At 34.4% G+C, this 63,187-nt stretch overlaps 8 protein-coding genes across 12 annotated transcripts; 1 reads left to right on the forward strand and 7 right to left on the reverse strand.

Moving 5' to 3' along the window:
• Nucleotides 1-2,719: 2,719 nt before the first annotated feature.
• LOC148764428 (uncharacterized) lies at nt 2,720-8,792 on the reverse strand. Its single transcript, XM_088809265.1, is given in 2 exon segments — nt 2,720-3,255; nt 8,431-8,792. Coding segments are annotated over 2 exon segments (618 nt in total). The 5' UTR covers nt 8,725-8,792; the 3' UTR covers nt 2,720-2,931.
• A 5,055-nt stretch (nt 8,793-13,847) lies between these two features.
• On the reverse strand, nt 13,848-14,716 carry LOC18611100 (uncharacterized). The gene has a single exon (XM_007047147.3). It carries the CDS (start codon nt 14,595-14,597, stop codon nt 14,091-14,093), a length of 507 nt encoding a protein of 168 aa, XP_007047209.3. The 5' UTR covers nt 14,598-14,716; the 3' UTR covers nt 13,848-14,090.
• Nucleotides 14,717-25,673: 10,957 nt separating this feature from the next.
• Nucleotides 25,674-29,437, reverse strand: LOC18611102 (P-loop containing nucleoside triphosphate hydrolases superfamily protein). Its single transcript, XM_007047150.3, has 6 exons — nt 29,062-29,437; nt 28,129-28,373; nt 27,777-28,035; nt 26,801-26,980; nt 26,528-26,683; nt 25,674-26,151 (listed from the first exon to the last, which is right to left on the reverse strand). Exons 1-6 carry the CDS (start codon nt 29,089-29,091, stop codon nt 25,984-25,986), a joined length of 1,038 nt encoding a protein of 345 aa, XP_007047212.3. The 5' UTR covers nt 29,092-29,437; the 3' UTR covers nt 25,674-25,983.
• Nucleotides 29,438-37,525: 8,088 nt separating this feature from the next.
• Nucleotides 37,526-39,944, forward strand: LOC18611103 (patatin-like protein 1). The gene is made up of 7 exons (XM_007047153.3): nt 37,526-37,867; nt 38,002-38,183; nt 38,333-38,519; nt 38,747-38,893; nt 39,017-39,319; nt 39,467-39,642; nt 39,753-39,944. The coding sequence occupies exons 1-7, from the start codon at nt 37,730-37,732 to the stop codon at nt 39,823-39,825; spliced, it is 1,206 nt and encodes a 401-aa protein (XP_007047215.3). The 5' UTR covers nt 37,526-37,729; the 3' UTR covers nt 39,826-39,944.
• A 264-nt stretch (nt 39,945-40,208) lies between these two features.
• Nucleotides 40,209-45,383, reverse strand: LOC18611104 (Ran-binding protein in the microtubule-organising centre protein). The gene is made up of 12 exons (XM_018115416.2): nt 44,967-45,383; nt 44,730-44,831; nt 43,709-43,789; nt 43,509-43,618; nt 43,263-43,398; nt 42,998-43,096; nt 42,494-42,581; nt 41,987-42,396; nt 41,752-41,910; nt 41,438-41,635; nt 40,941-41,267; nt 40,209-40,552 (listed from the first exon to the last, which is right to left on the reverse strand). The coding sequence occupies exons 1-12, from the start codon at nt 45,246-45,248 to the stop codon at nt 40,460-40,462; spliced, it is 2,085 nt and encodes a 694-aa protein (XP_017970905.2). The 5' UTR covers nt 45,249-45,383; the 3' UTR covers nt 40,209-40,459.
• Nucleotides 45,384-45,744: 361 nt separating this feature from the next.
• On the reverse strand, nt 45,745-48,419 carry LOC18611105 (pentatricopeptide repeat-containing protein DOT4, chloroplastic-like). The gene has a single exon (XM_007047156.3). It carries the CDS (start codon nt 48,237-48,239, stop codon nt 46,332-46,334), a length of 1,908 nt encoding a protein of 635 aa, XP_007047218.2. The 5' UTR covers nt 48,240-48,419; the 3' UTR covers nt 45,745-46,331.
• Nucleotides 48,420-48,728: 309 nt separating this feature from the next.
• LOC18611106 (patatin-like protein 1) lies at nt 48,729-50,783 on the reverse strand. The gene is made up of 7 exons (XM_088809342.1): nt 50,665-50,783; nt 50,306-50,557; nt 50,029-50,203; nt 49,774-49,935; nt 49,369-49,668; nt 49,089-49,264; nt 48,729-48,986 (listed from the first exon to the last, which is right to left on the reverse strand). Exons 1-7 carry the CDS (start codon nt 50,781-50,783, stop codon nt 48,878-48,880), a joined length of 1,293 nt encoding a protein of 430 aa, XP_088665468.1. The 3' UTR covers nt 48,729-48,877.
• A 996-nt stretch (nt 50,784-51,779) lies between these two features.
• Nucleotides 51,780-57,235, reverse strand: MAP1D (methionine aminopeptidase 1D). Of its 5 annotated transcripts, XR_001926242.2 has the most exons (11): nt 57,061-57,235; nt 56,075-56,144; nt 55,389-55,620; nt 54,991-55,152; nt 54,855-54,896; nt 54,519-54,590; nt 53,687-53,766; nt 53,094-53,191; nt 52,911-52,970; nt 52,514-52,561; nt 52,204-52,296 (listed from the first exon to the last, which is right to left on the reverse strand). XR_001926242.2 is itself a non-coding variant. In XM_007047158.3 (10 exons), exons 1-10 carry the CDS (start codon nt 57,164-57,166, stop codon nt 52,145-52,147), a joined length of 1,062 nt encoding a protein of 353 aa, XP_007047220.2. In that variant the 5' UTR covers nt 57,167-57,231; the 3' UTR covers nt 51,780-52,144. The 5 variants fall into 5 exon arrangements, 4 of the variants coding, with proteins under 4 accessions (XP_007047220.2, XP_088659158.1, XP_017969709.2 ...); XM_007047158.3 differs by lacking the exon at nt 52,911-52,970 and having other exon boundaries at nt 51,780-52,296; nt 57,061-57,231; XM_088803032.1 differs by lacking the exons at nt 52,911-52,970; nt 57,061-57,235 and adding an exon at nt 56,659-56,990 and having other exon boundaries at nt 51,780-52,296.
• Nucleotides 57,236-63,187: the final 5,952 nt, after the last annotated feature.

A 63,187-nucleotide genomic window follows, 5' to 3' on the forward strand; every position in this document is an offset into this window, starting at 1 on the left:
CGTAGAAGCTCTGGCTGTTAGGCTTGTTTATAAACTCATCAAAAAGAAAGGGTTGGAGTAAAGTTTTTGATTGAATTTGATAATTAAGTTGGAATTTATCCGAAGGCTTAAGAAATTAGAACTCGAAAATTGGAAAACAAAACTATTAAGAAAGACATCCGTTGCATGATTGACTAATTTCAAGATATCGCATGTTCAGTTGCTCCGAAGACAATGAACATATGTTATTCTTTTGATTGATTTGTTCATCCGTTGTTAAGCTTGCTCAATTTGTAAGTTTTATTTCGTTGGGACTCTGCATTTTGTATTGAAAAACAAACACTAGACGGGCCCATAAAAAGGTCAGGTCTCGCTTCAAATTATGCGCTACCAAAGGCTGGATGACCAACAAGAGCCCTTGGACTGCAAAGCCGAGCTATAAAATATTGAGTATACAGGCCCAACTTCTTTCTTGATTAATTATAGATTCCTATTTTGAGGTGCATGTAAGAAAGTGGTGGTCCTCTTACTCCTTTCGAAGCCCAGCCCAACTGAAAGGGAGGAATAAAAGATAAAAAAAAAAAAAAAACCTGGTAATGGCTTCCCAAGTTTACATCATAACAAGAGCTAAGGAGGAATGAACATTTGAATATTCTTAAAGCTCAACTCTCTTAAAAGAAGTAGTAACATCTATTAGGTCAAATCAAGATTGATTTTTGATGATCAATTCTCTAACCCAGAGAGATTTGAATTAAAGTTAGGTGAGATTACTTGAGATATCTTGATACTTATATATGATCCACACACATCCATAGTTGGGGCACCATGATTCCACCTTAAATAAACTGTACCATCTTCAGCACTATGGTATCACATTGTTAACAGATATGCTTGAAAATTAGTTTTTTCCTGGCGCAATAGAAAGAAGAATTAAAGTTGGTTGAGAAGGATTTATATGTTAATGGGATATCCAAAAAAAAACCCTACACTTGGCACAATCTCAAATAAAGAAGCATTCAACCCACCCTCAAACACTTTTTATTTTATTCTAATGGCATGTCCTTCTAGAAAAGGAGAAAAATTAAAGAGTCAATTTCAAATTTTTACACATAAAAAAGTCAAATTCGAATCTCTTTCTATTTTGATTAAAAAATACTTTAGTAGGGAAAAAAAAAATTCAGAGGGTCCGTACGGCGAACGCATGCTTCAACTTGCGAATTTTTATAGCTGAGGCCCACGAGGTTTTGTCTGCGTGAGACCAAATTAAAACCCTAAATGGAAAAGTCGGCACCTCTCATCTCTGTTAAAAATTTAGCTGGCCCCTTTTAAGAATATAATAGACAGTGTATCTTTGTCGTAAGTCATGATTCCAATTGAGGTATCAACAGTAGGTCAAATTACTGGTGATATGGGCTTGACCTTAAAACTAACTTAACGATCGATCCACCACTATTTCTCAGTGCACGTGGGGACCAAAAGCCAATCAAGATTTTTATTTATATTTCCTTTTTGTGCTTTAAATTTTAGGTGTTCATGCAATACAGCTTTATAATTTTATATTTACCGGTGTATATAGTCTGCATTTTACTGTGATTAGCAAGGATGACCACATGGGCGCCCATCATTCTTTCATTCTATCTTCAACTTCCTTCTTTTATTTTATTTTTTAATGGGCAATATTTTGAGATTTCACATTTGAAAGATGCCTTTTAGATTGAATTTTTTTAATTATATAAAGATAAATATTAACCGAATTAATTCAATCTGTCAAAATATACAAATTACTCAAACATTTAATCTCAGGAATTTTTTTTTTATATATAAAAAGCTTAAGTTCCTTATCATTAATCTTAGGAATATAATTTCAAAACTCAAACATCGTCATTCTAACTAAATATCAACAGTAATTTCCGTTGATTAAGGATATCATTTTTCCCAAGTTTCATTGGTTAATTTATTTACAGTAAGAAAAATATGTTAAAATTTTCAATTATTCAATTGATTTTTTAGAAATTTGAATGTAATTAATTATTAAGAAAATTCAACACCAATACCATACCATATACATGCACTAAGGTTAAGTAATTAAGATTATAAAGATGAATAAGTAACACCCATATCGAGATATTTTCAGCAACTTAGTATGCGCTAAGGAGATATTATTTCACAATTCTAGAAGATAAATGGTATAAGATCCTTTGATATTGGAGATGCTGTTAGAATTTAGGGATGTCACAAACATTTATTCATGACAAAAGGTACGGTCCAAACATCAAAAGAATCAGTCTAGTTCTCCTATTCGCGACAGGCAAAAGCGCAAAAAATTATGTTGTCCTCTCTTTTTTTCTGAAATGGCAAGCTCAAAGTTGCTAGAAATGGCTGATGCCGACATGGGAGGATTTTATGTAAACATGCGTGACTGTTCCGCTGTGTGTATTTTGGGATCAATTCCAGTTCTAATTTGGACCATTGCTTGAGGGAAGGGCTGTCTAACCAACTTTAGGAGAGTGGGTATTTGCCATTTTCTTTTTTGCTTTCTAAAGAAAGGTTATTCTTATCCCGATTTTATCCATCCCCACAGTTGAAAATAATAATAAAAAATACAGTCTCTTAATTTTACTGTAAATGATATTTCTTTTCTTTCTCATTCCTTTTGTGGTGAAACCCATAAGGGCTTTCTTTTTTAATATGGGATAAGATATTGAAATACTAATTGATTAATTATACGAAAAAGCTACAATACAAGAAAGCTGTTGATGAATAGATTTTCTGAATTTTGCTTCACTTAATTTCATTTACACACATTGACTGATTTCAAATTCTTTTCACTCCTCATTTTCAGTTTATATATATCCAACCACACTCATCATTGAGTGAGCAGAGATATATTCCAGACGTATTTGGGCGAGTGAGGGTAGGGGAACAGAATAGGAAAGGGGCAAAAAAGTTCAATTAATTTTTGATGGAATGCCCAACTCCCGGACTGTGACCTGGTGATGTGGGTCGAAAGTCATCAATATTTTCCGCCTTGCTGGTTTGCTCTTGGCCTGAACCAGTGCTGCTATGATTTCTATTCTTTGTCATCTTCAAAGTGTTCTGATCAGCTCGTTGCCTTGAGCATTTCTTGCACGACTTGCTCCTCAAATGCCTTCCTTCAACATTATACACAAATATTTCCTGACATAGTATCAGAACAAGGAGGAGAACACAAACATTTTTGAGCCTGTAACTCACCATTATGGAAAGGAATGGAGGATACAGAGGCACAACGCAACACTAAGAGATATGTTTTGAGTGATTAAGGGTTTAGTAAAGGACTGTGGTATTTAAAGCCTTGCTTGGCAAGTTGTGGTATTGAGGATTTTAATTAGAGACATCGGCATGTGAGGCCCTCCTTACCAGTTGGAGGATGCCACTAAAATGGAAATAACAAAAGAGAAAGTACATTGGACGGCTTATATTAATGTTTAAGCCCAACCTCTCATGAACAGAAAAGTGAACACATTTTTGCTACGCCATGTTCTCTATGTTTTCCTTCCCTCCATATGCTTTCTGTTCTTTGGAAAATAAAAAAGAAAGCAATATGCAAGTACTGCAAGAAGAGATAATTAATAGTATTTATAAAGTACCACTCACGAAATTAACTAATGCTATACTTTTTCTTGTATATATGAATCGAACAAAACCTTATTAAATACAACTAGAAGAAAAAAAGTCCCCTTGAGTCAGTGAATAACCCTACAAAGACATTAATTACTGTTTTGATCCACAAGAGAGAATATATTTTAATTATACAGTTTTTTTTTATAAAAATAAATTATTATTTTTTGGTAAACGAAATATTATATTAAGACATAATACTCAAAAAGGTACTTAAACTATTTGAAAAAATTTAAATAACTTTTTATTTTTTATTTATGTTGAATCGAATTCTTATATTTATAATTTGGGTCAAATAAATTTTTATAATTAATGGTGGACAAAATGCCACTTGTTATTTTTTTATACCATGCAATGTTGACGTGGCATGTTGACATGTAATAACGGATGATGATGTGATATGATAATATAATCATATGATATTTTTTACTATTCACATCAGTACCACATAAGTATAAAATGTTAATTAGTAAACTGTTAATTATATGTGCTTATTTGATCCATAATACAAATATGGGAACTTGATTAAATGTAATAGAAAAATAAATATATTTTTTTATTTTTTAAAATAATTTAGAGACTTTTAAAGCATTATGCTTATATTCAAATATGGTATATACAAAAATCAAATTCGTTAAAACTAATCCTGTTATAACAATTACAATAACAAAAGTTCAAACCAAATTGAAAAACAACATAGATACAAAAGACCAACATTCATTATTGTCATGGTTCACATTAACCTAAAAAGTATTGTTTGTTAGTATAAACTCTTAAATGTCCAATCTCACTCTACTACATAGCTAATGTATATTAATAACTCCCTTTTGAGACCATAACATCTTCCCTTGATGCAGGATTCATGGCTCCCATTGAGACCATCACATCTTCCCTGATATAGGATAATGACTCCATGCTGGAACCATGACATTTTTCCTTATTTTAACAAAGGTTCATTATTTTTAGTAGTACATCACTAGTTACCCAGAGCTTGTTTTGATATCAACACAAAACACTAAAATCATGAATTTAAAACATAACCACTATTTTAAAATAAAATTGTGACCTAAATTTTCCATAACAGAAAATTAGTACAAGTAGCATTTTAACCCAAATCAACACCAAGCCAATCCTTTCTATCCACACCCATTTTTGCAAGAGTATCAATACAATGGTTAGTTTTTCTGAAAATATTTCAAAAAAGAACATAACCAATAATATCACGTAACATATTAATTAAAATAATTTTCATAACATCCAAAACTTTTTGCAAGAATTAAGTATCCAAAGAACAGCAACCGTTGAATCTGACTTAATGATTTCTTTCAAAGTCAAAAGGAGTTGGAAGAGATTTTCAAAACCATTTCAATAGCATATAACTCAGCATAATTTGAATCAAACCCACCAAGCAGATCACAAAACAAAGTAATGATAATACTTTCAGAATTTCTCAAAATACTTCCGCATCTTGAGAGAATAAACCTTTCGTTAATTGAAGTGTCAACATTTAAAATAAATTATTAAATATACTATTCAAGTAGGAGTAATGTTATTTTAACAGTCCCAAGTGGTACAAAGGTATTAAATAACAAATTAATTATAAAATATATCTTTTCTGAATAACCGAACCCTATATCATTATGGGATGCTTTGAGATTTCTCCTCCAACGCAACTATTCTTTCTATAAACACTCACACTTACGCAATGATGACATGCTTATGCATATGTGTGCGTGAAGAAGTATACTATATCTCGCATATCTCATATATCTGACCATGTAGAGTTATTATAGACCTGAAAGGCTAAAACCTAGCTAGGCCATTTCACACAGCTAGCTCTCTATGGACTTTGGTTGTCAACCACGTACATCGATTTTCAAATCCTCGACAATCCGTCCTACCCTCCAAAGGGCTCAAAGGTTGCATACCAGGGTTTTAAAAAAATGGGAGAGATTTGTACTTAAAATCTTATTCCTCATGCGCCTGCCCACTAGCAATTCCACTAAACAACACTGTTTATTTGGCCGGTTGCAGTTTGGACCTTTATATTGTTTAAGGCTGCGGGGCTAACTCTTTTGCAGTAGGTCCAAACTTTGAAAAATGGTAATGGCTCGGCCCCAACGTGATCATTAGCCACTAAAAGCACAAAATTTCCCTCGCAGTTAAAGGAAAAAAAGGTATTCGAACTAATTAAAAAACTCTTAAGGACGGCCTTTCCTTAGCTTTTGGAGGGTATCTGCCAGTTGCCACTTTGTATACAATATAACATCTTTTTTACAGCCAAAAAGAAATAGTGTAGTTACTGATTATTTTATGGAATCATTTGGGGTTGGTCGAAGATTCCTTAAAATCTTTAGCATTTTTCTTATTTTCCTACGAGTGCTTTCTGAAAGAAAAAAAGCTTTCTTTCATTTTGCTTTCTTCGTTGTTGAAGAAAAAGTTGCAAGTTAGTAACACATTAATATCTTTCGACCCGAAAGGCAAATCCTTCATTGAGCTCCTGTGCTTCTTTCGGTATTTTTAATTGTTTAACTCAACACTGTCCTAAAGTACTTTGCAAAGGAAGAGTGCGACCCATTCCATATATTTTGATGGGGTTCAAATTAACTTAAAAGCTTCTTTGCCATGCAATGCAATTATGCCTTCACGTTTGCTTGTTTTTCAAATATACCCTTCATCTTGATTAAAATGGAAAGGAGCTTTAATAGCCATTGTTGTTTTCTGTTGACTCTTGCTTTATCTTTCTTTTTGTTATCATAAAGGCATAGTAGTTGCACCACTAAAAAAAAAAAAAAAAAAAAAAACAGACAGACATATAGTAGCAGTTTGTCGGGAGGCTAAAAATAAAGAAGGAGAGATTTGACGGCATGCGAGGCCCTTAATTCCCAAGCATCATAGAAGATTCCATGAGCGATTTAAGCTGCATGTGAACTGAGTACAAGGGAGTAAATATAAAACGGACTTTGGCCAGCAGTTTGTCACTCCCTTTACATGGATTTTTTCCCAAGTTAAAACCCCAGACAAAGAGAAGACTTTCACAGCTTAGCATGCAAAGTTGTCAGGGAAATCATGCACGGTTCATCCAACTGCACCACAATTACTTTTCCTTTCGTTTTCTCAGCTGTACAATGAATTCAAGGGTCGTTTCATTTTCTTAATCTTTTCCTCCTGTTTTAGTTAAGGGAAAAGACGTTGGTACTTGCAGTACTTTTCACACGTGACAAGTTTTTAATTTCCTTTCATTTTCAGTTTAATATTTTCTGTGAGACAAAACGTGATGGGGTTTTGGGCAAAAACTGACTACTCAAGAATATTTTTAAACCCAAAAACTGATGTTAGTTCAATGTAAGCCTTGATGAAGTTCAAACTATTAACATAATGACCACAATTTTCCATGTTTCTTGATTGAGATAAACTTCAGGTTTCATCAACAATGATTTTTGTAATTAATTCCACCGACTGGGCTTGTGTCAGTCTCGTTTAATTAAGCTAACAAAAGAAAACGAATGGAGATCAAAACGAATGTCGAAAAGATCAATATGTAAATGGTTAGAAAAATGTAGAAATTCTAAAACCTGTCTTTTGGATAAGCTTAAATTCATTTGGCCTACCCTATAACATTCATTATGATGAATTTTCAAGGATAAATAACTTTCACCGTGTCAGTCTCATTCACGGTTACAAAGGAAAACAAAGAGGTTGCATGGGCCATGCAAAATGTTGATTAGATGTATTAATTTGATCGTGTAATTCTCTCTTTACGACTTCACTTAATTTTTCTCTACATTGACTAAACGACCTTGTTTTCAGAAATTAGTCAAATCTTTTACATATTTTCTCTACTGTATCGGTGGCTTTTATTTTTATTTTCTGTTACACTAATGGCATAATATGTTGCCTATTACCCTCAACGGTTAATCCAATTGCTAAGAAAGGGAGTCTCCTTTCCCTGTAAACTAAAGTCAAGTTCGATCTTTGTGAGAAGCATTTGGAGAATAAATCTTGAATGTACCTAACCGATGTCTTGATGCACCTTAAAATTGTTTGGAATGGAGATTAGGTTTAGATAAAACTTGAAAATATCCTTTACGGTATTAACAAAAAAAAAATGTTGCTTATTTAAGTAAAGGCAATGCCAATAAAAACTCACATGATTTCTAATGCCTAAGCTTGATTGTGGGAGTGAGCAATTTTCCTAGTTTAAGTATTAATGAAAATGACTTGCATAATACAGGAAATATCTTATTTCACTATAATCTGGCCCTGGTAGTTAACCCTAAATACAGTATACTTAAACTTTTTTTTTCTTTAATTTTACCAATTTGTAATTTCCTGAACTTAGTTGAGATGATTGGAGATTGGTGCTTTGCTTTGTATTATGTAATACAAAGATTCCTGAACTTAGTTGATATCATTTATGTCAAAGTTTTCATCTTCAGCTGGGTTGACTATTGCATCATATCATTTCATTCACTCCGCAGAAGTATATAGACTTCATTCCTTACCGTCGTTTCTTTATAAATACTGCATGCATATATAAGCAACATATAATTAATTTTTTACGTTTTGGGGATTATATACTTAGAGCAATGTACTTAAAATAAGCTATATATGACAATGCTGCCGCTTAATTATACAAGTTCAGAATGCTAACTTTCTTCACAAAGACCGAAATTAATCGCAAACTTTTTATTGAAAGTAGAGATACAAGCTCAAGCAATAACACACGAGAAATGAAAAAAAAAAAAAACAAACTGCCTATAATATCAACTACGAGGCCACAACAGTTACAAACGTAGTCTTAGTGATTCATTAATGGCCGACGCCAGGGCTATGTCCTGGTGTTGTGGGTCGAAAAGCGTCTACATTTTCTTCTAAGGAGCTGAAAACATGATGCAAGGGGCTGGGGTTGGCTACGTTCTTCCCGGCGGGTCTTGCATGAATGCTCTTCCCGTCAGGACTCAATAATTTGGCACTCTCTATATTTTTCTTCAGTTCCAAACTCCTACCCTCGGTAAACAGAAGTTCTCGGGACAAAATAAGTATTAGTAGAAAAAACAAACAATTACACCTGACATTGGCCATAGCAAGAGTACTGATGAAGTTACAAAATATTTTTAGAGTGCTAGTCTTGCGAACTAAACTAAAACCAGCAATGGAGGAAGCTGTGGTTGGATCCACCCCAATATGTAAGGTATTTATAGAGTACAAAAGGCTAGGGAAAAGGGGGAAAAAAAAACAAAAGAGTGTAGGAAGCCAGAGAGAGGGATAGAAGTGTGCAGCATGTGCCTTGAGAGGCCCCAAATGCAAGGCATTGTTTAGAGGTGAATTGTCCCAAGCATCAAGGAAGATTCCATAGTCTAAGCTAGCTGAACACATATATATATACACATATATGTATAGTAAATGAAAAATAAAATAAAAACGGTTTGGCCTGAGGTGCCTCTGTCTGTAACTGCTCTTGTCTAGTTCGTGTTTCTGATCGATTATGTCCTTGCATTACTTTGGTGTTAATTAACTCTGATGTCTTTGCTATATCTCTGGTTTCTTTTGTTCTGCTTCAGCTTTGATGGCATCATTTGCTCCTATCTGGACTTCTTCATGTGGTCCAGATGCTGTATCAACTTCTGATTTGTAAGAATGGTTTAACCAACAGTTTGTTTGTGAGCAGCCCTTTTCAAGCGTCTTTCGCAGAGATAGACAAAATATGTGACAATTTTAATAATTTAATTGGTTTTCACAGTAAAAATTCTGGAAATTCAAAATCAGTAATTTTTCGTAGATACCATCTAAAATATAAATTTTGACAAAATTAATGAAAAAACTATACATTTGAATCTTACTTGGAAAGTTAAAATAACTTATTTATTGTTATCTTTCAAAATATATTATGTGAATTATCTCTAACAAGTGTTGCATTAGGTGCTTTTTAAGTGAACAATTTTTTGTACCAGGTCAAGGAATTAGACTGTGAAGCTTTTTACGGTCATTTAATTAATATAATGAATTTGTTTTAGTTAAAAAAACTTATCAATTATGAATTTTATAGATCCGAAGCATAATTTGTAGATGGAGTTCAAGAGTTAGCCATTTTATTTAATCATTTCACTCACTAGCTCTTTCTTTCGTTCCTTTTTCTTATGGAGAATTGATCAAGTTGGCATTAGTAAAATCACAAAACAAGTGATCACAAGTTGTTTAATGTTTTTTTACAACTTTTGTTGGAGCAAACGTGACTACCGACTGCAACTCGATCCCTTTCCTCTGGAGGACTCTGTCACAATGAAGAAGAATTGGAAGCCACAACTATTTGTATTTTAGTTGTCGGGGCATACTATAATTTTAAAACTGACGAACATCGAGCATTAGCTAGCTGCTAGATTCTTTTGCGACCCAAAAATCTATAAGCCTTGGTTTTCCCCTCAACTAATAAAAGAAAATCTACGGACTAAGCTTTAGACCATGAACCTCAACCACAGGTGTGAGAGACTGCTAAAAGCCTAAAAGGGTCGCACATGCAGAAGCTTTTGACCGTTAATCCAACTCCGGCGAGCTATCTCCTTACTGGCCTTGGCCTGGGCCTGCAGATTCCCTTGGTCTTCTGACAACTTGTCCGATGTCCTACTCCTAAAGGGAACTGAAGGACCATAACATAATTTTATCACTGCTTATTTCTTTGCTCAAGTACCGAGGAATCTTTGTAAACAAATGGTTAGGGTACAAGATTCTATGGGAATCTGCCCTTTAAAAGATTTGCGGCTGCTTCCAAGTGCTAAAATAAACCTACTTTTGCGCAGCCAGTAGCTGTTTACGCATGCGCGATGATGAACCTCGTCGGCGGTCGCTTGTTGGTTTACGTCGCTTTCTTCGTGCAAATTAACAGGACAGGTAGGCTATTTAGGGTTGGACTGGACAGCTTGTTAACGAGAAAAAAAAAAAAACATATTTTGATAACCCTTTCTTAATTGTAAGAAAATTTTAAGGATTATAAAAGTCCAATTACGTGTTTAATTCAAGTCACCTTTTTGGTTTTGCTTAGTCAATTTGAGTTTAGATAGTTCAGACGGAGAATTCCCTTTAAAAACTTGTAATTAGTTCAGCTCGCTAGAGTACTCCCTTAACATATATATTGCTTCAACAAGATGTATATTATGTACATTATATTTGAATTCATTTTAATTAGGAAACTTGTAGCAAGTGAATATAGCCTTGTGAAAAAGGTTGAAAGGAAAAACTTGCCGTGTTTTCAAGGCTTGGGGAGTTTTTTGGATAGCCATCTTGAAATTTCATTCATTACAAAAGGGAGAAATTACATAAGCAGTTATTACGAACAAAACAGAGGATCGAAAATCCAATCAGACTGGGGAATTCATGTACAGGGGAAGGTGTATGTCTGTATGTGCTCGATTGGAAATTGCTGGGATTTTGAGGATTTATACCCAGATTCTAAGTGTGGGCTTAAGCCTCAGAAACTCATGCTTTTTGTCAGATTCTGTATGATGACTTTGAGGGGAACTCTTCTTCTCCCCTGCTTTAATGAAACTCCAAATTTTCAAAAGAAAAAAAAAATCCAACCAGACAGAAAATGGAGTTACCTTGGTGCAAACCAGCGGAACCCAACTCAGAACACCAACATTGATGCCTGTACTCTCCAAATTAATGCAGTTCATTTAGTTGAACCAACTAATTTTGTGTCCTAATTAATGAATTTGTGAGTTAACAAAGAAATATAAAAGTACTACTAATATATAATTAGAGTTCTGGTAAAGAAGTCTTATACAGAAATTGGAAGAATGAGATTTGACCTCCAAGCAGTAACGCATGCTTTATAATTTATTAATTTTTGGTTAAGGCCTCTTTATAGTCAATAAATAACTTTTAATCTAAAAGCTTTGTTCTCTTTATTCTCCTTGGGTTGAAAGTAATAAACTAAAATATATATCTTAGGGACGGTTTTATTTTAATCATTTTTGAAAATAACTTTTTTTTTAATTTTAATTATTTTTAGTTAAGAGAAAAGATTTTTAGATAAAATTAGCTTTAATAAAACCTCATCATATTCAAGCGCATGTGTTAAAAAAAGTATTGTTACATGTCATGTTGAAAAAAATATATTACACGTCATATTTAAGGGATTAAATTCTAAGAGTTTATATCTTAGTGAAATATAAAGATAGAGATCAAGTTACACCCTATGTTTAAAAAATAATGTTGTTACAGGTTATGTTCAAAAAAATATTATTACACACAATGTTGAAAAAAAAATTATTACACGCCATACTTAAGATGTTTAATTTTAAGAGTTTATATTTTAATAAAATACAAAGATAGAAATCAAGTTACATTTCATGTTAAAAAAAAAGTTGTTACAGGCCATGTATAAGGTGTTTAACTCTAAGAGTTTATTTTCTAATGAAATACAAATATAGAGACTAAGTTACATGTCATGTTAAAAAAAATAATTATTATACACCATGTTTAAAGTGTTTAACTCCAAAAGTTTATATTCGAGTGAATTACACAGATAGAGATTAAGTTACATGTTATGTTTAAACCATGTCATATTTAATAGATTTGTTACATGTTAAGTGTATTAAAATTATTACATGTAGACATGACGTGTAACAATTTTGGACAGTGTTCTAATTTACAGATTTCATTTTTAATTTCAATCCATCAACTTTGGGGTTATGTGAAGGTAAAACAATAAACCCAAGAACATACATTGTCTCTACTCTTTGGTTTGTAGATCAACGACGATATGACAAGAAATAGATAGAGAGATAGCGATGGTGGTAAAATTAAAGAGAGTTGGATGACGGGAGAGAAAAATTGTGAACACAGTAAACTGATATAGAAGAGAAAAATCGATAAAATTAAAGAAAGTTGGATGGCGAGAGAGAAGTCGAAAGCACAATAGATGAATGTAAGAGAGAGAAATCGAAAGAAAAAATTATGATAAATGATTTATTTATCTAAAATGGCTTCAAAGGTATTTTTGTCAAGTCATAACAAAATTTAGATAAAAACTGTTAATTTTATATTTGAGGTTATTTTTTTTATAAAATATTGGAGATCATTTTTGAAATGGCTTTATAAAGTTGACCATTTCTCACAATATTCTCTATATCTTAAGGTGACTTTTACCTATTTAGTATGTATTTTACTAAATTATCTTAATAAATTAATTGGAGCCTTTTTTCTTTTATATATTGAACATAAATTTAATATTAAGTTTATGGAAATAAAGAGTAAGGAGTTAGTTAACTTTTGGCATTCTTTTCCCCTAAGTGATCACTTTAGGTACACTCTTTGATCGATTTTTCATCTCCCTTTCTCCTTAGTATATTACCAAGAAAAAGTGCTTGATTGGCTCTTCTTCCTGGGACCCTTTTCAGCTCCATTTCTTATAGTACTATTGAATTTCCAAATATATTAGATTTCATACTTTCTTGGATATCATTAATCTATGTATCTTTAGGGTGGTTCTTGCCCCAAATGGAAAAACTTTATATACTTTATTTGATGGTCCTTATACACCCGTGCACTCATGTATATATATATATATATACATGCATACATATATATATATATATATATATATATATATATATATATATGTAAAAAATTGTTTTGAAATTAAGTACATGCAAAAAGATATTAAAGCCGCTTTATTTTTTCTTTTAATAGTTTAGTTAAATTAATTAATGCTGATCATATGCAGGACCACAAGAGGAAAAGAAAAAGAGGGAAAGGAGTTTAGTTGATTAAACAAGATGCAAGCTCTGAAAGTAATTAAGATTAAAAATGGCGGCTGCTCCACATGGGTGGTGGTGGTCGATCTTACTTTCTTTTTTTTTTAATATCAGAAACAATTTATATATGTAAAAAATTATTTTGAAATTAAGTACATGCAAAAAGATATTAAAGCCGCTTTATTGTTTCTTTTAATAGTTTAGTTAAATTAATTAATGCTGATCATATGCAGGACCACAAGAGGAAAAGAAAAAGAGGGAAAGGAGTTTAGTTGATTAAACAAGATGCAAGCTCTGAAAGTAATTAAGATTAAAAATGGCGGCCGCTCCACATGGGTGGTGGTGGTCGATCTTACTTTCTTTTTTTTTTTTTTTTATCAAAAACAATTTATTAAGATGATTGAAAGAAGAAGACAATGCAAAGAGTAGTATACACATGATCACCTGGTGACATACACAGGGATAAGATCACTAGATAGTTACAAGCATCAAACAGGTTGCTTTCGGGGCAATTATTTTTTTACAGCTGAATTCGAATCTCTTGTCTTTAGACCAAGGACTCATGCAAGTCTACGTGAATGTAATACATAACAGTAACAAACTAACAGGTTCTTTCTGATCCAGTTATTACAATTTAGGAGATTGAGGAAATATACCTAAATCGATGTACCTGTGGAGGAACATTAATTTACATGTCTATGGACTTGTTTCTGAATTTTTGATTAGAAAAGCATGACCAACTCCAGGGCTGTGTCCTGGGTTGGTAGGTCGGAAATCTTCTTTACCTCCTGCACTAGAATGACTGTCATTACTCGGGCTAAAGCTTCCTGATTTTTGCTCAACGTCTTCATCATCTTCTACGAACTGATGTCCAACTCCAGGGCTGTTCCCTGGTGTGGTGGGTCGGAAATCATCCTTGTACCCAGCAAGTGAATCACCAAAATCTGAGCTCTTAGTTGGTATAGCGGGTGGTAATACTTCTTTCTTTCCTGATACTGAATGGTGGGAAACATTAGGAATGTAACTTGGGGCTGCTGGTTGATGATCTTCATTGTGCATCGCAGAGTTGTCAGTCTGGCTGCTTTGCTTTAACTCCTTTTTGTTCACTAATTTTAGCTGTCTTCCCTCGACCGAGAGAACTAAATGGCAGGCAATTAGTGCAAGAAGAAAAACAGCACATCTATGCATGGCTCGGAATTCCATAAGTAGCAAATAAACTTGAATGTCTAGCTCAAGGAAATTTGATCAAACTGCCAGAGATAGGATCAAGAGATGAGAGGGCAGATGGTAGAACTAAGCACGATGAAGTGAGCTCTGATCTTCCTGGAATTTATAATGTGAGGAATTAGGGCCCTTTAAGGATCCTAACCGCTAATTATTCATCACCGAAGTGGGTGGTGTGGCAACCATTGCAATAATGGACGGTTTGAATTCTAGAAATTAACTTTAGAAGATCCTCTTTTTCTCAAGAAAATTTTTTTATACAATAATGTGGAAATGTGTTGCCTCTCTTGAAGATCATCCTCCATTGCATATCTCTTACTACTATTCTTCTATGTCCCACCAAATGCATTATTTGCCTCTCCTTGAAGACTATATCTTCCATATTTTTGCATAACTGTGGTGTTCTTCTCTGTGCCCCACTTGTTCTGCTCTTATTATATAAAAATTTCGTAAGAGTGAAGTATGACTTCCTCAACACTTCTTTCCTTTTATTTTTTCGAGAACAATGCTATCTGATGAAGGTTGAAGCTCCATCATTGACCTTTCATAGTGCTGAAATGTTATTTTATCGTTTGAATTGTGTGAGGACGGCAATCTATTTAATCAAAATTTCTACTGACAGACGTACATTAGAAGCTAACCGTGTTGGTCTGTAAACCCTATTCCCTAGGAATAGCAATATTTAGGACATGGCCTTCCCTACCACAGAAATGCACCGCGAAAAGGTAGGGATTCCCCCCCTGTACTTGCCACTTTGCAAAATGCATAAATACTATTATATACTGATGGCTGTTGTGCAAGCTTAGAACTCTTTGGGTCGACAAATTCAAGTGAAACACATCTGTCCTAGCTCTTTTGTTGAATCTCCATAGTTTATGGTAGTTATTACAGACTTTCAATTTAATGGGTGGAATGATTGCTTGACTGCTGAATGTTAAAGGTTCCCTGGTGGTGGAAACCATAAATAATAAGAAGACATCTCTTTGAATATGAAGTTAATTTCTTGAATCCCCAGCAGAGATTTTCCAATTAATTCTGGGGTGCATTTATAAGCTTATTGATTGGGCATCAAAATATGAATGACAGCTTCAATATTTTGATTTTTATTAGAAAGAGCAAGGTCTCATCATATGACTAATTGAACCAAAGATCCTCTCCTACTTGTGCCAATAGGTGTTCAAATCGAATTTCTCAATATTTTGCTTTGTTGGTGTTAGTATTTGCAAAATGAAATCATAAGACTTCAGCAACTTCGGAAAAATCAATTAATTAGAATGAGAGGAGAGCATTATCTCTCCAACTTTACCTTTCAAAAAATATATCTCTCTCCAACTTTACCATTCTTTAATACCTAAACTTTCACTTTCCAACCAATATTCCTCAAGTCAAGAATATAGTCAAAACTCAAAAGTATCAATTAGTATAAACCAAAGGCAGTAGGTTTACTCCCCTGGTAACAACACCAGCAATCTAAAAGTGCTGATTAGCATCTCTTATATACTCAGAAATTGCGTTTGAAGAATAAAAATGAGCATCTGGTTTAACAGTAAATTTTAAATTGCACATTAGCTCCAACAGAATATATAGTTTCAGAACTGAGAACCTTAACTATACTAAGACCAGCCTAAACAATAATTTATGCAACAGTAGTGAAAGCACTATAGTGATATTAAATGTTTTAATTAAGAAAACTGGGTTCTAATTGGCTTCCACTAATGGAAAAAAGTCTCACGGGTGTCATAATGGATGGTTCATACAACAGCCGGAATTTGACCAAATATCAGTGTCATAAGTTGATATTGATATGAATCTTGCTTTTTGAGGTTTCTAGATGCAAAAAATTTGACCCTGCAATGCTTTCATGAAATTTTGAACTATAGCTTTGACTCTCTCTCTCTCTCTCTCTCTCTCCAGGGGGGTGGGAGCTCTAAATTAATCAAATTCAAGGACATGTCATGCCATCAAAAAAAATCAAGGCAGGTCACATCAACAATCGAGATCCGTCCACTATCTGAAAAGCTAGGCTGTTCTGCTAGGTACCTTAAACAAAATCATACAGTACTAAAGACAACCCTTGAGTGAGACAGTTTTTTGTATAGTTTAATTATGCCATGGAATACTCCACTCAACTTTTACAGTGGCCGGGCTTGCTGGAATTGATTATTCAAATAATCCACTCTCAATAACTATTTGGCAACATAATTAGTCTTGGACATGAAACTTATTTTCTGCAAAACAATCAACTGAGGATCTTCCTCACCCTATCCCAGAGATTAAAATATCACTACAACTTGAAACTGCAATAAGAATGCGAAAATTTGAAGCCATTGTTGTTTAATTTGCAGAAAAACAGAATGTTCAAACTCATCATTACATATAGTGATCATACTCCATTAGTGAATATCTATATGCATAGTTGATGCTTTTGTAAGAAACAGATACTCTGGGTCTTTGGTGTGATCGATTGTTTGTCTTACTCTTACCTATTAGCATGCTTATAATTTGTTTTTTAGGTTAAGTATCAGCATGCCCATAATTAATCAAAAAGTCAAGAGCACCAACCAAAGAGAGGTCCCCTCCACTTACAATTAGCACTAAAGAAACCTTTTTTTTTTTGTCTGGATCGATCAAGGTCAAATGAAGCAAGGCTTCAATTCGCAGTCCCTCAACCCTCCATTTAGAGTGGAATAATTGATTATGAATTTAAGAATCTTGTAAAAAGGGCTTTTTGCTGGTTGGTTCCTGCATCTGAGGAAGTCCCCAGCCTCTGGCAGTCAACTTTTAGCAGTGCTTTTATATACAGAAAAATTGAGACTGGTAGTAACTTTTTTACCCTCATAAAATCACAACTGGGGAACAAAGACAGTTTGATTCTCTAACGTGCTAGGCTGTATTGAAACTGCAGTCGTTAAAGGTTAAAAGGTTATGATATAACCTGTAACAACGTGCATTTGAATAGAGTTCGAGTAAAAGGAATCTCCCATGGATATCTTTTGATCCCAACTCTTCCAGGCACTTCAATTCTATAACTAAGTCCAGGTTCATTGTACACAGTGTTGCAGTAGATATACATAGGGTATGCTCTGTTAACTGCAGAGTTACCGTCCTCTATTCTTTTGACTTCCTTTTTCAACGATGATGTCAAATCAAAATGTTCAGATTTTTCTTAAATTACACGACTTACACTAAACGTGAAACCCCAAAATGCATGAACTTAGAAGAGTTAGAAGGGTTTGACATTTTAAGTGGAATAAATTAAGGATAAGAAGTTTACTCTGTTTTTGTAACCTGAACTACGGTTCAAACTTGTCTTGAGGGAGTGCCTTTGGATCTTTACCAGAATGTCCAGATTCGCCCATCCATAAACATGTCCACATTCATCCAAATTGAGCCATCAACAAGTGAGGACTCTCATGATCATGTAGAATTTTATACCCAAGTTGCGTAATTTTATTAATTACGACATTTCTACTTCTTCTTCTTCTTTCTTCTTCTTTTTTCTAAGGAGCACTGCGCTGTATTCATGTTCGAGAAATGGATCTTCTGTTGACTAATGATCACACGCATGTCGAATATTTGTTCGAGACATATAGCTGACGGGGTATTATTATTATTATTATTATTATTTTATTGAAAGCATATATATTAATTGCAGCATTAATAGTTAAGGATGAGATCAAGATGTCTAGTCTTTGTGTCATTAAGCTGCATCTGATTCATGGAATTTGACATTGATCCATCAGTTAAATGGCAAAATATATGTACTTCATCTGTGTTATTTTCCCCTTTATAATACAAACCTGGATCAACTACAAAATATTTATCAGATATAACATAAACGAAAGGTGATATCACTTGTTCTTCAATCTTTTGAATTACATATTTTATCAAATTTTAGATAGACATCAAAAATAAAATCAATTGACAATAAATAAAAAGCTCTTTATTATATTTAAAATTTCAAAATACCATTCAATACACTCTCTCATATATAAAAATAACGGATCTATCATGTGTCATAAAGAGCTTACATACAAATACCTCCTCTGTACCTTATATATTATATTTTTTAAAATGGATATTCAATTTAAAATCAATTGATTATAGGTAAAAATTTTCTTATTATATTTATATTTCCAAAATACCTCCAATTTAACTGATTGTGTAATTTTTTTTTATTACCACTTATTTGCCCTGAGAAGCCAATGTTAGGAGCAATGGAATACTAATGAAACAAGTTATTTTTTTTATAAAGGTAAATACTAATGAAACAAGTTATTTTTTTTATAAAGGTAAATACTAATGAAACAAGTTATATATATTTTTTAAAATTTGAGCAAAAAGATACCAATAAAGTCACAGTAGGCAAAGGACGAGCTTTAAAAACCAATGGATTTCATTGGTTCATTGCATTGACCAATAAATATTATTACAAACACTAATTGGGGACATAACAATTAAAATAGAATTTTTATTTTGGTCTTGGACTACACAACAGTGAGAGGTAGTCTCTCTCGTTCCATAATCCCAGTCCTTTCTTTTCAAGATTCCAGCTTAATTTATCTACATCACACAAATGATTATTTTCCCCACGCCAAACCATACTTAAACCTAAGGAACCTCAAACTGAAATTGAAATAGAGACAAATATTAGAGAAACCACAGCTGAAGCGTTTCCGACAATATAGTACTATGCAGCACATTGTAAAGAAGCTTTTGCCCTAGCTTTGAATGGAATGGCCGACACCAGGACTGTGTCCAGGAGCTGTGGGCCTGAAGTCGTCCACGGGTTTTGGAGGCGGGGCCTGGGATGCTCCTACAACCACACTTGGTGGAGAAGGTGGAGACTGCGTGCTGGCATCAGCTGCTTTAACGTTAACACCATCCAAGTTAACTTTGCCATCAAGAACAGTCCCTGTTTCCTTCGCTAGGATTCTACCGTGACTTTGGACCTTCTGGAATTTGGGTTTTTGGTCCAATATCAAATGCCTTCCTTCAATGCACGGCATTTCCTGGAAGAAAACAAGCAAAAGGAGAACAAGAATGGACAGTAGTTTGTTTTGGGCCATAATGATCGCTCTCAAGTTTCGGATGATGCCTGCCTGTATATATGAGTGTGAGAAAGGAAGGGAATGTAGCCAAGCAATACTACGCAAAGCTTGATTTAAGTATGGAAAACAGGGAAGAAAGACACCTAGATAGCAATTTGCATATGGACCTCTTCCTCCGCAGGGTGCTATTTATAGAGGAAAAGGGCTCCTGAGCTAGCCATGGGGGTGTCAAAAAATAAAACAGTTACTACTAACAAATAGGATTTCTTTGTGTGACAATGCACTGAAATTAAATAAAAAGGCGTTAACAAAGTTCCCATATCTTTCTCACATGCGCCCACAACATAGCTTATGCTCGCACTCTCAGTTTGCATGGGCCATGCAACTGTTCATTATATATTTAATCTCCTTTTCGTTTCTTCTTAACAATTAAAGAGTGATGTAGTGCGAATCACCCTTACAGTTTCTGGTGTGGACTAATTACTACCACCAACAATCTATTCAATGGTGAGATGATTAAGGTTACGACGGGAAAATTAAATATTAAGATTTATTAGAGTTATATTTAAATACTTAGACTGCAAGTTTTTTCTTTTTGGGTGATAGACTGTGGAGAAGTAATGTGTGCTTAGTCCCAAGTCGGCACCATTAAGGTTTATAAAAACATTTAGTGTCTAGAATCTTTTATTCTTTTGTTGGTGTACCATGTACATTTTCGTTCAGACAAGATGATCAGCTTTCCAACTGGAAATCCTAGCTGCGCCTTTTAACCCCATTCTCTCTCTATAGGTATCTTTGTAGCTTTAAAAGGTGAAAACCCAGGTTTTTAGAAGCCCAAAACGCACTTGCAAGGGAAGTTGATTTTGCTTTATGCAATGTGTGTCCTACTGTCGGCAGAAGATAATCTGGGTTTACATTTTACCTTTCAATAGTATTTGTCACAACCACACCCTCGCCTGCCAGCTTTTCTTAGTCGCTGAATTTTTCGGCCAAGCGAATCTGGCCCGGAAATTGATTTAGGAAAATTGGAAGGAAAATTGTTGGATACTTTTGATCTCCTCACCTTAAATCCACAAGAAATTGGGCTCGTGAAGCCTGCTTAAAATCGTTGCTTCTTCATAGTGGCCCAACATCAAAATATAAATATTTGCTTCTTGTCTTGAACATGTTTAGAGAAATAATACTTCCTTGTTCCTACTGACAGTATTTATATTTTGATCAAATTGAAAATATCTATTCGGGTCTTTAGATGGAAGGTTTGTTCAGAATAACGTGCTTCTTGTTTTCCCTACGAATTGAAACTAAAGTTCTTGTTGACTATAACTCTATTAGTAGTTAATTTTCTGGAACATGTTAATGGGTGTCTATTTATACGAGTTAAAATAATATTTATGGAAAAAATATAATTAATATGTATATATTTTTTTAATTTGACAAAAATAATATATTAAATAAAAATTTAAAATATCATTTTAATTAGAATTTTGTTGATGAGAGCCCTAACTCATTAGGAAAAAAACCCCTTTAATTATTCTTAATAAGTGTTATTTATAAATTTTTGAAATCCATTGTTAGAGAGAAAATAAGGCAAAGGACATTGACAAGTGGAATGAAAAGAAAAAGACAAAGCACTCTGAACAGAAGTCAACCATTGTTTTTATATAATTTTTTTATGATTAGAGAATGGGGATTCGAATCTTATTTTTTAAGTAAAGTATCATATACCAACTAATGAGTCAAATGTTATCGTGCATTCATTGCTTTTATTTGCTTCCATCACTTGACAGAACTTCATGGCTGGCAATGAGACCAAGAACAGCAACACATTTGCATACTGCTTTAAAATCCATAATGTAAGGAAGAAATAGCTCAATTTGCAATGTCAATTAGCTAGAACTGAGCACAATAAAGCAATTAAGCTCTTCCAATCGTTGTTGTTTATAGGCTTATGGAATAGACGGTAGACCCTAAGAGGATCATGACCATTTGATTATTTCACAGCTTAAGTATGCGATTGGACATTCATTAATTAATTAAGTACAAACTATCTTTCTATATGCATGCCGCCTGCTCGTAAACATTACTATATCAAGTACTAACGCATGTTTTATAATTTTTTAATTTTTGGTTTAGGCCTAATTGATAGTTTATGTATAACTTTGAATCAAAAGTTCTCCTCTCTTTATTCGCATCAAGTTGAATGTAAAGAACTAGGATATATGTGTTAAGGTGACTTTTTCCTTCTTTAGTATGTATTTTATTAAATTATCTTGATAATTTAATTAGAGTCTTTTTTCTTTTATATATGGAACATAAATTTAATATTAAGTTTATGGAAATGAAGAGTAAGGAGTTTGTTGGCTTTGGCATTCGTTTGCACAAAGCCACTTTCGGCACACTCTAATTGGATTTATCGTCTCCCTTTCTCCTTAGCATATAATCAAGAAAAGTGCTTGATTGGCTAATCTATCTGTACTCATGGATATAGGCACGTACGTACATACATAGGGAAAGGTAGTAAAGACATTTTATTGTTCCTTTCTCTGTTTCCTTTTTTTTTTTTGGGTTTTTGTTGATGCTGAGACTTGCAGTGAAGAACATAGCTACCTCAATATGTCATTGTTCTTGTCATTTTGTTTTTGTATTGTGCTATCAGGTTACAAGTTGTTATGTCAGTGTCAGAACATGCAACCAATGCATGCATGCATAGAGTTTTATTTTTTTTTGCTCAGCAGCATGCATACACTTGAAATCTGCCTTCTGCTTTTGGTTAGTGTAATGCAGGAGAAAGATGATGTTTTAATGTGTCATTTTTTTTGCTCGGGTGCGATGTTTTAATGTGTCATTTGCTTCTTTTACTTGGTAGTTTTTAAAATGCTATTGCAATGAAATGAGTTAGATCCTGTTCTTCCTTTTCAATGCTACTTTGCTCTCATGCACTGCATACTGCAGTTTCCAATAATGCCTTGATTCATTCTATTAAAAGCTCAACAGTTTTCAAGTATCAGAAACAATCTATTAGATGATTGAAAGAAGTAGACATTGCAGAGAGTAGTACACACATGATCACGTGGATAAAATAACTAGTTACAAGCATCAAACCAGTTGCACTCGGGAAAATTATTTTTGTACAACTAAATTCAAATCTCTTTGTCTATAGACCTCGGACTCATGCAAGTCCTACGTGAATGTAATCCATAACAGTAACAGGTGTTTCTGATCCAATTATTACAATTTAGGAGATTGAGGAAATATATCTATATCAATGCACTTGTCGGGGGCATTAATTTACATGTCTATGGATTTGGTTCTGAACTTAGAACAGCATGACCAACTCCAGGGCTCGGTCCTGGTTTGGTAAGTTGGAAATCTTGTTTACCTCCTGCAGTAGAATGCCTGTCATTACTCCAGCTAATGCTTCCTGATTTTTGTATCTTAACTTTGCCATCAGGAAAAGTCCCTATTTCCCTCGCTAGGATTCTGCCGTGAGTTTGGACCTTCTGGAATTTGTGTTTTTGGTCCAATATCAAATGCCTTCCTACAGTGCACTGCATATCCTGGAAGAAAACAAGCAAAAGGAGAACCAGAATGGAGAGTAGTTTGTTTTGGGCCATAACAAGCGCTCACCAAGTTTCGAATGATGCCTGCCTCTATGTATGAGTGTGAGAAAGGGACGGAAGATAGCTAAGTAATACTAAGCAAAGCTTGATTTAAGTATTGGAAAACAGGGGAAGAAAGACACCTAGTTATCAACTTGCTTTTGGACCTCTTCCTTCCCCAGGGTGCTATTTATAGAGGAAGAGAGCTCCTGAGATAGCCATGGAGGTGTCAGAAACAGGTTTAATTATAAAACCAAAGCTACCAAATGAAAGTCGGCAGACCTCTCCAACACCGAATTGCACCAAACAGAAATAGGGATTCCCCTGTTCTCCACTTCACTCATGGACGTATTATTATATATTGATGACTCTTGTCCAAGTAACTTGAGCTCCTTTTCATCGACAAGTTCAAGTGAAACACACATCTGATCTCACTCTTTCACACAATATTGGACACATCCAATGTTGTTTATCGGTGGTGCTTATATTGCAAACTTTAAATAAGTTGAATGATGACAATTGACTGCTCAAAAGTAATGATTCCTAGCTAGGTTAGGAAGAAACCACATGCTAAAGATTCTTGCATAAAAGAAGGCGGCGAAAAACAGAAAAATTCGTATCACTAAAAGACTGGTTGGAATTACAACAATAAACATGGACTTTCTGATCAATTGATGTCAATGACATGCAGTAATGCATTATAATTATGACACTAGCTAATAGGATTAGGAAGATGCATGATCTTATTTTTATACCAATTTGGCCTAATTAATATTCTTAATGAATCTTGCTTTTGAGGTTTTTTATATTCAAGATTTTCATCCTTTTCTTCTATGGAATCTGGTCTTGGATAAAGATGTGTAGCTTTGACTCAGGTTGTTTCTTCGGAACCAAGGCAAACCGCAAATTCACTCTAAATAGTGCCAAAAGTCTAATTAGGTTTGTGTTGGTAAAATATATTATAATGCTTGAAAGAAGCTCATGAGTTTATAATTGAAAAGGTAATGTATAGGGATACCAAAAATGGAGGAAGAGAAAGCTCATTCCCTATGACTAATTAATAAGGATTTCTTGTAAAAGTACTGGGCATGGATCGGCTCTCCTAATCCGTTGAAGCCATCGCGAACCTTAGCGTCCTCCCACTAATGACTAATTGACTGATTTAGCTATGTCATTAAGCAATATGTATGTATGTGTATTCATTATGCAAAGTGCATGGTACTGAAGTCAACTACGTAAGAAGCCAAATTTATAATGACCGAGATGTGGAAATTTTCCCTAAAAAGGAGGTTTTTTTATTCCAATCCTCACTCGTATTAGGAAGGGCGTGCTTATCAAAATGCATAATATTAGAAAAAAAATTTTGAATTATTAAAAAAATTAAATAAATTTTTATTTTTTATTATTTTCAATTAAATTTTTATTTTTTTAAATGAAATAAATTTTTATAATTAACAGTTGATTTAATTAAAATATCACTTATCATTTTATATCACGTAATATTGATATAAATGATAAAAAATATCATATGATCATGTCATTAAGCTATATCAATATATCAGATGATATATTTGTACTTTATGTCAATGTCACATAATATAAAATGATAGATAATATTTTAACAAAGTCAACCATAAAATTTATTTGATTTAAAATAAAATTTTATTTAAAAATTTTAAAATAATTTAATTTTTTTTTTTAAGTTTAATGACTTGCGAAAACTTTCCTCTCTCATTTTTTCTCACGGATGTTTTTGTAATTTATCCGAAAGAAACAGATAGAAAAAGAATTGGGTCCATGCCTAAACTAATAAGCCCATTCCATTGGATGAAAAAAGTTAGTCCATAAACCCTAATTTTACAGGATCGGGCCGCCAATAAAACCCACAGCCTAGTTTGTACCATCTTCACCGTCAGATAGGCCCATACCTGTGACAAACAAAAAGGCCAGAAGGGAATAGCATTCTCTCTCATCTTTTTCTCTTTTCCTTTCTCCCCATGAGTTAAGAGGGTTGAAGAAGGGTCGATAACTGGCACCAGTGGGCAATAAGAAACACTGACAAAGGGAAGAGGAGAAAGAGAAGAAAAACCATACCCAAGGCCAGCTTTAAAGGAGTTTCTTTTTCTGAGCAGTGAGGGATTTTCAATAGATGCTATGTCCTTGTATATAAACTACAAAATAACGAGTAAAGTGTAGACTTGCTCACGTTCATCACATCTATTTCATTTTTGTATGACCGAAACTTAAACAAGGATGACAACTGATTTTAGCTCTCGCAATAACCTTTTAAAAGAAATCTTCAAGAGTTTTCTCTCCAAGCCCAGTTTCACAAGTCTTATGCTCTTGGTTCGTGATTGTAGCACACTAAGGGAATAGGAAATGTAAAAATCAAAGCCTGATGGACATAATCGTATAAAAACACTATTTTGAGGATGAACAATTGATTCACCCAAATTTTCATTAGCTGACAATATACAAGCTGTCTATATGATCAATTCAAATAAATCAAGACAAGAAATGATACATGGCTCAATGCAGCATCAATCACCTGCATCAACGGGTTGTTTGATCACCTGAGTGTTGCCAGCATGGAGAACATCATGCCTTCATGGCAGCCAAAATTTTGAAACAGGGTGAATGTCTGGTCAGCTTCAGTAACAAAAATTAGCTGAAGATGGTATCCACACCATTTTTTTGTTAGCAATGCAGTCATTCTTAATAGTCAGCGCGAAGGAAACTCTCATATTCTGTTCCATTTAGTGTCTTGTTCACATCATCCCAGTTCTTCACAAAATCAGATAATGAACCTTTGTGTATTTTAACCTGGCGACTAGTTAATTTCATCTGTGGAAGGCCTAGAAACTCTTGAACATCTTTTAGTTTCTGGAACAAGCATGACATGAAGCAGAGGCACACATTAGAGAACAAGGCTTACCTGAACATGCCATTAGCATAGATGCACATTTGATGAAATATAGGGAAAAAGTAATGCATCTAAGTTCCAAGTGAAAATTATTATACCTAACTTAGCCCATGAAAGTTTAGGAATTCAATTTAATCACTTTTACAAATTCTAATAAAAAAACATTGAAAAAAATTGTAAAAAAAATGGTATTTGGTTATGGGGATGGCAAATCATTTAGGAGAGAAGATACATACGCTAGGATTTTGGTGTCTTGGCAATTTATACATTAATAAAAGTTGTTTAGCAATCAGGAACTATTTTAAATATTTAATGAAAACTTGGTATTATCCTTACTGTATAATCTGTGACAAGATCCTCATAGTACAAAACCATGTGACGGGTGCTATTGAAGAATTCTAAAGCCTCGACAGCAGCCATCTCCACTTCTTTCAGATCACTTATTAATGATGTAGAATTGATCATTGGCTTGTAACTTGAAAGAGCAGCAGCCTACATCAAGTGATTAGCAATAAGTTCAAGATTTTGTGAGTGGGTAAAAGCAAATAAATGGGTGAATGAGAGACTCTGATAGAGAGCAGAGGGACAAAGTGGGGTAGGGAAAGGGACCTCTTCCTGTGAATGAACATGAGACTTGTGGGTTCCATTTAATAGCTTAGCATAGCGATCATACGAATTGGCAAGCACTGAAACCATCCTTCGAAGCAAATTTCTTCGGAAGAGAAATATGGCAGAAACACCCCGATGATTGAAGTATTCTACTATTTCTTTATGGTGCTCCATCAATCCCTGGAGAAAAATACATCAAGCAGTTAGCTATAGAACGTCAGGCAGCTCCTTAAATGCAAATAATTTTGATGCATCACATAGAATTGCCACCATCTCAATTTCAAAGTTCTATCGCATGGTTGCTTCTATGGCTAATCATAGTACAGAGTTTGAGGACATGAAAATCAGATATCTAGAACAAAGTCCAGTTTTCTCAGCTAATCCAGATAGATAAAACATACAAAGATTAGTAAACCAGAACTGAGCACCCTTTACCCAATATTTTACCTGAAATTACCTAAAGATAAGAGAATTGAGATCTCCTGACCACAACCTTATCAATTCTTTTCTTTTAGGAAGGGAATTCATTAAAACCTTTCTATATATTAAAAAAATAATATATGACAGAACTAACAGGAAGAGACATCATGCTAATACCAAATAGACCATTAGCTTCAATTCTTCCTCATTCCATTCCGGCAAATTGACAACAAGCTAGTACTCTCTCACTGGGACTTCATAAATCACTTCGTCAAGACTAAAAAGAAAATAAGAAAAACATGAACCTACCATCTACATGAATGAAATTTCAAAGTTATAAAGCAGTTTGACAGTTGGCGTACATCTGCAACAGCTAAGCCTCTGACTACAAACAAGGTGTGGGGGAAAGAAATATGGAAGAGAGCATCGACTGCTAATAATTATATTAGAGCCAGGAATGAACAAAAGTAAAGTCTCGACCACATAGCTGCTCTATAGTGATGACTGCAACAGTTTCAAATACAATCATAATGGAAAATTCAACTACGTTGTTTACCTGATTCAGCATCCACTTGAAGCCAACTGCAGCAGAGCACTCATTCTTGGAAGCACTAGTAAACCAGTCTAAATTATAAACTTTCTCCAAAGTCTGTATAATAGTCGAGATATTTTTCCTCCTAGCCATTACAGAGAATATCTCCCCATTTGAGCTTACATTAATATGACTATTTAGCAAAGTCTCAAACCATCCACTTCCTGACCTTTGCATTGACAATATGGCAAAGAAACGCACCGGATTCTGTGTGCATTCACCCCTGGCAAAGTATCAATAGCAAAACTTAAGCAAATTTGACAAAACCTGAAATCCCAAAAAAAAAAAAATTCAAAATACAAGTATTCTTGCTTACCTGCTAAAGGTTTCAGGTTTAGGATAATGCAAGGAAGGAATTTGAGATTCTAATTCTGTAATTATGTTACTATCTGGAGATGGCCTCTCAATGACTTGGATTTTCTGAAATTTCATCTTGGTGACGGTACTTATCTGCTTTAAACAGATTGTACAGATATAAACACCACACACCATAGCAAACAACAAAACTATTGTCCTTAAGAAACATGGAGATTTCTTAGGAGGCTTTATAATTAGAGTATCCTGCATGGAAAAGGGAACATATGAAACCCAAATTATCGTCAAGAAGGAGATAACAAGAAGAGGTTAAAAAATTGGCATGCGAGCAAACACTTTTAGTAGAAAATAAGGGGACAAAACTGAGAGACATAATTCAAACTAATGCAAGCTAGGCAAGCGAAAAGGTAAAGGTGCCTGGAAAAGAAAAAGACACAAAACAATAGAAGAGTAAAGTTAAATCAGTAGCAAATTGAGTAATTTTACACTAAAAAAATAAAACAAAAACAGTCCTTAAACAGAAAAAATAAATCAAATACTAGTTTTAAACAGGTAGATAATAGTTACACATGAAACTCCAAATTTAAGAATGCCAACAAGCATGAAACCAGTGAAAAGAAAACCCAGATCCAAACATGCAGAGAGTTAAATAAAGCATTATCCTTCAAACCCAGCAAGATGTTGTTTATAAAGCTGAAATATTAACTTCAAATAAAATAAAAGACAAAGAAAAAGCTTGAATAGGAAATAAGAAAAATCAAACATTTTCCTCGAGAAAAAAAAAAGAGCTTTAACACCAACCGACGCAATCCAGGGCCATTCAACAAAAATTTGAGTTTCTTCTTAGAAAACAAAAGGCATATTACTAACCCAACAAAGCAAAAAAAAAAAAAAAAAAACCCAGAAAGAAAATAAGTGAAAAAATAAAGGTTACCTTGTTAACTAAACAGATATACTCAGCCATTGCTATTTTACTGAAGCTGAAGCAATCCTTGAAGAAAAAACCAAGAGATTACAGTATATATAATCACAAAGCCGAAGACAAAGAGCGTTCATTGGTACTATCCATCTGCTTTTCCTTCGTATTCTCAGCTACTAAAACAACCCCAAGGAAACAAAAACAAAACGGAAGAAAGGATAGAGAAGAAGAAGCCAAAGAGAAGAGGCAAAATCCTTGCTATGTTTGGACTTTGGAGCAGAGTAAAGCTTTTTTTTTTTTTTCTTTCTTCTTTTGTTTGGTTTTGCCTCGTGGAAAACAATGACATGAAAGTGAAACAGCTGTTTTTTAATTGTTTTCTTAGTTTTTATCTACAGACTTTTTTCTTGTTTATTATTCGTACAGAAAATAATTCATGTGTAAATACTAAACAGTAATGACTAATTTAAAAGAAAAAACACAATTTTTGTACGAAATAAATAGATGCCTGAAATCTGGCTAAGGTCCCAGCACGAAACTGGAATCTAACCAAAGCGCACGGCCTCAAGCCGTGTCAAGTGGAGGCTGCAGCGTCTTCCTTGACTTTTGACTTTTATTTATTGATTATGATAATTAATTATTTAATTTTTTATTTTTAATTTAATTAAAACTGAACTTTTGAAAAGGAAAAAGGATGGCTTTGCATAAATAAAATACGGATTAACAAGAAGTAATTGTGTAATATTTTTATTTATTTATTTATTTGTGTTTTCTATGCTGCTATGTGTATTTTCTAAATATTTTTATAATAAGATTGATGGTAACTGGTTGAAATAATCTAATTAGGTGGTAGGCGTGATATACGCAATGTTGGTATTTTTTTTTTAATGATTTCATCAATGCTTTCTACCTAAAACGTTATAATACATGATAATACATTTGTACAAAACTTATACCTGTTTCATCGATGCTTTCTCCCTTTGATATAGAGGGTTAAACTTTAAATTTATTTTACTGATGCTAAAATATTATTATACATGGCGATATATTCATACAAAACTTATATTCGAGCACATGCAATTGAGTTGTATACAATCAAGTGAAATCTAATCCTTTGAAATAATTTGATTTATGGATAACATCGTTGTGATCAAAGATCATAATGTTAAAGAAATTATTATGGCAAGATATGGTGGGGTAGGTCATAAGTCTTTGTAGTCTATACTATAAATCGATTTTCAACAAAATAAAAAAGACTTACATGGTAAAATCGTAAGCATAAAATATGATCTGAATTGAAATGCATACATTTATCTTGTACATTGTAGGATGGTAAAAATAGCAAAAATTAGTTTAATTTTTGTTGTTTTTCTTAATTTCTTTTTATAAGATTTGGGTATTTTACTTGTACTATACAAACAATAACCACCCATAGAAAGTAATTTTAGTATGAAGTTATTTGATGTTTATTACTTCATTAGAATATTACTAATTTTAGCAAAAAATAATCACTCTATTTTAGGTAACAAGATCTCATCAGATAATATATTTATTGACTTTTCCATAAAATTAATTGCTGACTAATTAAGGGTAGGAATTTATATATTTGTTGTCACCATCTTCGTCAGCGGTAGAAATTTTCAAAGCTTTGAATGTTTCCATTTGTCACGGATAAAAGCAAACGAAAATGCTCTTTCCATTCAACCAAATTTCCAAAACCTATTTAATGTCAAACCAAAACCCAGTTGCCTAAGCAAATTTTGTTTGGAAAGGAATTCGTTTGGTTGGTGGATATGTCTTGATCGTCCATGAGAGTTCTCGTTACGAGCAAGTACGCAATCATCACTAGAAGACTTCTAAACTATTAGTTCCTCCTTTTTTTTTTTTTTTTCCTTTTTCTCACACAATTCTTTAAGTAATTCTTTATGGATTAAGTTCATTATAATGGATGGCAGCAAATTAATTTCGAACCGTTTAGCTTGAGATCGAGTTTGCATTTAATTGCAATCATCAAATTTAATCAGAAATACAATATTAAATTAAGCACTAAATTTCAATTACAATAAATTCGTTCTTAATTAATCGCAAAACTAGATAATTCCCAAAGATATTGGTTTCTTAATTTTAAGATCAATTATCATTTTAATCATATAAAGTATAAGATGAAGATCTCAATGTCGAGAGATGGCTGCTAGCTAATTTCCAAATCTTTGTTCGCTTACTTAAGCAATGATAAGGTCAACTGATCATAGATTCACAGTATAACAATGGAGGGCTGTGTAAAATAATGGGATTAACATTTATGGAAAATAAATGCCTTCAGTAATCATTTTACTTAAAGAAAGAATTGCTTTGACTTGGTTAGCAGCCCCCCTGCAGATATCTTCACTTCTTCCGGCCCAGGTAGTGGACGAAAGATTAAACTAAAAATTTGAATAACTATATATAATATGTGTGTATGAAAACACATTTATTATCTTCTGAAAGATTTACATTTATTACTGTATTTAAAAATGATAATCTTACATGTTACATCATGAACATGATATGATTTAATTTATTAAAATATGTGCAGAAAGAGCAGGCAGGCGTTATAGTGTCGGAGGATTAGTAAGAGATTAGCTATTGGTTCGAATGCTTCTTGCTGAATCATGAGCAGATTTTGATCTTGGTCAAACAATTAAAGCTTAACAATTAAGACTTAAGTTTTGCCTAAGCTTAATCTCTATTTCGTTTGATTATAAGAATGTATTTTTTATATTGATTTAATGCATTCAAAATTTACCGTATTTTGATTTATCTAAAAAAAAAATCTCTTCTATTCGACAAATGGACTAACTCGTGTAGTAGCTATGACTCAAACACATCAAGCACGTAGCCACAGCCTCAAATTTTGAAAGAATATGAAAGAGTGATGGAAATCTTTTTGCAGCCGCGTGCATCATGGACTCAAACTCACGGTATTAAATTATTGATGAGGACAAGCCAGACGCGCAGTACTCTACCAAGCACCTAAAACTGGGCATGGTTTGCTTAAATTGGCCCCATTCCATCCCTCCAAAGAGACCTTCTACCTAAATTGTTAATTATTTAATTAATTCCTTGACATTAATAATCACCGGGAATCAATTCCACGAAACCTAATCTAGTCTATTTTTTTTCTTTTAGTAAAACATAATGTTTAAAGCAAATTCTTACTTACATAGTGACATTATAACAAACTGACCCGAATTCATCAAAATCAGTGGCAACGATTGAGGGGGGGAATAAAGCTATCTATCTATATATGCAAATTACGCTATTGGCATCCGTGGTGTCACGCATGGCGGCATGCCCATCATTAATGACAATGAGTTGTTCTCCAACCTTTTTCCATAAAGGAATTTTTTATGATTAATGAATGGATAGGGTGCACTTTCATGACTTAGATGAATAATTCTTTGCAAACACCTTTTTTTTTTTTTCAATTTAGCAAAGAAGAAGGAGGAGGGAAGAGAAGAAAACAAAGTCAGCATATGTGACAGGGTTAAGGTTTCATACAGATTTCTATAAAGTTGCCTTTCTATTAAAGACATTGAAAGTTTAGACCATTTTCAAGGAAGTTCAGGTTTTCTTGCTACGTGTTTCTAGTTGATGTAACATTAACCTCTCCCATTAGTGAAAAATAATGAGAAAACGATTTATTTTGACTTTTAGTGGATGAAAGACTTTTCTTAATTTCTCTGTACTTGCAAGAGAAATTTTCTTTTAGAGTACGAGACTAATTTAATTTAATAAGAGCTTAGATTTGATAATTATGAATATGACATGAAAAAATATGAAATTATATAAAATTAAATTTAATTTTATCGTATTTCATGTGTTAATCTTGGTGAAATGTTTAATTTGATTAAACTCTTTTTCATAAAAAGTTATCAAACAAATAAAAATTTTTACATAAAAAGCTCACATGAATGCATATATTTTCTCAAAAAAAAAAAAGGTACATTTTTCAGAGAATTTATCTACTTGGTTTAGGGGTCAACCCCTTAATGTAGGATTAGAAATTTAAACCCTAAATTAACAACTTGTATTAACTTTTCTCCTCACAAAAAGCACTTGTATAATTGTAAGCTGAGCAATGCCTTCTTCTCCCTCACAACTCATGGAGCATATAGTGGCAGCAAGCATGGAGGAAAGCATTTCTTGGAATGAAAACAATTATTATAACTTGAGCAACACTCGAAAAGTATGATCCTTTGGCCCCTAGCCAGCGCCTCCCCTAAGCAAATGCAGTGGTCTTTTTTTCTTGAGACAGCCTATCCGATTCATATGTTTTTTCCAACCCTTTTCCTTGAATTTGAAGTTTCAAAGAAAGAATCCAACATAATCACAAAAACCCAAAAAAAGAAAATCATTAAAGATTTAGATATCTCATGTCTGCCGACGTGAACCCCACGCCGGTGTGTATTTGTGGCATCTAGGCAAGTTTAAACATTTGATTTATATCTATTGCGGGAAGTCATTGATGACGAGAAATAAAATAGGAAACATAATCTATCATGGACGTCTTTGTTTTATGGTTGGGGTGGGGTTTCAGGGAGGCACGAAGGAGGGTGTGAGAAATTAATAACATTCTTAGCAAAAAAACAAAACATAATTAAGGAGCGTTTATTGGGAGTTTAAGTATCATTAAGTACTGCTGATGGAGATTCTGTCAAAAGTTATTGTCCCACATGGGACATGGCTTGCGTTTGAAACCATCTATCAAGCATGACACATTTTAACACTTGTCAGAGTAAAAAAGAGAAATAAAAAAACAAATATTTGTTGGTTTTGATTGTGTCGGTGAAATGCAGTTCTATGGTGAAAGAAGAGATGAGATGGACTTGGAGACGTGACATTTAAGTGATTTTAATATGATCATCACTTATGCGATATGTACTACTGTTTCTTATTGTTCCATAAATTTAGAAAACTTTATTAAGGTGTAAATTATCCCTTTTTATAGAGAGAAAAAAAAAGCAAAATTTTGGGTATAAATGGCTTGAAATGTGAATTATAAGAAATATGTTAGAAAACTATTTGGTACAAAGACAAATGGAGAGAAAAAGAAAAGTGTTCCAATGTTATATAGGTAGAATGAAGGAGGGAGAATAGAACCAAAGAAGAAAATTTTTTTAATAAAAGATATTAAAGCCAAGAAAAAAATGAATTATAAAAGAAAGTGAGTTTATCACATAATCATGTTGTAATATCACATTATTATTATTTATTGTAATAAATTAATGTCACATCAATATATATCACATGTATTAAATAATAAATGTTATTTTAATCAATGGTAGTTAACCAACCTTTAATTATAAAATTTTATTTGATTTAAAAAAATTATAAAATTTTGATTAAATATAATAAATAAGAATTTATTTATAAAATCGTAAATAATTTTAATTTTTTTAATGTATTATTCCAAAAAAAAAACACTTGATAAAAGCATCATAGGTGGAAGACCGAAAGGAAACCTGGGGCAGCGTAGTAATGGACCTTGAAGCGGCTTACGGAGTTAATGGGCTTTGCTAAGCGGTACTCTAGGCCTACGACAATTAATCACTAAACAGTATTTAGCAGCATTCTTTGGCCAATTTTAAAGTAAAATGGGCCTTAGTAAAGAGCCCATAACCATTGGATTTTCTTCTTCATTACCATGGATCTTACACTAGGAAAACAAGATTTCTAATCCGACTCATCTGCAATTAATTATAAAACAAAGAAGAATAAAATAAAATAAAAAATGGGTGAAGGAATGAGGCGTTCATATTCTTTAAGGGATAATAGAGAAATTTTAGTTTCTAAGGATATTGAATTTGATTGGTCAAATCTTATAAATTCAAAACTTCCATCTTCAAAAGTCAATTATATTTTTATTTTTAAGAGTCAAGAGTAGAAAACAAGAAACCCATTTTCTAATTTTTCATTACTAAGACATTCTAATCTCTCTCTCCTTATTATATTTTATTTTAATCATTTAATAATGCGGTTCAAGTTCTCATGTATATCCTAGTTTATCTATTCTCTTAGTTGGGAATTTATTAGTTAGAATATAAACAGGGAACTAAACCGATTCAAGAAACCCTATTTTTTTTTTTTTTTGAGAAAATTGAAGTTTTAGTCATAATCTAATCACAAAAAATTTTGCATCAAATTAACTATTCGAATTGTGCAAAGCATGACTATGATAATCATGCAATTAATTAATCGTACCACCCACTTTATCCTTAATTTCTTTTCTTGCCGACATATGTCTGGCATCCATTTTCTTATCCGAGTATTCGTTGCATTAGCATAACATGTAGTTTAGCCCATTTTGTCATAATGCAAATTAGAGGAATATTAATTCATGCTTTACCTGTCACTTTTTTTCGTTTTGGCATGTAATTAAAGAAGTTTATGGAGTCACTTGCTAAAAGAACTAGCTTAATTACTCTTGATATATTGATGAATTATAGGTAGTTGTTACCGGTAAATCATAGGCAGTGCTGCCATTAATTATGCACATGCAAGAATTAATCTACATACGTTTACATAATTTATTTATGCAAATAATAAAACATCCCCAGCTAAATTTCCCATGTACAAAAGTAATTTCAAAACACAAAGAAGTCAAAGCAGCGCAGGTTAATTAGTTTAAATAATTATTACAGTGGAAGATTTTACGTAAGGACAATGATTGAACAAACTAGACAAGCATTTATTTAATTATAATAACCTTATGATTATTAGTATATATTTACTTGGTGACAACCCTTTTGATAAATATTGAAAAATTCTCCAGGTGGAATGGTAGATGAGTGACGGACGAAAGCATGGGGACGGAATTGAAGTCAATTAATTAAGAAAGAAATTAATGGCGTGCGGGAGGGAAACGAAGATTTCATCACTCTTGTATTTAATTATTATAAGATTAAGCAAAAAGTTTAACATAAGGAAGACACTCCATTTGTTTGAATAGATTCAAAGCTTGACGGCTTTAAATATCAGTGAGCATGATGAAAGAGTCTGGATATGGCATTGAAAATAAACTCTCCATGTGTTTTTACTCTTTCATCTTGCCCTTGTTTTGTTTAATCCTGACATGACTAGAGCATGTACTATCATCCCTTCTCATAAACTACAAACCTCAATAATAAAATCTGTTGAACATTTGACCTCTAAGAGTTGCATCAGTCCATATTGCCACTGCAAATGGAGAGAAGTACATTCCACCAAGAACTTCAAATGAGTATTCTCCAAGAATCATGGCTTCGAGTTGATCTCAATTCGACCAGGTCATTAGGCAAAGGTTTTCCATCTTTATTTCTAGTTTTTCTTTTTGACCAACAAGCTGGATCTAGCTAATATATAGATTGAGGAGCAAGGCAACCATTTGCTAAACCGGAGAGAGTACTGAAAAGGTTTGAATGTTTAAATATCATATCATAGTACATTGATGAATATATAATAGATTTTTAAATAAAAAAAATAAGTGTTGAATTAATCCTTTAGATAATGTTTATTACTGTACATGAAATTAAAAGTACATCAAAGTAAGTACAAGTTATGAAGATTATTTATATCTCAACTAGTATTAAAATGTACATCATTTTCCATATAATTAGTACTAAACCAGTGATTTTTTTGTATGAAGATAACAACATGATGGTAACGTATCAATTGTTCTAGCTAGGTGACAAGAGATCATGCACGACAAGCTTGGATTTCCTTTTCCTTTGCACTTTTTCTCCATTCAAATCAAAATAAATTTGAAGGCACTATACTTGACTCAGTAACGTTTTGTATTAGGGTTAAACTAAGCATTTGGAGTAGAATTCTAATTTCCAAATTAAAATTATGAGGAGAGGGAAGAATAATCTTTATCAATTGACTATATCTATATCACATGATTAGAACTTCATATTAAGAAAAACATTATTTTCTAAATGGCCAAATTTTATACGAGTAAAGATCAAATTGGTCGACCAGAATATTAGAAAGTTACATTCCAAGTTTGAAACTGAATCTTTCTAATTTGGCCAAGTAGCTAGCTAGGAATGGTGGAACGTGACTCAATCATGGTATATATTAATGCTATACAAAATAAAAAGATGGAGAACAATTTTCATATATACGAGAGCATGGTGATTTTGGTTTAAAAGGCAAACTTCAGGTATCTCTTAGGTTAGCCAAGTAGCACACCCTAAGCATAGTAATTTTGGTTTTGACCAGGATTTCTTTTTCATCTTACTTGTGATACGGTGATTTTCTATGATTCATTAATGGAAGTCTTCTCCTTTTACTTAAAAAACTAGATTAAGAAATGTGAACCTCAACCCGAACTCAATTGGTCCAGGTCAGCTTTGTTTCATTTTTTAAGCTCTGGCAAGCCAGGTTGCGGTGCGAGATTGCACGCCAACGCTTAAAGACTTCGAAGAAGTTCACCAACTTACCAACTTTTTGGATATTCAAATCAAATTCCATTCAGCAGCTAAGCGGACTAAATATGCAATTCTCTCTATAAATACATTTGTGTTTGTTGATAACTTCAATCATGTGCTCTTCTTTAATTTGCCTGAATACAAAATATAAGTTATCCTGTCTCGCAAATCTGTTTCCTTTTAACATTTTTCAGGCCCTGATTTGCTTTCCAAGTTACTGAAGAAACAACATCATGGAGAGAAGATTATCATCTTCAAAAATCCAACCACCAACATATGGAAATCTGATCACTATACTCAGTATTGATGGAGGGGGAGTAAGAGGAATCATTCCTGGAGTTATTCTTGCTAAACTCGAATCCGAACTTCAGGTAACAAATGAACATGTCGCCATATATACACATATCCAACGAGAATTCATAGCCAAAATTATGTATTGACGTCACTCATTTTGTATGTTAATTTGGTTCTGACTCTGAAGCTTTCATTGTGTGATGAAAAACAGAATATCGATGGTGAGGATGCTAGGCTTGCAGATTATTTCGACGTGATCGCGGGAACTAGCACCGGTGGTCTCATAACAACCATGGTAGCTGCCCCAAATGAAAATGACCGTCCCCTATATGCTGCCAAAGATATAGTGCCTTTTTACCTTGAAAACAGCCCTAAAATTTTTCCACAGATGAGGTAATCAAAGGAAGAACGTATCAATACCTTGAGGCATTTTAGTAACTTTGAAATTAAACGTATATTAATTTTTCTTTCTCTTCTTTTCAATTCCGGTAAGCAACTTAAGCTGTTCTTTTATTCATATTCCTGGCTTTTCGATGACACAGTGGGGTGCTGGGTTGGGCTGCAAAGCTATTAAAAGCTCTAACAGGACCAAGGTACGACGGGAAGTATCTTCGCAAGCTGATAAGAGGCATCTTGGGGACGACAAAACTGCATCAAACCTTGACCAGTGTGGCTATCCCTACTTTTGACATCACGAAACTCCAGCCTACAATCTTTTCCACTTATCAGGTTGTTAATTTTCCATGCCTGCCGACCTTCTCAATTTCTAGTTGTTTGCGCTGTAATTTGCAAAGGGAAGTTAAGCTTTCCTTTTCGTTTTGAACACTTGCTAATGGATTCTTTAATATTTATATCTGTTTAGGTTGAAGAAGGGTTTAGTTAATTAGATATTAAATTTTATGCGTGGTCAACACTATAAGCTAAGCAATAACAAAGTTGAGAATTTGGCCATGCAGATTCCTATCAATCCAGACATGGACGCTCCCTTAGCAGACATCTGCATAGGCACGTCTGCAGCACCAACTTATTTTCCTCCTTATTATTTCAAGAACAACAAAGAAGAATTCAACCTTATCGACGGAGGCATTGCAGCGAACAATCCCGTGAGTAAAATATTTTAGATTCCAAAGCAAATAGCAGAAGCATAAATCAAACGGAGTTTCAACAATCGGTGAGTAAAATTTCTCCGATCAATGGACTGACAAGCTATTGGCCTTTGATCTCAGACATTGGTTGCCATCCGAGAAGTGACCAAACAGATAATGAAGGAGAATCCTAATTTTTCCGATATGGATCCCTTGGACTATACACGCTTCCTTGTGATCTCATTAGGGGGAGGCTCGAACAGACTTGAAAAGAAATACAACGCCAAGGAAGCCTCCAAATGGGGTGTAATATGTTGGTTATTTGAAAACAATCACACTCCAATAATAGATTGTTATAGCGAAGCAAGCAAGGATATGGTTGACTACCATAACTCTGTGGTTTTCGAAGCCCTCCATTCAGAGGACAAGTATCTCCGGATCGATGTAAGCTTCCATTTTTGTATTCTTTTATCCAAATATAATCGAAGTATAACTAGCAATACATGGTAAATAACTTTATCCCAAATCCCACTGTCCTAGAATAAGAAAATCCAATGTTTTTTTATTTTGTTTTTATAAATGGAAAACCAGGATGACACGCTACGAGGTGAGTTGGCCTCCGTCGATGTAGCTACGAAGGAGAATATGGACAACCTTGTAAAAGTAGGTGAGGACTTGCTCAAGAAAACTGTTACTCGCATTAATCTGGACACCGGTCTATATGAACCAATTGAAAATGGAGGCACCAATGAGGAAGCTCTGCGAAGGTATGAATCATCCTAGCTGCTGCCCAATATCTTTCCTGTTTTGTTGTTTCTCCTGGTAGATCTTACGGGGTCAACAATGGCTTCAGACTAAATCATCAAACATTTTCTAGGTTTGCGAAGCTACTCTCGGATGAAAAGAAAGTGAGAGAGTCAAAATCCCCTCAGGCCAAAGCTTCTGCTTAGCGTTTGATATTTACTTTGTAAATCAATTTGTTTCTGACCGTTGAGACATTTTATTTTTACTTATTATTTCAATAGTTTGTCCATTTGCAAGATCCAATAAGAGCTATTATTACTGTATTCGCCTTTCTGTTGATTATTGTCAACAAAATTATTCCGGATTAATCTTATTCCACGTAGCTAAAAATGTTGCATGCAATCAAGCATGATCGTCAAAACATCATGCTATATAAGAAGTTCCATCCGATTGATTTATATTTATATTTTTCATTTTTTTTCTTCTTTTATAAAAGATTAAAAAAGAAATAAAAATATATTTGGATTTTTCTAAATCCCCTGGACATGCAAAATAGAAATTGGATGAAAACATATAGGCACGCCTAATATTGAGGATCACTTTAATAGGAAATTCGATTTTATTACCTCTCCAAGCCAATAATTCAATTCAATAACGATGAACCATTTTTCCTGAAAACAACGGTAACTTGTGCTCTAGCTAGTGTATAAAATCTCAATAACAACTTGATCCTTTTTGAAAGTTCGTTTATATATCTACAACAAATTTGAATAAAATAATATTATTCAAATAATTAATAAACAAATAAAATCAGATTTCTCTACTGTTCTACATGTAAAACTATGCAAATATTTGCTGGATTACTGTCTCAGCATTTCCATTGTTTTGTGCAAGGAGATGGATTGCATCAGCCCTTGGCAAAGCAAGAAATTCCTGCATCAACCACAAACATAGTATCGAGATAGGTTAAGCAGCCATAATCCTTGTTTGCATACCAGTAAAAGTAATTTTTGTAAGTACTATACATAGGAGCTAATTTTGCCACAAGCTTTGACAGCAAGATAATGGCATAGGTTGAATATTTAAAAGATGAGACCAATTAAGAGCCATTGTTAAACTCGAGTTTTATGAGAGTACTGGCTAAGAGAACAGCAACATGAAAACAGAGTAACAGAATATTCACCATCTCTGGCAAGAATCCAAGTTACTGACTTCCTCGGTATCAGTAGTAGGAGAGGAGATGATCGAAGGGTTTTTTTTTTTTTTCTTTTGTGAAATAGTATTTGACTGGTCATGCATAAGAGGAACAAAGTTAACTTACCATTACTTTAAGTATTGCATTCTCATCGCAAATAACATCTCTTGATGATGCTTGATTAGGACTACTACCATCATCTGATATACGGGTAGTTGATGAGATAGTAACTTGTGAAGACCCCAGGGTACAACTATCGGTGTTTGACTTTGATGTGGCCAGAGAAGTTAGCACAGGAGCATTATTTTCCTTCAAAGAATCAATTCTCAAGAGACTTTCAAAACGATCTTTACACATTTGAAGTTTAAACCATTCAGTATGTGTGTGAAGAGTTGCTCTCATTATCCTCATAAGTTGAGGCTCCTCAATACCAAGTCTCTTGCCAAAAGCAACCTAACCAAGATAAAAAAACCATATATTAACGATTTATGCAGAAAAAGTATATACATGTACATATGATTAACCACTGATCCAGAGATAACAAAGTAATTAAAAATAACCCAGGGCAGTGACAAGCATACATATGTATATATGTATCTACTAAATTTCAAACATCAGTGTACCTGAAGCGAAGTTGCAAGAGCATGTAAAGGCAAGCCTGTCACAAGTGCATCTTCATTTGGTCGAAGCAGTGACAACAAAGTCTCCTTCAAGGGCTTCAGCAAATTGGGGTCACTAGCCGCTAAGGGACCTAAATGGGAGCTCGCAACCCTTAGAGCACCAGAATGATCATCCAAGCCAACCAGTTTTAGAAATTCAACCTAAAACAAACAGAACAGTAAAATAACATTCTTTGTATGCTTATTGGCAACTTGAACAGAAATTCACCCTTAATGTTTCACTTAATAAAGCCACTGCCAGTGTAAAATCTACTGACCTGCTTGAGTTGGAATAGCAAAACAGGATTTTGCACAAAGAAGCTTGGATCCAATGCATTAATTTCCTCCACAACCTCAGCAGCCATTCCTCTGCTAGCTAGTTCCCTCATCCCCAGAACAATTTCATATTTTTCTTCCCCATTGATTTTCTCCACTCCCTGCAGAACAAAGCTACATTATTATTTATCAATTTATCATTAAAATAGTAACATAAATAAGAATTCCCAAATATACCTGTTGTGTCTTTGGTATATTTGTGCCGTCAACTTGCATTGCAGTGCCAACCTCTTGCTTCCCGCATCGGTTAGAATGGATATCAGAAATATCTAGTTCATCATGTCTTCCCCTCCATCGCTTGCGTTTACTTCTTTCACCAGCAACATGGCTTCTGTTTCTCAGGAGCCTTGAATTTTCAGATTGATTTGACCCACTAGTGCTACAGTCTTCAAGGTTGTTGGCTGGCTCAGAAGCATATCTTAATTCAACATCAGTTCCTTGCATGGTACTCAGATCTGTAGTAGCAGAAGATTCACTATTTGAACGCTTAGTGCTGCTATAATCCACATCAAGAGAACAGTCTTGTGATGAACAATTCCTAGACTCTTGTTGGTTCACTTTGAAAGATTCAGAAAGTGTTTGCATTCCTGGAAAAGGACAAGTTAATCAGCATTTGCAGAAGGTAAAGAAGAATATAGTGAACACACATTAATGCTAGAGTTTCACAACATGGGATAAAATTACCAGATTCCACAATTCCCCTATAAATACAGTACTCACGAACAAGTTCATCAAGCATGGCAGCATCCAATCTCATTCGACATATTTCATTCTGCATACATAGTCAAAATTAACAATCAACAACTAAAAAGCCAACAAATGAAGGGGACTCTAGGCCCAGACCCCAGAAAGATTAAGTGGATGCATCCTTGTGAGAGAGAGTATCTTCAGAATGTAAAATATTAAATGGACATCCTCATGATCCAGCGTAACTGTGCAGATATTAGTCGGACAATTACTAAAAGGAAGGCACATATTGCCATGGGCCTTCAGATTTGAAGTTAAAACCTACTTTAAGTATTGATTTATCAAATGAAAAATCCTAGTACTCTTTTGATATTCATCTCAGATATATGGGGAAAACAGGAATCACCACCGATTGAAGTATAGAGACCATGCAAAACCCCAACATCAATAAAGTAAGGAATCAGGGAGAGGGGGGTGGGATTGATAAATGTTTCAACAAACCTGAAATGCCTGAAACAGATCACCCTTTGCAAATCTCAAGCTATCAATAGCCCCTTGTCTTGTAAGCTCTACAGCATGTGCGAGAGCTTGTATATCCACCTGATTTTCAAAACAAACACATAAATACACAACATATAAGAGGCATCCATGTAACCTAACAAATAAACACAGAGCATTGCAAATTCATGCATCAACCCATATCGATATATGAGTCATTTCATCCCCAAAAAAATCTAAAAACACCCTAGCTCCAAAAAATACACACCTCATAAAATGGAGGCGCCTCATAAAAACTCTCCTGAGGTATTGCAGGGGGGTCACGTTCCTCAAGAAGCAATCTCTCAGTAAGATCTGAAATGGGTGATGAAATACCTTGTTGAAAGCAAAAACCTTTATGTATGCTGAAAATGTAGGGAAACCATTGCAAACTTATCAGAATCAATATAAATAAGCCCACTATCTCACAGAAAGTATTCCATGAAATAACATCTATAGAGAGTTGCAGTAATACCTTATCAAATACCTCATCGTCATTGAAAAGATTGGATTATATGCATGTAAATGAGCTCTTAAAACAGAAGACAATAATCCAGCAATCTCATACCTCCTCTTCTCATCCCACTGTGCACATATAACACAAGATTCCTTAAACACAAGATTCTTCTCAGCAATCACAGAAAGAGTTGCATATAAGAACAAATTCCAACTCACCTCATTTGCCACTGGGGAAGTTTGATCATCTTTGTCATATATAAAGGCAAGAAGAACATGCTTGAATTCCTCATATGCTTCCTTAAAGACAGATGCAAAAATCTATCAGAACCCCCAAGTGAACAGAATATGTTTGAACACCATTAATTGATTTCCAGGTATAAATCACAGGCATTAAACCAATTCCAAAAATAAACCTATAAGCAGCAGTTAGAGTAGACTGACAAAACAACCAAAAAAGCAAAGTTACCAACTCCAATGACAGTATACTTGCAACACAATGCACAAATTTGGATCTCCTTATCCCTTAACGTGGAAACATATCTTGGAAGTAATTCTACAATATCCATTGTCTAAAGGTTTGGACAAGTCATGCCTCCAAATATCAAGAAAGGAATTAATAAAACACAAGCATGTAAGGTGACTGGAAGACAATTTAGGAAAATTACTATTAAAAAGGATTCTCTTTGCAGATTATTAAATACCAATTTAAAATGAATTTTCAACATCATAAGTCATAACAGCACATATCTCACAATTCCTCTTTATCCATTATTTCCCAGAATCAAATAACAACCCACTTCTAAAGAATAGCACAAAAACTTTTCAAGCAGTTTAAGCTTTTAGCGATGACACAAGTATTTGAGTTGACAACAAGATGCCACTTATTAAATGAATCTTTAAAGATCATACCATATATGGAGTAACTTATTATTCCTCTTTCTTCATGATTTCTCCAAAATCAACTAAAACAAAACCATAATCCGCTCCATTTTTCCACATTTTTTATTACCAACTCCATTTCGAACTAGTTCCATAACATAAATTCAAATAGAAAAAATGCCAACAAATAAATCAATAATAATACTTCAAGGTTCGCAATTCAAAAATTAGCATTGCAGGCGTCTAAATAGTTGTCATTAATAGCATATTAATGCCAAAGTCTAAAAGTAATTAAAAAATTAACAGAAAGGATGAAATTTTATAGAAAAGCGATTAAAAAAACAGATGTTAAACTTACCGGATAGGCATTGAGAGCACAAGGAGCAAGAGAGGTCCTCAAGTAATCAATTGCAAAGCCACGATCCTCCTTTGTTCCATTCCTCAATAACTCAATAAATTTCTTCAAAAGAACAAAACATAAAAAGAAAAAGAAAATATCAATCACCGATGCAAATTCAAACTCCAAAAACAAAATAACTAATTCCACGTAAGCACATTTCTATTAATGAAAAATAGGGAGGACTAGGAGATTAACCTGTTTTTGTAACCGAAAGAGGAAGCGATGATCGTCTAGGATAAAAGGAGCATGAGCTCCGAGGAGATCGATAGCGGCGTCAATGTCACCGGCCTCTAACAAACGCCTGATCTGGCGAATGATTAACCTCGAACGATAAGAAGAGGAAGACAGAGAAGGAGAGGAAGGAGAGGTGAGGGAAGGCGAAGACGGTGGCGAAGAGTCCTCGATCAAGTTTTCTGATTTGGCGAAATCGAGGATGAGAGCGTCGAGTGCTTCCCAGTTGACAGGCGAAGAGTCCATGTGTTTGGTTAATTCCCTCGGGAAAGTTTTGAAGAGAGAGCGAGAAAGTGATGGAAAGTGTAAAATTCTGGGTCTGTTTATTAATTTTTCCGTGTGTAATTGGGGGTCTTTTGCATTTAGGAAGGGGAAAGAGGCAATTCCTCGACAGCAAAAAAGGCGGCGATAAGAGGTTAAAAAAAAAAAAAAAAGGAATTGGGGGGTTACATAGGTGCCAGGTGTCACGTAATTTTTATGTGTTTCGTCAATGCTATCCCTGTGTTAAAAACTGCCACGTCACTGACGTCAACGTGGATTCTATCTAATAAAGTGTAAATACCATCTCCTTTTTCTTATTTTTCTTTTTCTTTTTGGTCTCATTTGTTAAGGAAAAAAGATTCCTAAACCCTAAACCCTGTCAAGTGTTTGATTTAGGTTAAGAAATGGGTTCATGTAGACGATGAGACAACCTCAAACAGAACCTGCAATACTCTATAGTCTACACACAAACAAATGGGTGTCCATATGATTCTTCCGGCTCGAACTGCTGCATTATTTAAACGATGATCCTCCAGAGTAAATGGATACAGAGGTTTTCAGGCATGCCGAGTCAATATAATTTGACTAAGTCCTTTCTACCAAGAAATAAGTACACTACAGCAATTGTACACTTGTTTAAGATCCTACTTCAGAATATGGAAATGTCAAAAACAGCGACATACACGTCACTGAGGCAGTGCTGCAAATGAAATACATGTGGTGCATCCGCTGGCAATAACATGTCACAGCTCTTAACATGTCAGTGCTCTGCACATGTAATCCTTCTTATTGGTAGTAATAACAGTTCAGCGCTCTTTATTGGTGAATTAAGTGAGCAAGAAATTTTTCACAACCCCAATCAGCTACAAAACGTTGAGAGGTTTGAACTTGTGATTTTCTCATCTAACCTTAAACAGATCACGAAATGAGAATTTGCTCCTCAGTCATTATCATCGGTCCTCTCATTGTTGTCTGCTTTGGAAAACCAGAATCATACTTGTAATCCTGACATCTTCAGATATTCCTTCAGAAGATCATTAGACGTTAATGAAGTTCACTTAATGTTTATCAGCTTCCACTTTCAATCCAACTTTGTCCTGATGGCTTTGCCGATCCTTTTTTTTCCATTTGCTTCCTTACTCGTACAGCATCATTCCATCTTCCAGCCTTTGCATATATATTTGACAGGGTGATATAGTGTCCAGCTTGCTCAGGTTCCAAGCAAATTAAATGTTCAGCAGCTACCTTTGCAACGTCAATATTGTGATAAGCTCGACAGGCAGCAAGTAGAGCCCCCCAAATGCACTTGTCAGGCTTTAGAGGCATTTTCTCAATAAAATTAATTGCATCTTCAAGCCGACCAGCACGTGATAGCATATCAACAACACAAGCAAAGTGCTCCATGCTTGGGCTCAAGTGAAAGTCTCTGGTCATACTATTGAAGACTTTAAGTCCCTCATCCACAAGACCCGAGTGATTACAAGCTGATAGTGCTGAAGTCAAGGTCACAGGACTAGGGCAAACGCCCAAATAATTCATCTCTTTCAGAAGCTGAAGAGCAGCTTCGCCAAGTCCATGAAGTGCAAACCCTCCAATCATTGTGTTCCATGACACTAAGTCTCTGGCAACCATGTTAGAGAACACAGAGCATGCAGATCCAATGCATCCACACTTTGAGTACATGTGAACCAATGCGTTCCAAATTGGACAAATAGAATCAGAATACTGTCTCCTAATATAGGCATGTAATTGTTTCCCCTGTCTCAACTCGCACACTGGCAAAACAGTGCATATCGTTGTTTGATCATTTTTAATTCCCATTCTTTGCATCTCACCAAAACAGTCAACAGCCATATGCCCCAATCCCAGATCAACAAAACCAAGAATCATTGCATTCCAGGTAACAGTATCAGACTTGTCCATTAACTCAAATATGTTCCCAGCATCACGACTCCTGCCACACTTTGAATGCAGTGTCAACAAGGCAGGCCCAGCTGAACCATAAAATGAACGACCAATCATCATTTTAATCCCAAAACCGTGGATCTCTTTCCCACTCAACAGAGCACCAAGATGCCTACAAGATACAAGTGCACTAGAAAGACAATCCAAATCAGGCAGAACAACTCCCTTATTCAGCATATCCTTAAAAATCCTCAATGATGATTCATGTTGTCCGATCCTTGAATAGCCCGATATCAAAGTAGTCCATGAGATAATATTAGGCTCTTTAATATATTCAAAAAATTTCAAAGCCTCATCACATCTTCCCATTCTACAATAACCATCCATTACCATATTCCATGTAACAACGTCAGGTTCGAAACCATCTAATCTCATACAATTCAAAATCTCCAAACCCAATTCTAACATCCCATTACCCACATAGCCTGAAATCATCAAATTCCATGAAAACAAATCTCTTCCCACCATCTCATCAAAAACCCGCCTCGCGCTCGTTAGATCCCCACATCTCCCATACATATCAATCAAGGAATTACAAACCTCTAAATAAAACTCACACCCCCAAACAATCACATCCTTATGCACACAAATTCCAGTTTCCAGACACAACCCCTGCACAGACGCCCTCAGGACCTTAGGAAACACAAAACCATCAGGCAAGACACCTGACATTTTCATTTCACAGTAACTTTCAATGCATTTCCTGTACATTCCGTGCCTTGAATACAAGGCAAGGATGGCGGTCCAGGAGAACACGTTTGGTTGAGGCAGTCTGTCAAACAGTTTGTGGGCGGACACCAAATCGTCGCAATCTGCATACATTTGGACCAATTTGGTGATTATGAAAGTGTTCTGGTGTGACCCATTTGAGATTATCTGTAGGTGAATTTGTTTGCCTTGGCTCAGTGACTTTGATTTGCTGCAGAGTTGAAGGAGATTGTTGAGTTGGGAAAGAGAGATGCGAGGTTTGGATAGAGTTGAGAGTGCTCCTTGTGAGCGCCATACATTCATTTCATTTCACAGAAAATCGAGTTGGAATTAATACTAAACAGAGTGCTCATACGAAGATGAGAGCTTGGCGGTAATTCCCGTTACCACTTTCGAACTTTGTTTGTAGAAAGAAATGATTAGATAGATAAAAGGCAGAAAATGTTTAGATTGCCTAATATGGCCATTTAATTTTTGTCAGCCTTCAACTTTTTGATAGTTTTCTTTTATTTTTCTCCCAATAGGTCCCAATTTTATGTCCATCAATGAATCAATTATTTTTTTTCTAATTAATATTAATTAATAAATTTATCAGCATTTATGTCTTATCACTTATGAGTAATCAGATAATTAAATATTTTAACATCTTAAATTACTATTAATTAAATTATGTGCTTAATGAGATTCATTAAATAACAAAAAACATAATAACTAAAAAAATCTCTTTAATTCGAAACTAGAAAGCTATTCATCATTTTCTATGCTTTTATTCAACAGTTTATTATCGTCAAATTCATGAGAACAATGTAAAATTAAGATACAGAGTTTTGTTTTTAGGTACAGTACACACAATGGTTAAGATTTGCCTTATTCATTTGTTCCAACAAAGTGAATTGAATGGTTTAACATTAAGGTTGCAGGCAGCCTAAGAACTTGTAGTATCAGCTTTCGGAAACATGGTGGTCGTCTGGGGCAGAAGTCCTTGTGGCAAGCTGCTTTGCAATCTCTGCCCGACGCAGCTTCCTCTCCTCGGACAGAAGTTTTGCAAATCTGCACTGACCAAATGTAGCTCAATAACCCTGTATGATATCCTATAGTTTTTGTTCCTGGAAATTTTCAAAGAAAAAAAATAGAGAGGGTTTGGATTACAACCTGGAGAGAGCTTCTTCATTGGTTCCTTCATTGTCAACTGGTTCAAAAATTCCACTGTCGAGATTCATCATTGAAACAGGTTTCTGCAAGAGCCTTTCACCAATCTCTACGAGATTCTTCATGTTCTTTTGAGTAGCTTTATCAGATGATGATGCATCCCCACTTAACTTGTCATCCTAATTCAATCAAATTAAATAACCCATCATTTAGTTCATCCTTCCAAACAAATTTATTCTGATTAATAAGCTAATCAATGAGAATTGCGATTGGAAATGGGTACCTGGATACGAAGATAGTTTTGCTCACATTTAATAGACCTGAAAATCAATGACATATGAAGGTCAACCATATCTGCTCCAGCAAAAGTTAATGCATCAACTAATGGAGAACTTCCTTCACTGTAAAGCCATCCAAGGATTCCCCATTTTGCTGCCATTGTCGCATTGTATTTCTTTTCCATCTTGGAAGTCCCTGTGCCTAGTGAAATAATCAAATAATTCTCATAGTTGAGGGCGCGTCCCAGCGAAACTTCTTGATCACCTGGGAAAGCTGGCCCTGTTGGCTTCAGTGCTAGCAGTGCCTTCAAAATTAATTAAAAACACAGATAGTTTGGCTCTCTAGTTTTAGACAACCAAAGATCAGACCAAAGACAAAATGCTGAATAAAATATCGAATTGTTCCTTACTGGGTTGTTTGCTGCTATCCCTCCATCAACAAGATGAAATTCCCTGTCATTTCCTTCAGAGTCTTTGGTTTTAAACGTATAAGCTGGAAAATAAGTCGGGGCTGAAGAAGTACTAATACAAATATCTGATAGCAAAGCATCTTTAGAAGTGTCTATCTTCGCCTGCATCATTTCCAAAAGTTTCACTGTCAACATCGTAACACAGATGAATATTCTGGCAGATATATGCATGGAAATTGAAATGGTTAATTCCACCTCAAATGTTGAGAAAACAGTGGGTTGAAGCAATTTGATGTCAAACGTGGGTATAACAACACGGGTCAAAGTCTCGTGAAGCCTTCGATTTCCTAGTACCTTGCAAATGATCTTCCTTAGGTACTTGCCATTGTATTTTGGCCTCATTAGAGCATTCATTTTCATTGTCATCCTCCTAAAAAAGCACCACAGACAGAGCTGTTATATCCAGTATGGTACACGTTGTAAGAAAGAAAAAACTTAATGCTGCTATTGCTATGTATGTAACGACTGGTACTTGTAGTTGCTGCGAGGAAATATTTTAGGGCCGTGCTTGAGATAGAATGGAGCAATGTCTTTCCCCTTAAAAAGAGGACGCCCATTTTCGTCAGGAGTTGTTAACATGGCTGTCATCAGACCCCCTGTGCTAGTTCCTGCTATCACGTCAAAATAATCTGCAATCCGAGCATTTTCCCCATCTAGTTCCTGAAAAAGAACGAAGATTATTTCATTCACTTCATCATCAATTCTACTTCTCCACAAATGTTTTCTGCTTGCATGTTTTCACTTGACTGATCATAGAGTTCTGTTTACTTTGTTAATCAAAAATAATAAAAGAAAGAGAAAAAAATAACGACTAGTCTGCATACTTGTAACTTGAGTTCAAGGAAACTCAAGATGGTTGCTGGTATAATGCCCCTAATTCCTCCCCCATCAATGCTTAAAACTGTGATTCTTTGACCATAGGCTGATAACATGACTGCACGACTCTCCATGGTATAAAAAACTAAAAATGCTTCAAGTATTCAATCAATTATTTGTCGTGACTACAATAAATGGAAGCTTGACCTTGTCAAGTTGTGATTAAATAGCTTCTCTTGCAGTCACATATTTGAGGTTGGGCAAGGTTGGCCTTTGCTTGCAATTCAAAGATAAAATTAGGCACAAACGTATAAATTATTAGGCAAAAATTTGCTTTATACTCGTGGAAACGCAACTTCTATCTAGGATCTATCCTTCCAAACTGAATTGTTATTTGACTACATAGCAGTTACTCAACTTACCTCTCTCTCCCTCTCTGTTTGCGGACCTCGACAGCATTGGCGGTTTCTTGCACCTTAAACAAAACAAGTGAGGGGTCGTTTTCCAACATTAATTTACCCTTGCACTTGATTGTCTAGAGCTACCCATGTCTTTGTTATGCGCTCGTCTTTTATCTGTTTTCAGTTTAACTGATCAATCAACAGATTGCTATCCATCCCATACTTCTTTTGAAGATGGGAATGCCATTTCGCTATTCATTTAGTTATCTCCTGGCCTAAGCAAAATCATTTCTTGTATCATTATGTACTCTTAATTTGCCTAAAACCAGACAATTGAACGGTTGGGAAAGAAAGCAAGAACATGCTCAGCATCGACCCTTTTTTCTTTCTCATACTCTTTAGGGTCATCAGCCATTCATTAATGAATAAAGACCAAATGTTATAAATGGGTTATCCGAACTTAAAATGTTTTGCATAGTGAAACACTACCATCTCAGCTAAGCTAAAAGAAAGATAGACGGAAGAGAAAACAAAATAACAGCTCCAGCAAAAGCTTGTGGTCGTTATCTCTTCTCTGAAGGGTCATATTGTAGATAAATACATGATGGAAACTTTGATGAGAACAAGCTTGTGGTCGTTATCTCTCTACTTAAAAAGATCAAATTGTAGTTGACACATGATTGAGTATTTGATGAGAACCAAGATATATTTGATATCCCACAAAAACTATAATCACTTGAGAGATTGATTTCATTGATAAATCATGAAAAAGAATAACTAGTTGGTTGATTTACAGTTGTATTCATCAAGGGTTTTTAACGGAATAAACAGGAAAAATAATATAAATTACATAACAAAACCAAGAACTTGGCATGATGAAATTAATTTTTCATCTGCAGCCTCATAAAGGAAGGTAAAAATTACCTTGTAGAAGACGATATTACATATGCATGTTAGAGTTTTAACAACACAACAATGGAGTGCCTTCTCCTGTGAAAATTTTGGTTTGGAAGAGGTACGTCAAGCAAATGTGGATGATAAAAATTCCAAAATGGATGGATGTGCCGGTGCTTGCTGCATGGTGCAATATCAATTCAATCTTCACAGTGGGTCAATATTTCAGCCCCGTGTTCGGTTATAAGAATAGTGTGCTCGAACTGTGCTGACAGGCTCCCATCTGCTGTGATCACTGTCCAGTTATCATCCCACATTACTGGATTAATGCTGCCTATCGTTAGCATTGGTTCTGCAAAAAGTGATAATAAAAGAATCAATAACCTAGTGATACCATATGATGATATAAAGTGTATGTCATTCGTTCCAGTTTATATATCTACTTCAAACTATAGTTAATAAGATAATTATGTTAGCCTGTTAGGCCAACTCAGTACCCAGGACCACAAGCATGAATGTTAATCAACCATCACTTTAGTAGAACTTAAATTCAAGGATGAATAGAATACCGATAGTGAAAGTCTGGTTCAAGACCATGCATCCACCACCATTGTTCCCTGAAATTAAAAAGAAATATTATTCAGTTATTTTGTGGGCTTCCAGTAGAAAATGCTCGTGTATGTATGCACAAGTAGAGATGGGGCCATCTAGAGGATAAAAGTTTCCCTTCCCACAGGCCACAAAAGAAAAGTTGCCATGATATCAAGGCACATGTTTCTATAACTATTCAGCAGTGGAACTACTCCTGCCACTGCTTAATTTTGAAAAAGTCTTATCTGAAAATTGCTATACTACCCATTTTACCAACAACCTGGTATGACTTAAGAAACAAGTACGGTTGAAGCATTTATTTCTAACATTTGACATATTGACCTTCTCATATCATTTCAGAAAGTATGAGCTTACCACTAACTTAATTGCCCAAAATATCAAACCTAATAGATCAAACAATCCCCCTTCTCCCACCTTCCATGAGAATTTTAAAAGGCAACTCCATCGTGAGAAAGATAAGTAGAAGTCAATAGAAATATAAAATCATAGTCTAGAATCAAATAGCAAAGGTAAAAAGATCGGAGTTAGCATAGTTACTGAAGTGTAGAACAACAGGATCAGCGTGAAAAACCCGTCCAACCCCATGGCCAACAAATTGCCGGACAACACCATAACGAAATTTGTCTGCATGGTCACTTAAAAAATCATAAATTACAAGTGAGCATCAAAAAGAGTGGTAACAGATATACATATATATATATATACAGAGAAAACTAAAAAGGCTAAAGTCATCTTAAACTGAAAAGGATGTAATAAAAGATAAATGAATTCTTTGATTAAAAGAATGGGAGAAAAAAACATCAGTAGTAATCTTCAAGTTTTCACCGTAACAAGACACACACCACACTCTCCATATATAATCAAAGCTTGAAGTATCAAGATTTAGATTGACTGTACTGTCAAATTCAAGCATCCTCTATATTTCTCAAATATTTATAACTTACACATGGAAAGGTAAGAAAAGCAAGTTATGAGTTACGATATTCAACACAACCAGAAAAAAATAAATGCAAACATGAAAAGTATAATGAGCCTAAAATTAGTATATTACCACAGCATTTTGCTGTTAAAGAATGCAGATGATACAGAATTTGAAAACAGACACACAAAGACTATATCAAGTGCCTTACTGAATTGTTTTGCCGATTTTCTTGAACTCCACTCCTGGTGCACATATTGATATTGCTTTATCCAGGCATTCTTTGGTTACCTAATCATGCATCCAACCAAAATTTCTAGTAGCATGTAATTGGGGCAGAAAACCACGGGTCAAACAAACTATTAACTTCTAAACTTAGGTCAGCAGAAATACCATTTCAAAATGAAAATCCCAAACACTCAAGTACAAAAAGAAACACTTGAAATTTCAAAGTGTAATAAACAGAATTGATTCAAGATAATTAACAATTAATGGCCAAGTCAAAGACAAAGGATCAATATGTTCAGCAAAAAGGCTAAGCCTAGTTTCAACAACAAAAAGAACTAAACCAGGCAAAATCATAGATACCCTCAGCTCACTCAATCAGATAAGCAAAATGAACATTTATTATACATCTTAGCCTTGGTTTTAGAACAAAATTTTTCTTTTTTTTAACAACAATAAGACAGACACAGAGACACAGAGACAGAGACAGAGAGACAGAGACAGAGACACACACATATATAAGGTCATTTGCAGAAGGACAACCCCCTGTAGAATTTCAACTATTGACCAAACCTGATACGGTGTCTTGAGAAGCTTAAATCTTCTCGCAGATCAGACCACTAACAAGCTGATTACATCTCTAAAAATGAGAATGACTGTTTTATTACTTCAATTATATTCAATCATCAACAGTCATAATCTTGTTCTATATTTTCCAACAAGAAAATCATGTCGAAGAGGAACAAGTTTATGCATCTAGTCAACCATGACAAGTAAATCATCATATTACTCTTAGAGGTTAAACTAAAGAAAGTTACCTTCACAAGGTTACTTGCTGCCTCATCAACATCTCCACAAAAGAAAGTTGCTGATGTATCACCATGATAACCCTGCAAACCTCTGTCCCATTAATGAATGCTCCAAAACATAAAGATCAGAAGTTGCAGAATTGCAGCGACCAATTATCAGAAAAAACATGAGTTCAACATATGTTAATGTGTCAATGGCCACTTTGGGATGATCTCCAACACTCAAACCATAGAAAAATCAACGTAGAAATATGTGGTCAGACATAATCTGTGGGAGAATTCCAAAAGAAAACCATCTGGGGTATGCCACTCAATCAAAAATTACTTATAGAAAAAGTTACTTACATTTAGATACACTGTGACATCAATATTGATTATATCACCATCCTGCAAATGAAAACATGTACTTGTGATTTTCTATATTCAAACAAACAATAACATAGAATACAGGAAGCAGTTTAAGAACCTAAATAGAAAGGACCTCAAGTGGACAAGAATCTGGTATTCCATGGCAAATGCATTCATTCACTGATGTGCAAACACTTTTTGGAAATCCACCATAGCCAAGAGGTGAAGGATATGCTCCATTATCGATAATCATTTGATGAACTGCTTCGTCAATTTCATCAGTTGTTATGCCTGGCTGCCAACAGAAGTAAACATCTAAATCTTAGAGACAAACCACCAACCTTCTATGTAATTCACGCATAACTGCAGCCCTCCAACTGTCTATTAAGTAAACTAACAACAGAAGAAGAATGATGAATTGCAAGGCTGCTTTGTACCATGAATGCAGCTTAATAAAAATAGAATTTTACAACAAGCAAAACTGAAAGACCAGTTAGGAGGACATGCAGGCCTTAAGAAATACAATATTACCTTCACTAAGGTCCCGGCATAATTGAGAACCTGTGCTGCAAGCCTTCCCGAAGCTCTCATGCATTCTATGCCCTTTAGATCATGCACTTCATGTCCACTGGCAATTCCAGGCGCCATCCGAGTTTTGACATAAGGTGGCCTTTGTATATGATTTGGAACAAGTCGACGAGGAGATATCTTGCCAGGTCTCAGACATTTGCGCTTGCTGTTTGGCACTTCCTCCAAATTGCTCCTAATTATAACCATTAAACTGTCAAATGTGCAGGTATGCATGTGCATGTTCCTGCTTAGTATGCTATTAGGGAAACTTTCTTATAGAGTTATAGATGCAATTAGCAAACCATATAGATTACCAAGGAGCAAGCTGCAAGGTACCCAAGATGCATTTCCTCCCACATATCACTTTGTAATACATCAACTATGAGAATATCTTTCCCCAATAGAACCTTTTAATAAATAAAATATGAGAATAAATTAACAAAAGGAAGATAGAGAGACAGTTTCCTCTGCGCAACGAGATTTGTAAACAACAGAAACATATAGCAAGCACTACATAAAGCTTTATATTATCATACCAAAAGAATATTGATGAAAATATAGAATCTAAGGGGAAAAAGTGAGGCTCTGTTTCTTGCACCTGTGTCTCAAATAGCAAACATGTTCAATCAGAGAGTCTTCTATCATACCTTCTATTGAATAAGAGATTCGTTAAGCCAGAGAACGTTCTAGATAATTGCATTGACACATGCTTACAACCTGTGAATGCAAATAAAGACAATAGGAACAAAAACGAATAAATGGTCAATGACAAACCATCTTTATCCTAATCACCATATTAAAACATAATTACAGTAACATAACACTAAGACTATGTTTGGTAGAAGGGAAAGAGGAAGGAAGGAAAAGGAGTGGAGGAATAGTGTTTCATTCCTTCTCAGTTCCCTTCCTTTGGTAAGAGGGAAATAGGAGGGGGAAACGAATATGGATGGAATTGCACATTTCCATTCCCTCCAAATTTAATCCTTTCAAATTGGGAGGAAAACACTCTTTCTACTTAATAATTTCATTTTCAATTTTACACATAGTCTCTGTCTTTCCCTCTATTTTCTATCTTCATACCAAACAAAAACAGGAAAACTTCCTTCCTCTCCTTTATTTTTTCTTTCCTCACTTTTTTCCCTTCCTTCCTACCAAACAAAGTGTAAGTTTTGTCATACAAATGCAACAATTCAATCATATATAAACTATCTGTATTCCAGCAAAAGCATGCCTTTTCAGCATCACGGTGTAGCTTTACTAAGACAGAAGTCACTGCTCCCACCGAACCTAAAAGTATCAAATAGACCATGCTCAGACTATCTCAAATAGTTCAACACTGCATAATTTGAAAAATCCTGTTTGGGCCCTAAAATCCCAAAACCTGTTTATTTGCACTACTATACTTAAAATCATCATTTTATGCTCAAAGCAGTCCACTTCCCAACCTAACACCATAAACTCCATCCGGGTTTTAAACATCTTAACTTACTATCAACTAGAAAACATCAAATTTCAAGCTTTGGGTCCATAGAAAAAAGTAAAGTGGTTACTAAATACTGCAATATATAAAATGAAAGCAGAACCTAAAGTAAATAAAAAGCTGAACAAAGTATTACAGCAACAAAAACAAAACCTGGGTTGTAATTAAATAGTTGAGAAAGAGGCTGTCTTGATTGAACTAAACGATCACCAACAAAAGAAGAGATCATCCTCGGTTGCAAAGAAGAGGCCCCCACCATTTTTCTTTCTTTCACACTTTTTTTTTCCTGTCCTCTCCCGCTTTGTTATCTCTTTATTTGTAACCCATCTTTCTTTTCCTCTGCATTTTTTCTCATTTTCATGGGATTTTTTCTGTGAGAAGGCCAATCTTATATTTGGGCTTTAACATGGATATAAATGAATTGGACCCATTCCCACATTGAAGATTGGATTGCTCTAGGACTTGGGTTGATGGACTAACTTATTGTTGATGACTCAAATTAAGTCCACAACTTTGTCATTTAAATTGTTAGAGAGAGAGAGAGTTTTTCTTTTGTTTTTTGGATATGAAGGTCCCAAGTCCAAGTTTGGAAATTGTTAGAGTAAATGAAAATGTGGAATAAATTTACCTCTCTCTCTATATATATATAGTCTAAAGCTAGTATGGGTCCAATAAGCTGGACCTAGTAAATGAATAAAATTTAAAAAAAAAAAGGAAAACCAATAAAAATTGAAGAGCTAGGAAAGACTATTCTTGGGCACATATCACCATGTGCATTTAAATTTTTTATATATAACATGTGAGTTAGCAAATGTACAAGTTGACTCACATTTAAGAATGTTCAGTATTCACCGAAATCCAAATTTAATTCCAGTTGAAATTTCTGCCTACCCCAATCTCCAACTTGATTCAACTCAAATTCTTTCACTGTTGGGTCCTGTTTTAAGTATCATTTAGGACGTTCCTTACATCATATCTGTCTTTTATTCGTTTTTGAGTTTCGGATCAAATAAAATTTCAAAATTTTAGTCAATTAAAATTTTAATTTATTTATAATATTACTTTTATATTATAAAATTAAACTTTTTATTTTACATTGAATCTTAATCGTATTATATTTTGTACTTTTATATTATAAAAGTGGGTTTAATAAGATAATGCTTCTATGAGATCTAGATAAGGTTGGCTTGTAATTCTAATGGAGTTAAAGTGAGTAAGTGCTTTGTGAGACTGTTGAAAGGTAAGTATACAAAATATCTATGAATTGATTTGATAAGTTATTAAAGAAATCTATAATTTTTTAAAAATAAAAAAATTGTTTTACTCTGTGAATGTGGATAAAGTATCGAGTCACATAAATTTTTATATTTATTTATTTATTTAATTTATGTAAATATTATCTTTGATATTTTTTAAGTAATTTTCATAACATTAACCAAAAAGAAAGGAATGATATTACGCAGGCTTTATCTATGCTCATTTCTTGAATCTCAGTTCTTTAATTTGAATGTTACTTAAATTTACTTAATGAAATAATTTTCTCCTAAAAAAGAAATATATTTTACAATTGTTATTTAAAAAAAAAAAACATGCACCTTATTGTGTTATTTTTTTTTTATAATTGAATGAGGAAAGATTCGAATTTTATTATTTAAACAGGGAGATTATACATCAACCAATGAAATAAATGTTTGAGTGTTTATTGTGTTATCTTTTATCACTTAAAAATAATTTATGATTAATTTTTTTTCCTAATAACCATCAATAGCTACCCTTCATATTCAATCTAGAAATTCCATCGAAATTTCTCATTATCTAAATCCACCATGCTTTCACATGGTTGGACATTATAAAACAAAAAGACCTTCGATTTTTATTTTTTTATTTTTGATTTTTTCTTTTGTCTTTAAGGCAAAAAAACAAAGGAGAGAGCAGCTCGAATGGCGAAAAGACAAAACACAAGAAAAAGAAAGGGCATGATTCGGAGCATCATCTCCGATCTAACTTGCAAACATTATAATAATAATATAAAGAGAAAAACAAAATATTATTTTATCTGTATTTGTATAAGGTACGGCCAGCCCGCATAAAATGCGGTGATGTCCACGCCACGACTACCTGTCTTTTTGTAGAGCCCGCTCTCCACGACAAATTTTCGGAATCCAATGCTCTTATGCAGATACTCTTCCGGGTTCGGTCAGCCCCTCTTCACTGACAATGGGCTCCGCCCCATCTCGCGGGCCCCGCCTTTCTTCCCTTCTTCTTTTACCTTCTTTTCCATTTTTTAAAAAATTAGAAAAAAATTTCCTTTTCCTTGCTAAAAACAAGAGAAGGAAATAATTTTCCTTTTACAATTTTCATAAATTTAAATCAAGCAAAATGAAGGGAATGTTGAAGGGCCACACCACGTGTTAGAATGTGAGAGAGTAGTACAGTGACGTCCCCGTGGAAGGCTTATCCATGAAAAGGATTGACCATAAATAGTGTTGTAGAGCATAGTTAAGGTAAAGGACGCGTGAGAAAGGGAGAAAGGGAAAGTGTCAAAGTGGTGGAAAATGTGAGGGGATGATCACATCCTCAGAGAGGAGAAAGATTATCTGCAGCAATGCTTTCTATATGTTTGTCGGAGGGAGAACAGTGATTTAACTAGAACAAAAAATTATACTAGAGATTACAGAGGTACCATTTTTAACTCTTTCATTGAAAAAAATATGCAGTGGTAGTAGTAGTAGTAGTAGTAGTAGTAGTAGTTTTATTTGATGATCTTGGCAAAGTTAAGTTTAGACGACAAATTAAAAAGGAATCCTAGTAACGTTATCCATGTAGAAAAATAAGCAAATGTCCCTCGATTAGGCAGGGCAACGGGCAGCCCCTAGGTCCACCCTTAACGACTGTGTTACCAGCAATGATTTAAGACATCCCCCCCACGGCAAAAAGAAGGCAAATTGTTGGTGGACACACCAAAGGACCTGACTCAATGCTGTTCTTATGTAAGTTCGTAAGTTGTTTATTTTTATTTTTATTTTTTCAAGGGCCCAATCTTATATTTACAAGGACCTGGCTCTTTTTAACGCCATGCTAGGGTGGGCTGTTAAATTTCTAAGGACCCCCATGTTTTAAGAGGTACAATGTCCTATAAGAAAGAGAGAAACAAAACAGTACTTGGCAAGCATTATTATGACCCCCAAAAAGCAGATATTTCGTAGAAGTTTTGTCAGAGGCCGAGCAGGGATTTCGAAAGGCCCGATAATCATTAGGGTACCCCTTGTCAGTCGGTTGCTCAAGGGGTTCTGATACTGAATGATATTAATGAATATGAATCCCAGCGGATTCCTCACACAAGAATAACAAGAAAAAAAAAAATTTAAAGGCCCACCACGTGAACCAACTTAATTCTACAATGGAATTTGGAGTGTATCTAGAAAGGAAGAGATGAGAAGTTCATGGAAACGAAAATTTTAGTCATTTAAAGTTTGGATAACAATGTTTCATGTCCACGTTGTTGAGTTATGATCACATTGCTCGATCCCAATCTGCAAAGGGGATAAGAGAAACGAGAAATAAAGTAGTGGCCGTGGCGAAGCATGCATGGAAGACATACAGATTTGAATCAAACTCTACAAATAATTGTAGCATTATTTTCTTTTAGAAGAAAGAGTTCAACTTCCGTGGTGGTCCTCGAGTTTAGGAAAAAGTCGAATTAACCAATGGAAACGTACATCTAAAACGTTGGTTGGTGGCAAGCACTGTACGATATGCAGAGACGATGCTTCTACATTGTTTTGGGACAGAGTCTTGGGAAAACCCGGTAGGTAGGTACTGAGGTTAAATTGACCAATCAAGGGAGAGTTATCTCCATCTCTCTTTGTTCAATTCCATTTCACCTTTAGGGTTTCTGACCATTTTCTTTTTTGTAAATTTTTTCCCCTCCAATATATTGGACCACTATTAACAAAGACTTTCAATTATCGGACACACTTCCATTGAAGTATTTTCCTTTGGGTTGCCGCAAGTTTCAATGGGAAAAAATCCCTTTTGTTTAAATTTTCTTTTTGCACAACTCCCTCTACTTTATCTTAGACAAATGTGGATAAGGTTTTTCAAGTTGGGTGACAAAGTGCTTTTGGCACAATGCCCAAATTGCTTGATTCAGCAGGCAGGATAGCTATCAAAGCATCAACTATGGATTGGATTCCGTATGAATGAAGCGGGAGCTTTGTGTTTTGTCCTAGTGTCTGGATAAAAGAAAAAGATCTATAACAGGATGTGAATAATGCAATCATTCTAAAGAATTCATCATTACTTATTCGAAAAGATTAAAATCATTAGTTTATTGAAAGTGCTTTTATAGAGACTTTTTTAATTTTATTATTTGTTCAGATTCTTATTTATTGTATGTTCACACAAACTCTATGCTAAGTTTTTTTTTGCCCCTCTCTTTCTATTGAACCAAACAATTAAAAATTACTTTGCTGGAAAACAACAAAGAAAATCATTGGTTGTATTATTTTCTCTTCTTTATCTTCCAAGGCCATTGTCCTTAATTTGTTTTTTTCCCTTGCCGGGTCAATTGTCTTTTTATATGGACAAAACTTTGTGTAACTTTGATGATGGAAGCCCCTTTCAAATATTTACAAGTACATCAACGAAGTCAGTAAAATTTATTTCACTACTTATAAACAGGTGCATTTATTCCTCTCTCTCTCTCTTCTTTCAAGACAAATGGGTGCTTTCTTATCTTGTCCAATTGCCATTTTCCCTTGTTTTGTTCAAATCGATCATGCCAAACCCTTTGCCTTGACCATTTGGCAACAGTGCCCCACTAGGCCACCAATCCACCAACCAAATTGGGGCATCCCAATCCCATTCTCATGACAGAAACGTGGCGGTTTTCCAAAGGCAAGAAACTAGACTTTGATCAAGTTAAGATTTATTCAGAGATCTTTCAAATAAAAATCCCCATGTAAAAGAAAAGAACGTAGTACCAGTCCCACTCAATATTGTCCATGAAGCCTTAATGTTTTCGTATGACTTTAAAAAGAAGCAAAAGACGTAAGCCGCAAAAGTCTTACTTTTAAAAGGAAAGATAGAGCGAGTGAGGGGTCCTGAAAAAATGTCTGATGCAAAGCTGAAAGCCCCGACTTCGGAAAGAAAAAAAGGGTTGCTTTTGGGAATTGAGAGGACCCAAATTTCTCCCTTTTCTTTTCTTCTCATGAGCAACAATAATCATAATTCAAAAGAGAGGATCGACATGTTGTCTTTGGACATGAAAGGAATCCATAGTTCACATATCTGGAAAGCTCAAATCAAAGGATTTGGTTTATGATTTTGCATACATTGCTTCCATTTTACGCCTATATGCCTTGAGATTCTTCATCTTGCTTTTTCACTTGCTTTCTTTTCCCTCCCATATCAGTATCACTCTTCCTTTTAGCAGGTCTTTGCATTCAAAATCTTTTCCCCACTGTTTAGTGCCATAAAGAGACAGCAAAACCTAAAGTTCTTTGTTGATCCTTCTGCTTGGTTGAAAGCTATAACCCTATGAAAATTGCAAAAGTATGTACCAATCATAGCCTTTCATCACTACCCTTTCTTTTATATATATATATATATATATATATATATATTTTTTTTTTTTTTTCATCCCGCCCCCATTGGATCCACCATCATTTAACAGTTTTGACCTGATGGGACTGCCTCATGAGGGAGAGTGGGCCTTTATTGTATGGTTTTTTCCAAGTATTTCCCCTTCTGATATATGGGTTTCCGAGCATTCTCAATCATTGTTGATTGGAATCAATGCGGTTTTGTTAGAAATATTCCCACAAGCACCTCTCTTCCTAGACATTGCGTACAGCTTTCAACTTTTAACTCCCTCCATATATTTTTAAACCGTATATGCTAAAAGCACCACTAGTTAATCTACTATATTCAGGAGAAAAGTAATCGCGCCGGTCAAACTAGGACTATCCTCGTTAAGGCCAAATCAAGTAGTGCTTGCTTTATTGAGCTTAGAAAAGGAAATAGTAGTATTTATGTTTCCACCTCCTTCCTTTTTTTCTTGCACTTTCAAATTTAAGATTATGAAGAATTTTATGTGTTAAATTCTTAACCGTGGATGGTAAATTTGATTATATTTTATAATTGAAGATTATTTATGAATTATATAAGAGTAAAAGTATGAGAAAATTCAACTTAATTGCATTCCATCCAAGAAATTAATCTAAAGGGCTACCTAATCATCAAGTTATTGCATCAATCTTAGATCCTAATTAATTAA

Source organism: Theobroma cacao, chromosome 1 (genome assembly GCF_053813885.1).
Source record: "Theobroma cacao isolate CCN51 chromosome 1, ASM5381388v1, whole genome shotgun sequence".
Taxonomy (NCBI): Eukaryota; Viridiplantae; Streptophyta; class Magnoliopsida; order Malvales; family Malvaceae; genus Theobroma; species Theobroma cacao.

Coding starts and splice junctions, on each gene's coding strand:
- LOC18611100 (XM_007047147.3), bottom strand. CDS start 14,597: ATGGAATTCCGAGCCATGCATAGATGTGCTGTTTTTCTTCTTGCACTA.
- LOC18611102 (XM_007047150.3), bottom strand. CDS start 29,091: ATGGCTGAGTATATCTGTTTAGTTAACAAG. Junction 28,374..29,061: donor ATATCTGTTTAGTTAACAAG/GTAACCTTTATT, acceptor TTTTCCATGCAG/GATACTCTAATTATAAAGCC. Junction 26,684..26,800: donor ATGTTCATTCACAGGAAGAG/GTCCCTTTCCCT, acceptor CACTTGATGTAG/GCTGCTGCTCTTTCAAGTTA.
- LOC18611103 (XM_007047153.3), top strand. CDS start 37,730: ATGGAGAGAAGATTATCATCTTCAAAAATCCAACCACCAACATATGGA. Junction 38,184..38,332: donor AAAATTTTTCCACAGATGAG/GTAATCAAAGGA, acceptor TCGATGACACAG/TGGGGTGCTGGGTTGGGCTG. Junction 39,320..39,466: donor ACAAGTATCTCCGGATCGAT/GTAAGCTTCCAT, acceptor ATGGAAAACCAG/GATGACACGCTACGAGGTGA.
- LOC18611104 (XM_018115416.2), bottom strand. CDS start 45,248: ATGGACTCTTCGCCTGTCAACTGGGAAGCACTCGACGCTCTCATCCTC. Junction 43,399..43,508: donor ACGATGAGGTATTTGATAAG/GTATTACTGCAA, acceptor CTACATTTTCAG/CATACATAAAGGTTTTTGCT. Junction 41,636..41,751: donor TGCTATTCCAACTCAAGCAG/GTCAGTAGATTT, acceptor TGTTTGTTTTAG/GTTGAATTTCTAAAACTGGT.
- LOC18611105 (XM_007047156.3), bottom strand. CDS start 48,239: ATGAATGTATGGCGCTCACAAGGAGCACTCTCAACTCTATCCAAACCT.
- LOC18611106 (XM_088809342.1), bottom strand. CDS start 50,783: ATGGAGAGTCGTGCAGTCATGTTATCAGCCTATGGTCAAAGAATCACA. Junction 49,936..50,028: donor CTGTTTTCTCAACATTTGAG/GTGGAATTAACC, acceptor GAAATGATGCAG/GCGAAGATAGACACTTCTAA. Junction 49,669..49,773: donor GGATAGCAGCAAACAACCCA/GTAAGGAACAAT, acceptor TTAATTTTGAAG/GCACTGCTAGCACTGAAGCC.
- MAP1D (XM_007047158.3), bottom strand. CDS start 57,166: ATGGTGGGGGCCTCTTCTTTGCAACCGAGGATGATCTCTTCTTTTGTT. Junction 56,145..57,060: donor ACTATTTAATTACAACCCAG/GTTTTGTTTTTG, acceptor TTGCATTCACAG/GTTGTAAGCATGTGTCAATG. Junction 53,767..54,518: donor CAGCAAGTAACCTTGTGAAG/GTAACTTTCTTT, acceptor ATGCATGATTAG/GTAACCAAAGAATGCCTGGA.